We start from the raw sequence: 72,089 nt of genomic DNA on the forward strand, positions 1-72,089 counted from the left end.
AAAGTGTAATAAAAAGAACATGGAAAATGATTAACTGGCAATGGACGTAGTAGTAGTACGTACTTCAGAGCTGCAGCTATGATTTTGTGAGGTTACAGCCACTCTAGCGGTCCAAACCATAGCCCTGTGCTTCCAAACAAAGTGGTGTGGTTTGTGTTAAAATTAAGGATTGGCCGGCCCTTTCAACCTGGCCTACTATACGGATTAGTGGGCGACTGCAGGCCAGAGCAATGAAAAGGGGTGATGTGTATCTTAGGAGCCCACTCCACTTGTCAAATCAAATCGTTCATTAGCAGGCACCAACTATTGTTAAGCTCAAAGTCTGAAAGTTTGGAGGCAGCCTTTCTCCTAAACCATGTCACTTCTTGCTAGTTTTTTGACAATGTAGTTTTGTTTGCAGAACCCTGCAGTGAAAAGGTAAACGCAGACGGATAATGGGAGCTGTAACTGGATTGTACTGTGGTCTCTTAATCCAACTGTTGAGGCTAAGGCCAGCGTCTTTACTTAAAGCAGGTGTCCGAGCTCTCTGTGAGGGGGGGCCTTTGGCTAAATTGATTTGTATTACAAATGCTCTGTCCAAATCTTTCTTAATGGCCATTTAAGGGCTTCCTAATGCTTTTTGTGTGTGTCGCAGCTGTTTCGTGGCTTGCCGGAGAATAATCGGTGCCGATGTTCTCTAACTAGGGCCTTTAATGAAAATTTGAAGGTTTTGATTATGTCATGTCAGGCTCTGCTTGAAAGAAAATGGGTCTCCTTGCAAGTGTGACTCGGGTGTTCCAAATGTCACAAGGACTTGGGTTGAACTCGTCAAAAACTTAAACTATGGTCATTTTGCATATAATTACCAATCATGAAGTTGTCGTAAAAACACAAAATGACATGGAGACAAAATGCTTATTGAAATGTAACCATTTAATTCACTCCACTACAAAAATTATATAATTATCTCAACTATGATACAGACTCCAGATATACATAATATACAGTTTAAAGCGCAACTGTGGAAATGGTACAAATTAGTTTACAGTGTAAATGGTCCTTTCATACAAAATATATGGAATATTTTTATTTTAAGTATATTTCAGAAATGGGCCCCCACTGTCCAGGATTTTCAGTTGGAAAGTATTTAAACCGTACAATACATCTATGTTCACATTTACATTCCATGGGCTATAACTATAATACTGATATGAAAATGAAGAGAAACTGGAATATACAATACATCTGTGACCACAAAATAGATATTCACTGTAGTAAATAGTGTGATGAAATGTTATATGCCTGATTTATACTTGGTTGTGCTCTACGTGGTGCATCAAATAGCCAATATACAAGTTCACTTGTAGATATGCTATTTTCAGTGCTTGACACTGGTGCACATTTAAGCACAATGCTTTACCGTTGCAAAAAAAGTTGTGACAGGCCACTGCACATTAGAATTTTATGCTCTACTTTGTTTTACACAAAGTACAGGAAGAAATACCTAGATACATTATTGACATTTTCTGGCAAATCGGGACACCGATTTGGTTCATTCATGATTCCCTTTTTTTGTCATCTGCGATTATCATGTTGGACAGCGACCAAATATGGCTTCATCTTATGTTTATATCACTTGTTTGTATGGAATTTTATGAACAAAAGGTAGCTGCATACTACACGATAGGCTAAACAAAGTCAGTTAGTTTCGCGAGGGCTACCCAAACCGAAAAAACGTCTGACAGACAAATTGCATTTCATACCGTCATAGAACACAACCCGCCCACCACGGCTTGTGCTGTTTGTTGGTGGCGAGTCGACTGGCTTGAGCCAAGCAGTGTGTACACATTTCGCCTGTTCTGGTGTGTGTAGTATGCATTGGGCTTAATATAGAAGAAGCCATCGTCCCACTTCTTAAATACCTGCAGTACTGAAGCCTGTTTTATACTCACAGCTCACAACGCAACACGTTATTTTCGGTGCACAACACAGCGAGCAACCAAGTACAGTATAAATGTTGCCTTGCTCCAAAAGAGCAACCCAACAAACCCTGTATTTAGGACGTAGGGGCCTCCACAGTAATATGTGAAAAATACATCCACCACAAATAGTTTTTTTTTTTTTTGTGCTCCTAATAATTTTTTAAGGTTTTCCTTAAAAAAAAGAAAAGAAAGAAAGAAAGCATAGCTATTCTAGCTACAGTACCTCCTTTAACCACTTTGAACCTGGTGTCCCAATTCTGGGCATGTCATTCATTATAGGTGGACATTTTTGGGAAATTTCCATCTATAATTGACATGCCCAAAATAGGGATGCCAGGGTCAATGACTGTGGTTAATGTTGCTTCTCAAAGTGCAGTGGTGCTTCACAAGTGGAACAATGGAAGAGATGCCACTAGACAAACAGGTACTGTACACATTTGAGTATATTGCTTTTTTACAAGCTACAAAGAGGTTCAGGTAAACAGAGGAACCAGTGGCTGTCAAAACAGCCAAAGCGCGATTAGTCAGAGTTGTCCTCGGTTGATGTTACAGTGGAATATAAATGAGTTAATAAGTCAGTGCTATCAAATCAGTTGATTTGAACACGTTTCCAGTTTTCAATCAGATGAATGTGCCACTGAAAAGCACTGTAGACTGTGAACCACTGTTGTACTGCTAGAGTCCCAGATTACCATGATAGATGCACAGATCACATTTAAAACCAGGCAACTTAAAGAACACATGAAGACTACAAGTCCAGTGAAACTATAAAGGTTCTGCACATAGCAGTGGGTAAGGGCTAAATACTGTCTTGAGTTTACGTTTGTAATTGGTTAATGAAAATTAAAACATAGAAATATATGACATTGGACTGAGAATTGCTTAGTATTTCCATGGACATGTCTGCTCACCTTGAAATGTGCAGGACTCCCTTGGTCTTCTCAAGCAGTTACTAGCGACAAACCTTTTTTTTGAGCAAGTGAAGCATTCGCTGGCTCGTTAATTTGTGGCAGCCGCAGCTGCAGTGGGGCAGAGAGACCGTCTGGGAATTTGGAAGGTTGCCGGTTCCAACCCTCATCCCACCCCAGTTATACAGTACATGTCAAAGTGTTCCTGAGCGAGACACCTGACTCCCAACACCTCTCCCACACGCGCTCAAACCATGACCATCTGAGCAGCCATCAGCTGGGGTGAAGCTGAAACTAAATCCGGCCATCCGTAGCTTAGTGGGTAGAGAGGCCGCCAAGTAATTAGAAGGTCACCGGTTCGCTTCCCCGGCACGCCCGTGTCGAAGTGTCCCTGAGCAAGACACTTAACCCATTGAGACCTGGAACGCATCTGTGTCACTTTAGATTTCTTTGGATATTCAAAAATAGCAGATATACAAGCTCATAGCGCGGCACCGAGTGCCGCGCTATGAGCTTGTAGATCTGCTATTTTTGAAAAATCTTGGGAAATTTTTTTTTTCGATTTTTTTCAAAAAACTGTTAGGTCTTAATGGGTTAACCCCGAACAGCCCCCCCCCCCCCCTCCGAGCGCTCATGACCATCTGAGCAGCCATCATCATCACCTGGGTGAAGTTTCCCCCGCGGGATAAAGGTCCTACCTTCCACAAAGGCACAAGGAAATAGTTAAGTAATGGGGCAGAGGGGTGAGTGGGGGGTGTATTGTGTGCGCGGCAGGACCGTTTCATTGTCCTCCATCCACAGTGGCTTGCAAATTCACTAGCCACTTTTTTTTTACTGTTTGGCCAGGCATCTGGTTTTTAGATGAGAACGGGACCTCCGTAACGGTGATTGGTTACCCCGCCAGAGTGGCTGATAGAGGAGACAACCAGCCCACAGCTACAAGCAACCAGATTTGGCAAGTAGGTTTGTGCCAAGTTCCTAGAAATGGTAGTGTATGGATATTGGGGGGACACTGCTTGAAACCCCTTAACCCATTGATACCTGGAACGCATCTGTGTCACTTTAGATGTCTTTGGCTATTTTTCCGAAATGTTTCAAAATTTCAAAACTTTCAAAAAACCTCAGGTCTTAATGGGTTAAGAGCAGCTTTTAATTTTTACCATTTACTCAATGCAAGAACTGATTTGTCTCGAGAGAAAAAAAACGTCAGTGCTTAAAAAAATAAAAGTTTATTTCATAGACTTTTGTTTTCCTCATGTCCTGGAGGAAAAGTTGATGCTGGTCACCATCTTTTGGATCTTCTCTTCGTTCTTCAGGATGTTGGCCTTGACGGCGCAGATCTTGTCCTGCTGGTCCTTGATCAGCTGTTCCAGCTCGACCAGCTCGGTTTTAAGGGGCTCCACCGCACCGTCTGTCGCTCTGTGGCACACGGTCAACACACAAAGACGTAGAATCACAAAGCATTCAGTCATCTGACAATCTGTCTGTGTGCGTGTGTGTGTCTATGAATGTAAAGTGCTTTATAAATGAAATGCATCACGCCTAAACTGTGATCATGCGAAATGTGCCGTGTGTGCGTGTGCGTGTGCGTGTGCGTGTGTGTGTGTGTGTGTGTGTGCTCGCGCAATATGTTTTATTATGTAATCATTTATATCTGCAAAGTAACTAAAGTTTTCAAATAATTGCAGTGGAGTAAAAGTACAATATTTGCCTCCGAGATGTAGTGGAGCAGAAGTAAAAGTATAGACAATTGGATATAAATACTCCAGTAAAGTAAAAGTACCTCAAAATTGTACTTAAGTGTGTGTGTGTGTGTGTGTGTGTTCTCTCCGTACCTCTGCTCCTGCAGAAGGGCCTGAGCATGCTGCTTGTTCTCCTGGCGCCAGGTGTGCAGTTCGGCCTGCATGGAGTCCATGTCCTCCTGGATGTAGTCCATGATCTTGCCCAGGGGCAGGGCGCTGCGGCACACCGTCTGGATGGACGAGCGCAGGCGCTCGATCTCCCGTGACACCAGGTCGCGCTCCTTCTTCCTCGCCGCCTCGGACACCACGTTCTGGATGTGGATCGGTGGACGGGGTGAAAAATAGCGAAGATAGCCGATCTACGAGCTCACAGAGCTTGTATATCTTATAGAGCTTGTAGATCTGCTATTTTTCGAACATTCATGACGGTTTTCATTTTCACAACATGATGCCCAAAAGTAGGAAGATAGGATAGGAGGATAAGGGATTGGGATCAATAGGATTTACTATGATTAGTAAATAGAAATACTCTATAGAATAGAACTATACTGGGTTGTTTAATAAACACTATATTCATCCATTTAAAAAAATCACATAATTACCCAAAGTTAATAACAAAATGTCCAGTCATCAAAATGTTATCATTTTGACAACCAAGGACATAAAGGCATCTCTCCTCCGGTTTTGTTTTAATTTTGTACCGTTGGGCATTTTGAAATAGAAAGAGATTTTAATATCAGGGAAATGAGATAAACTCTTCACACATCTTGGTGATTTGACCTGTGGTTAAAAACATTTAAAGCATGTCTTAGGTCAAGGTCTACCTGGCAAAAGTTAAATAAAGTCACAAGTGTTAGTTAAGTTAAAAGTAACTTGGAAGATAAACTGTTTGGTTTTAACACTTTGAGCTGCAATAAACCAGTACACGAACGCACACACAGATGCAAACATGTGACACACACACGCACACACACACAACACACGCACACACACAACACACGCACACACGCGCGCTTCTCCCTCAATCAAAACATAATAAACCCTCTTCAGGAATTCTACACTTGCTAGCAAAGTATCAAATGCCCATGGCCAGAGCAGGACTGCATTTAGTGGTTTAGGATTTCAAGGCTAAAAATGTTAAGCAGGAATTCTACCAACCTACTTGTATATATAAAGATCAAAAGCGTGGCTGAATTGTGTTGGTTAAATGTAGGGGGACTGGCTGACTGGGCTGGTGAAGGCCTCCAGTGTATGATGGTGGGGTTGAGAGGGGGTTCCGCTATGTCCCAGTTACCCTCAGCCCCTTGAGGGGGAGTAGGGGGAGAGGTATTAGAGAAGGGCCTCCCCTTGGCACGACCAGACCCAGTGATGTTTGCTCAGCTGGGCTCTGCAAGGCCTCTTCAGTGTGCGTGTGCGGGTGTGTGTGCGGGTGTGTGTGTGCGCACGTCTGTGTGTGAGAGAGTCTGAGTCAGTGAAATGACAGAGCGCTAGGTCTGACTAGCCTAACGCCACACATATGCATGCATGCTCTCTCTCTCTCTCTCTCTCACACACCCCCCCCACACACACACACACACACACGTAAAGGCATAGCACTACCAACCAGAGGTATAAGCACATGCAGATATATAGAGTGGACACACGGCACCCACCCACCCACCCACACACTCCTGGTCTTAAAGCCTTGTTTATTTAAGTAACAGGCTGTGGCAGTGAGGTTATTTTACTACAGTATTGAGTAACAACTACTACACTTATGCCCCCTTTCAAGTTCAACGCTCGGCCCAATTTATGTCATTCCTGCTCCACAGATGGAAGCACCTGCCTTTGTGCGGCAACAGAAAAATCACCGTTTGCGACAGTGTGTAAACTAACTGACAACTTCCCCTTCAAAACACACACCGACCCGTCACACAGTCGACTGGGGTAGGAGGCCAAATATCACGCTTGGCAAAGAGCCGGTTCCACATTTGTTAGGAGCCCCCTGTCTTATCAAGCCATCTCTTAAAAACAAACCAAGCGGCTCGGTAATTACAACGTTGAAAAGCGACTTAACAAGACAGGACCGCGCTAGAGAAGAAAACACACGAAACCTCAAATGTTTGCCGCTCATTCCCTTCAGGAAGCGAGCGAAAAAGAAAATGTAGAAATTGACAAGTTGCCTTAGTTTTTTACCCTTTTTTTGCGGTGGCCCGGGGGTGTGAGGGTCGAAACGCCCAGGCCCAAGGGTCCCTCCGTCAAGGTGGGTGGCTTTCCACCGGGGCCCCGCGCGAACACAGCAGCTAGACAAACACTCTTATGGCTCATTCGCCTTGCACGGCCGCGGTCCGCCAGCCCGCCCGCCCGCCTGGCCCAGACGAGACCCGCGGCTTCACTCTTACTTCCCGCCCACTCCGTGCCTCTGCCCCCTCTGCCTCTGTCTCGGAATATATATATATATATATATATATATATATATATATATATATATATATAAAACTGCAGTGAAAACAGGACCCCTGGTTTGTGTGGACTCTGTCCGGGCTGGACATAAATCACTGCTTTATAGAGGCCTCTGTGGGGCGTAACAACACCAGTGAGCTCCTAGTTTTTCCTCTCTTTCTCACCCCGATCCCAGAACAATATTTGTTTAGAATGTGGTGGCCCAGTAGGAGAAGCAGGAAGGAGGAGGAGGAGGAGGGTGGCTAGGTTTTGCCATTATCTCAGACAGTGATGGAAGTCCAAAGCAGAAGGGTCTAAAAAAGGGGAGCCGCTGCTACCGAGAGCAGGTGGTACGTCGTTTAGCTGCCAAGACCAGAAGTGGTTAAGACCATCATCCTCGTGATACAAGATGCTTCTATCGTGGGAAAACATGATCCGGCAAAGCACTGCAAGAAAAACTTAAGACCTTTCTTATTGTCTTCGCCAGGCCGAAAGGCATGGCGAGAGAGTATGTTTTACCGTCCGTCCGACCGTCCGTCCGTGTGTGTCCGTGTGTGTGTCCGTGTGTCCTGTCCGTGTGTTAGCAGCTTATCTCCGGCACCGTTGGCCCGGTCGCTGCGAAACTGTGCACACACACCGTGGATGCCAATTCAGAACCTCTGCCTCAAAATTTTCCCATGGGCCTGTTATAGCGCCACCTGGAGACTGATTTGTGCAAAACCCATTTTTTTATATTACTCCTACAGATTTTATCCAAACGTCATGCAAATCAGTACACAGTATCTCTATAGTCATGTGATCAACACGGATCTGTCCGATTTCCCATATTCCATCCTCATTGGCTAAGGTTGGCTTCCAAAATTTGCAGGATTGGTCCGTTTTAAACTAAATGCCTCAAATCATGAACGCAGCTTGCGATTTCCGTGAAATTTCACAACACATTCCCACTAGGCCAAGGAAGAAATGCCACCCTTTTTCACATTGGCCTGTTATAGCGCCACCAGCAGGTCTAATTTAGCAAAACACATTTTTGGAACAAAATGCCTCAAATCATGAATGCAGTGTCCGATTGCCGTGAACGACCTAAGAATAAATGGCACCCTTTTCACATTGGCCTATTATAGCGCCACCAGTAGGCCACAATAACGTACCTGACCTGGCGGAGACCTGTGCTCCGAGGAGCACTTTTTCTAGTTGTCTGTCAAGAGACGTCCATATTCCTATGTCCTCTATTAGTTTAGGACAAATATCATTATGGGTAAAATATTTAAAATTTAAAATGTATCCAAATTTCCCAAATTCACGTTGTGAGCTTGAAGATAGGATATCTTTTCTCTTGCTCATACAACAAGGTATGCAGGGCTTAAGTGGTTATTAAAAGCACTTTCAATATTTTGTTCACTTTTTAATGCTCCTGAAAAATCTGTCCCCAGGGCTACTCTATCGTCTCAGGTCTACCACTATGGGCAGACCTCACAAACTCGGCATGCAACCCTTCAAGCTACACTGCAATGTGGAATCCATCTTGTCCTTACACAGCTAATTAGTTTAATTAGGAATTGCATGCAAAAAAAAAAGCATGATTTATGGCGCGGTAATAGGGAGTTGCAGCGAAGGGGTGGGTGGGAGCATTCTTCAAAGTAGCCTCTGACAAGAAAAATGACTAGCACGCATGGATCCCCGTCGGAGGCCTAGAAACCTCTTGGGTATCATTAATTAAAGACACGTTCATTTAGCCATGAATGGACGAGTTCACCACGAGGGAAGAGCTTCCCCTCATGATGTAACAACCAACTTCATTCATCAGCTTGACGTTGGTCAGGACAAGAGGACTAATGACAAAAGGTATAAAACCTGTCATGACTGAGCCATGTTGAGCACCTATCACTATAGGTACACGCCGTTGCACGTTCAGGAGAAGCTCTAGTGTTGCGTAGCCAGACGATCAGTGATTTCCACCTACCAATATATGTCTGCTGACATCTAAATTCGATGTAGGGGCTAGAATAGCGGAGTGCTATTCTAGCCTCCACGTTGAATTTAGATGTCACCATTGACGAACCACGAACTTATGCCCACTTCTTTGAAAACCAATCATGACACCGTCCCGTTAAAAAGGAACACCCTTACGTCTTTGCATTGGTTCTGCAATGCAGTCATTTATTTAACCCATTAAGACCTGAAGCCGATTCTACAAATGTCTTCTAAATTCCAACAGTATTCTGAAAAAACTTATGTTTCTATATCAGTGGTGCTCAAACTTTTTCATGTCAAGGACCCCCAAAATGATATGTATTTGGCCGCCGACCCCATCTCAAAATATTTTGTTCCAGGGACCCCCAGAAGCAAAGATTCGAGTTAAAAATGCGTTAAAACAATATATATACAAGATTTGCACACATTTTCACGATTTTTTGATTTTTCTTATCTTACTTTGGCTATTCAAAAATAGCAGATATACAAGCTCATAGCGTGGCACCGAGTGCCACACTACAAGCTTGTAGATCTGCTATTTTTGAATAGCCAAAGTATAAGATAAGGCTTTTTAGCTCGAATCAAAAATGTATACAGATGCGTTCCAGGTCTTAATGGGTTAAATGTCTGAAATATTTCCATCCAGTTTTAGTCCCTACACTGAATTTAGATCACTAGACTGGTAGGCGGAGATCAGCGATCATCTGGCTACGCAAGACTAGGCTAATATCTATATTAGCATTTGTATTAAACCTTTATTTAGCCAAGTAGACCTCACCGATATGGAATCTCTTTCGCGAGAGGGAACCTGGGACTATAGTTTGTCGTCGTCGTGCTTCTCAACAAAGATGACAGCATTTTCAATTGCTTAATTGTTGAGGAACTTTAGTGATCAACACACTTAAAAAGAGAGACTCTATACTGTAGTTGATTAATGGACGTATTACATCATTGAAGACCCCAGACACTCGAAGTGGAAACAAGTTGAAACCTCTGGGAGTGCGCCTCGTTCCTGGCTACCGGTGTCCATTTAGAGACACTGATGGACATCCAGCTCAATCTTCTTTTACTGCGTGTTCCCAGAGAAAGTCTCAGAGGTGGGCCAGCGGAGCAACACATTACAGGATGAGAATCGGTCCTGGAAGTTGTTCGTGGCCCTTCCTCCCCCATTTTTCATAGAAAGCCCATCCAAAAAGTCCAGTCAGATCATAAAAATAGCTGGGAGTCAGTGAGGTGAGGAGGGAAGATGAGGGTCCCGAGGCCCGGGGAGGTTACAGGATGTTGTTATAAGGTCACTGTAACCCCCTAGGGGTCACAGCTGAGATCACCACCTTGGGCCCCCCAGCTGAACCAGAGGGGGAAATCTCAATGGAGGGGACAACTAAAGGCTTCCATTGTACAGGACCCGACAAATGGGAACTCATATTATTGAAACGCAGCGGGGTGGTATGTTATTCAAAAAGTATCTCGAGAGAGGCTCCGGGGTAGTGTTGATTTTGACAGCAAATTTTGATTTAGTTTTAGTCATAGTCTTTTGAATAAATTCCATTTAGTTTCAGTCATATTTTAGTCATCTGATTTTTTTAACTTTTTGTCTAGTTTTAGTCAACTAAATATCATAAGATTATAGTCGACTAAATCTACAGTTGATTTAGTCGACTAAAATGTATTGTGGCGGTGCCTTGATGGCGTCGTAATGGCTGATTTTACACTCGGTTGCATGCTGAAAATAGCAGATCTACAAGCTCACAACGCGTCGCAGTGCGACGCGTTGTGAGCTTGTAGATCTGCTATTTTCAGCATGCACACCTTAGCGCAACCAACCCTAAAATGAAGTGTCTTTTAGTTTAGTTCGAACATTTTTCGTCATAGTTTTAGTCGACGAAATCAACACTGCTCCGGGGACTCCGGGAGATTCGAAGATGATCGCCTCCGAATGCTCCCCCTCGCAATTCGTGCCTCGTAATCATAAATCCAAAAATGTGTTGCCAGGGCCGAGGTCTGGCCTGAAATCAGATCATGCCAATTTCAGTTATTTCTCTGCAGAAACCTCACCCCCCCCCTCCCCACCCAATACCTCCGATATGTCAACATGGCCTCTGCGAAAGCAATACGGCTAATGGAATGCTGCAGGGTCATTTCCCTTACGTTTCCACAAAAAAAGGAAAAAAGAAATGTCTGGATGTTTATGAAGACACGGGGCCTGCAGGGAGGAGTATTTATTTTCCTGATGATTCTGCAGAGAGTATTCTGGCCTTTCTCCTCCGTGACTCTCACTCAACAGCCATCCATTTGTGTGCCACGGGGTTTATTTATACATTACGAGACCTTCATCAAGCCTAATTTGATGGGGGTAAAAGAAAAAGGGGGGAAAAAGGGGGTGCACAAAAAAAATCTTATGAAAACGCAGCTGCTGCGAAGGGGGCAGGATTCTGTCTAAATAAAAAAGACACCCTCCGAGAAGTATCTTGGAAAAATATACAAATGCGCCGAGGGGTCACGAGGAAGGTCGTCCCCATAAATATACAGCAAATTCTTCAGTCGCACACACTGTGGTGGGGATATGGCAAAATACAATTGCTTCGACTGTTCGAGAGCTCCCTTTTATTACATTATTTAGTTGGCATTAACAATAGCGAAACGGATTCGAAAGGGAGGCGTAGAAGACGAAGTGCAGAACTTATTACAATGGGGGCATAAAGCCGCAGACTGGATTTCCTTAAAATGGCATGAAACGGTAAAGTGAAAGCTTTTTGTGTGTCGAACTGCATGTGCAGTCATAAATCAAAGGGGATCAAAACTAACTGAAAGATGGTGTATTTTGATAAACGTCAGTGATATAAAAAAAAAAGAGAAAAAGAACCCCACGCTCGCTGAAATTTCAAACCTGTCACGCCACACGGGATGGGGAAGCTCAATATTTACATTTTTTAACCCTCCATGTTCCGTGCCGTGATTACAAGAAAAGAAACGACTCCATTACGGTGACCCCCTCCACCCTTTCATGTCAGGAAGGAAGTCATTATAGTCCTTTATACAGCTGACGAGGCAAGGCCAGTAATGGAGGGGGGGCTCTGAACAGATCCTATGAGTAGATCTACCTCCTATTCAGACTGTAGGGTACCTCAAAGCAGACCACATACAGGATACCCCTGAAATGAGGGTCTTGGAATCCCTGAAAACTGATGAGGCTGTATTAAGTCAATTAGGATCAATCCTACGCGCTGTGGTCCGGTTGCGCCAAGGAATCCCTGCACTATTTCAGATTGCAGCTCGTTTATTAAGGGGAAAAATATCTCTTAACCGAGGGATCAATCGGAGGAAGAAATTATGAGTTGCACAGGCATGAGAAGAAGCTAGATTAAACCCTAAACCAAATTAAACCATATTAAACAACGAAAACAGCTAATCTACAAGCTCACAACACGCCCCCTGTGATGCGTTTTTCGTTTTGTGCCAAAAGGTTCATCTATTTCCACCGGATGTTTGTCTATTTTCAACTACTATGACAATCCCAGAACAGGGGACGCTAGGTTTCAAGTGGTTAATTTGCAGCCCAGACTATGACTCGGTCCAACACATAAAACTGTGGAGTCAAGCGAGTCTTCTGTCCAGTTCATCGCTGAAGATGAGACAACCTCACTGGAGTGAGTGATGAGGGACGGGGGGTTGAGGTCGGGGGGAAGAAGGAGGCAGTAGACCAGAGGCCTTTTTCTGCATGAACGGCAGTCCAAAACAGTGCATCCATCAGAGTCAGGGTGGTCAGCTGGGGCAGGGAGGCACAGAGCGTACGCTTCGGCGGAGAGGACCACCCAAAACGGGCGGCGTACGTACGCCACCCCGCACCGCTGGAGCACACAGACCAGACTTCAAGCTTCACACTGATTCACTCTCCAAATATTGACGATGAGGGAGCTCTCTCTCTCCAGCTGATAAACACACCGGCGGAGAGAGAGAGCGAGCACATGAGCAACGGCACCAATGCGTCACCTCGGCACGCAGAGGGCACGTTCGGAGTCATGAAAAATCGATCAAGGATGACAAGCGTTTAGAGTTGGGAGGCCAAGACAAGATGAGATTCAAAGGAGCTTGACGGGAACACAAGGCCATCGTGCGCGCGTATTGTTTTTCATGGAGGACGTTCAGTGACACAAAGTGAAGCAGGGTTTGAAAATCCCATTGTCAGGATAATTGGTTGTGCATGGGTCGGTTTTCCTACAATTACCTAATTCTGTCACAGGGCCACACGTGGCAAAGGGAGTGTGAATTGGCCAAACAATTGCTCTGAAAACTAGTTCTCCAGACAGCGCAGATATCAAGATAATGGGCGCAGAATTTTCTGAGAACGCTATAATCGAGACTCATTTAGGGCATGTCTAAGAAGTGGTGTAACTCTATCTAGCCCTGAAAAAAAAAAAAAACATGCTTACTTATGCTCCAGACATCTTGATTTGTGTGTCAATTGTGGTGTGATGTGTGTGAGGCCATGCTTGTTTGGTTGTTATTCCTTCTGCTTCAATGAAGAGGAACATTTTTCACAGGTTTCATGGCGTGGCAATTGCACCACTGCACTTCCAATATCTTTCTTTTGATAATGGCCCCATGTTGCTTTGGGGCTTTGCAATCTGATCAAAACTCCAGCCCCAAGGAGCAAGACTTTCCAGAAAAGTTGGCTCATAACACTGACGTTGAGGCTTGAAGGAGTCACAGGAGAGGAATGAATGAGATGGGGGTTCTTATCTAGTCTGCTACTGCCCTCTGGTGGTGATGGATAAGAACTGCACACCGTGGTTGGTTGTACCCATAGATATAGAAACCTAGATACCTCATTGGCCTCTGCAGTTCATTGTAACGACTGGTCTCTCAATACAAGGCTCTTCCGGGGGGCTGTTTGACTACTGACCAATCACATCACGTTAACTACTGGCCAATCACAGCGCGTCTAACTGACTAGTTGCTGCGCGGCTGCCTCTTAAGAAAAGACCCACCCCACCTGCCTCTGATTGGCCTACCGAACGCCCCCTTCTGTGACGCACACGGAAGTTTCCAGCTTCCCCCCGGAAGCATAGAGGAAGCGGAAGTGCGTCCGAGATGCCGACTTTTCAGAGCCAGAGGAGGCGTCTACCTTTATATGTCTATGGTTGTACCTACCTGCTCTTTAGGCTTTGGGGAGGACGGCGACGATTCGTAGTCCTTCTTGGTTTCCAGGATCTTTTTCACAAGCCCACCTATGAAGAAAGTTACAGAGATAGATCCTTATCATAACGCCAGCAACTGTTGTGTGTGGTTGTTTTTGGTTGAACGAAAAGATGGAGATAAATACCATGTTTTTCTTCACCATCTAGTTCATCTGTAGGTGCCTGCAATAGACGGGAAACGGGAGATTACGATCCTACGTCGACTTTCTGTGGTATTTAACCAAGCAAACTACTGCTAGACTAGGGCCTCCTTGGTCCACTTACCACCTCCATCTCTGGGAGGTCTGGGGGCGGAGCGGCAGCCTCCTCCACTATAAACTGCTCATCGTCATCCTCCTCATCGTCAGACAGCTTTCTCCCCTCCATAATGACTGCTGCTGGGGGCTTGGCACTAGCTAGCCTGGGGGGGAGCGATAGAGAGGACGTGATTCATAGCTTGATAGCTCAAGTCTGACAACATGGAAATTTGAAAAGATTTGTCATTTTTTGATTTGAGCTAAAAATCTTTATTTTACACTTTTGGCTATTCAAAAATAGCAGATATACAAGCTCATAGCGCGGCACCGAGTGCCGCGCTACGAGCTTGTAGATCTGCTATTTTTGAAAAATCTTAAAAATGTGTGCAAATCTTTGAATATATATCGTTTTAAAGCGAACATTTTTAACTCAAATATTTGCTTCTGGGGGGTCCCTGGAACAACATATTTTGAGATGGGGGTCCGCGGCCAAATACATATCATTTTGGGGGTCCTTGACATGAAAATGTTTGAGCACCAGTGATATAGAAACATACGTTTTTTTTTCAGAAAACTGTTGGGATTTAGAAGACGTTTGTAGAATCGGCTTCAGGTCTCAATGGGTTAAGTTCTTTTTTACACACACAGGCTTGACACACACACACACACACACACACACACACACACGACTGGGGGACAGGAGTAGTGATTTTGGACTCGGTAAAGGGACTCCCACCAAGAGAACCAAGTATGGCCCTGGGTAGCATGAATGAAAGCTGTCTGTGACATCAGTGTATGTGTTGTGATGAAGTCACCTCTCGGCTGGAATCGCTTCGTTACAGCTCTCCTGTCTCTTGACCCGGGGGGCCGCGGGCCGAGCGCTGCTGGGCCGCGGTGTCCTCCTGCATCAGACACATTCACATTTCAGTGAAGCATAGAACACAAATCTTTGTTCTGTGTGTGTGTGTGTGTGTGTGCTTTAGCAATCGATAAGAGCTTTTGTGTGCGAGTACTTGCTTGGTGAATTTGAGACCAGCTGAAAACCCACTAGTATTACCTGGGAGACCTCTGGTAATTTAGTGGAAGTCATGGGGCATCTAAACAGGAGGGTAAATAATAGTTCTACTTCATTCCTACTGACCGCCAGAGGCAGTGTTTTCAACACCTGGATATCATCTCGCGCATAGGTCGAATATTAATACCAACAAAGTCACTCGTGACCTGTGTGCACGCACGCCACCTATATAGGGGCGGGGCACACAGCGTTCATCCTCTTTCATCTTTTCGCCTCCAGAAGCGTAGGTCGATACTTGCAGCTGCGCGTGGAAGTTTCGTAACCGACACGGTTGGGGCTGCGGACTACGGTCCGTCCTCCAGAGACTGCGTAGCCTGCTACCATGGAATTACGTTACCCCGTTTATAGGGGCTGTCGGAAAGGAACAAGGAAGGAAAAAAAAAAAAGCATGGAAAAAGGCGACGGTGAATGGAGTTAGCGGCTGCTTGTAGCATTGGAGCTAACGACAATAACACCGTTAACTTTCCCCGCTCCACCGTTGTTGTTGAACCTGGCACGGATAACTATGGAGCCATAGCTGTACATTGGCGACGGTGAGTGCATGCATTGTGCTGTTTACAGACAAATAAAGTAAAAGAGGGGAAAGTATTCAGCGTTGAGGATGTATCCCATTCTGCCGCTTTGAGAAGACCGTCTCTCGCCTCGATGACACGACGGCGGTGGAGCCAGATTGACTGGTTAATGTGTCTCATAGAAGGTGTTCTTTCGCCTCGAGGAGACCACCAAAGCGTTAATGAGCGCAGTGGCAGATAACTGGGCTCCATTAAAGTACAAATACCTAAGCGAAATTGTACTTAAGTACAGTAATGAGTACATGTACTTAGTTACTTTACACCACTGTATGAGCGCTCTTCTGTGAATGTTTTTGCTGAAAGTGGTTCTCACTTTGACGCAGACATTCTATCTACCAGACATATGGCGCTTGTTAGCTTGATTGCTATCCGGCTCAGTCAGTACACAGTCTACCTGCAAGTCTGTAGGTCCCTGGTTCAAACCCCAATTTAACCAGTCCAAATATAATTTAGCTGCAGCTAATAAAGGACATCCATAGTGTGCTTCACTTTGTCGTTATTGGACGATATACTGTGTACCTATTACTACATGTACTTGGTGCCGCGCTATGAGCTTGTAGATCTGCTATTTTTGAATAGCCCAAAGTGTAAAATAATGCTTTTTAGCTCAAATCTAAAAATGACACAGTTTACGCGTCTTGTGTTCCTCTGACATTTCTGACATGTTCAGGGAATAGCACACTACCAGACTGATGGCCAATACTGCCACTGTGTGTGCTTAACCTCACAGTTTGAGTGTGACTCGCTGCTGTTATTCAGGTTATACTGCTTTGTGCTTGGTAGTAAAATGGAATTATAATACTGGTATGGTTCAAGTGTGTCTTGCCTTGCCATCACTTGGTTATCATACTGTGGGTACTTGACACATGACTTGACACTGTGGCTTGAGTGGTTGTCGCTCCTTGCTACGACGAAGTTACATATTAATAACATTGTACTCGGGGTACTGATAATCAATAAACTTTGTTTATTGGCAATGGATCCCCATTAGCTGTGGCAAAAGGGAAACCAGCAGCTATTCTTCCTGGGGTCCAAGACAACATTAATTAACATTAATGTTAATTGTGTCCAAGACACAATACATTAACAAGTACATATGTACTTGACGCTGTAGCGTGAACGATTCTCGCTCTGTTGCTATGGCTACGTTACCAATGGCACAAGTGTATCTCACTCTGCTGCTGTTACCCACTAATACTGGGTGTACCTGGTACTCACTACGGCTATTCAACATATGCAGTATACTGTGAATACTGATATCATAGCTTGAGTGTATGTCGCTCTGCTGCTATCCAGATAATACTATGTGCTTGGTTGTGAAATATTCTTAAATAATTCTATATGACGACTGAAGTGTGTTTCGCTTTGCCACTTCTTGACTATCATACTGTGTCCTTGACACTGTAGCCTGAATGATTCTCCCTTTTGCTACGGCTACGTCATCAGTAGTATTGAGTGTCTCACTCTGTTGCTGTTGCCCATGGATTATTGCAACAATTGCTGGTCCCCTCTGGTCCCAGAAGAGAAGGTCCATTACTTGTGCCGGTCATGTCCTGACTATGGTGCCTGACACAGGCTATGGCTGTGAATGTTTTGGCTCTAATTGCAGCAGCATACTGCTGGCAGAAAGGTCGACTGGGTTGGCCGTGGTTGTGGCTGATTTGCCTCCCACAGGGATGCTAGCATTGAGCCCTTAGGATGCTTCTCAGCTAGAGGAATTGTCAGGATGACGAACTCTGGGCCACTGAATTGAAAGCAGTACATGGAAGTACAAATTCGCAATACAAGGTCTACTAAATTGGAAAACTCATTAAGCACTGAGCTTGTTTAAGAGGAGATCCCCATGCACACAAATCATGATGAGGCTGGACAGGGAAAAAGAAACAAGAAATAATGACTGACAGTCATGTTATACCAGCTGCATGCTGTATTTTGCATTTGTAAGCGCCACTGCGGCGTGCCCCCCCAATGGAATATACCCCTAGCATTGGGAGTGTGTCTCGGGGACTGCTTGTCAATCGACGAAAGAGGGGAAAAGGATTAGCGTTGAGAGTGCATCTCGCTCTGCCGCTTTGAGAAACCATGACGGGCGGCCCACCGCCATATAGCGTAAGCATTAGGAGTGTGTCTCGCTCCGCTACTGCTTGTCGCTGGAAGAAAGGAGTGGAAAGTATTAGCGTTGAGAGTGTGTCTCGCTCTGCCGCTTTTGGAGGGACCACGCCACTGCGGCGTGCGCCCACTGGAATATACCGCTGGCATTGGGAGTGTGTAGCTCCGCTACTGCTTGTCGCTGGACGAAAGCGTTGAGAGTACATAGCCCAGCTGGCCATATAACGGCTTGGCCTAAATGGATGCGTCCAACAACTATCGTCGTTGTACACCCTCGGTGCCGTACATCATGAGATTTGGCATGTGGGCCAGTTCCAGAACCTCTTACCAAGGACTGGTCAGCCATGGGGAGTACAGCCCAATATGGCCTAGACCTAAGGCTAGTGGCTCAGTCAGTACACAGTCTACCTGCAAGTCTGTAGGTCCCTGGTTCAAACCCCAATTTAACCAGTCCAAATATAATTTAGCTGCAGCTAATAAAGGACATCCATAGTGTGCTTCACTTTGTCGTTATTGGACGATATACTGTGTACCTATTACTACATGTACTTGGTGCCGCGCTATGAGCTTGTAGATCTGCTATTTTTGAATAGCCCAAAGTGTAAAATAATGCTTTTTAGCTCAAATCTAAAAATGACACAGTTTACGCGTCTTGTGTTCCTCTGACATTTCTGACATGTTCAGGGAATAGCACACTACCAGACTGATGGCCAATACTGCCACTGTGTGTGCTTAACCTCACAGTTTGAGTGTGACTCGCTGCTGTTATTCAGGTTATACTGCTTTGTGCTTGGTAGTAAAATGGAATTATAATACTGGTATGGTTCAAGTGTGTCTTGCCTTGCCATCACTTGGTTATCATACTGTGGGTACTTGACACATGACTTGACACTGTGGCTTGAGTGGTTGTCGCTCCTTGCTACGACGAAGTTACATATTAATAACATTGTACTCGGGGTACTGATAATCAATAAACTTTGTTTATTGGCAATGGATCCCCATTAGCTGTGGCAAAAGGGAAACCAGCAGCTATTCTTCCTGGGGTCCAAGACAACATTAATTAACATTAATGTTAATTGTGTCCAAGACACAATACATTAACAAGTACATATGTACTTGACGCTGTAGCGTGAACGATTCTCGCTCTGTTGCTATGGCTACGTTACCAATGGCACAAGTGTATCTCACTCTGCTGCTGTTACCCACTAATACTGGGTGTACCTGGTACTCACTACGGCTATTCAACATATGCAGTATACTGTGAATACTGATATCATAGCTTGAGTGTATGTCGCTCTGCTGCTATCCAGATAATACTATGTGCTTGGTTGTGAAATATTCTTAAATAATTCTATATGACGACTGAAGTGTGTTTCGCTTTGCCACTTCTTGACTATCATACTGTGTCCTTGACACTGTAGCCTGAATGATTCTCCCTTTTGCTACGGCTACGTCATCAGTAGTATTGAGTGTCTCACTCTGTTGCTGTTGCCCATGGATTATTGCAACAATTGCTGGTCCCCTCTGGTCCCAGAAGAGAAGGTCCATTACTTGTGCCGGTCATGTCCTGACTATGGTGCCTGACACAGGCTATGGCTGTGAATGTTTTGGCTCTAATTGCAGCAGCATACTGCTGGCAGAAAGGTCGACTGGGTTGGCCGTGGTTGTGGCTGATTTGCCTCCCACAGGGATGCTAGCATTGAGCCCTTAGGATGCTTCTCAGCTAGAGGAATTGTCAGGATGACGAACTCTGGGCCACTGAATTGAAAGCAGTACATGGAAGTACAAATTCGCAATACAAGGTCTACTAAATTGGAAAACTCATTAAGCACTGAGCTTGTTTAAGAGGAGATCCCCATGCACACAAATCATGATGAGGCTGGACAGGGAAAAAGAAACAAGAAATAATGACTGACAGTCATGTTATACCAGCTGCATGCTGTATTTTGCATTTGTAAGCGCCACTGCGGCGTGCCCCCCCAATGGAATATACCCCTAGCATTGGGAGTGTGTCTCGGGGACTGCTTGTCAATCGACGAAAGAGGGGAAAAGGATTAGCGTTGAGAGTGCATCTCGCTCTGCCGCTTTGAGAAACCATGACGGGCGGCCCACCGCCATATAGCGTAAGCATTAGGAGTGTGTCTCGCTCCGCTACTGCTTGTCGCTGGAAGAAAGGAGTGGAAAGTATTAGCGTTGAGAGTGTGTCTCGCTCTGCCGCTTTTGGAGGGACCACGCCACTGCGGCGTGCGCCCACTGGAATATACCGCTGGCATTGGGAGTGTGTAGCTCCGCTACTGCTTGTCGCTGGACGAAAGCGTTGAGAGTACATAGCCCAGCTGGCCATATAACGGCTTGGCCTAAATGGATGCGTCCAACAACTATCGTCGTTGTACACCCTCGGTGCCGTACATCATGAGATTTGGCATGTGGGCCAGTTCCAGAACCTCTTACCAAGGACTGGTCAGCCATGGGGAGTACAGCCCAATATGGCCTAGACCTAAGGCTAGTGGTTGATGCCAACATTGCTTACTTTACTTACATTACCTTACTGTAAGTCGATCCGGATTAAGAGCGCCTGCTAAACGCCTAAACTATGAACATTGCTTCTCTGGTGGTGTCACTAGATGAAGCTGTTGAGCTGGTTGCTCATGGCCACAGTTTTAGCTGGTCTGCTAACTAGAGCCATGCCACAGCGGCTGGAATGTGACGTATTGGACATTCCCTGGACTACCTCGCCCTGGCCCTCCGGCATGCGAGTGTTGATGCGCAGACACAGCGCCTATCCAGCGCCTATCCAGCGCCTATCCAGCGCCTATCCAGCGCCTATCCAGCGCCTATACAGCGCCTATACAGCGCCTATCACTCTAGGCGGTTGCTTGCATGATTAGAGAATTGGCACTGTCTACTTTGGTAATGAGCCAGAGCCTCTGGGTGTCCCGGGTTCGACGCCAGGCCAGAAGTGGGTCAATGTGTGTCCCTGTCTGAGCCCCTAATTGCCCCATGAGCGCCGGAGAATGGCTGCTCACTGCTCCTAGTAGTTCTAGGATGGGTAAATAAATACAGCGGACAAATTTCACGCATGTACAAATGTGCATATATATTTTGTGGCTTGGGCTTCGAACCCCAAGACTGCAACAGAATGGTGAGGGTCTCCAGCCAGTGTCGCTAATGCACTGGACCTGCGTGCAGTGCACCTGGCCCTCAGGATGTTTATGCCGTGTTCAATAACACAATTTGTCAACAGTCTGCCTTCTGGGGCGCTTGACCCAGTCAGTCTCTGCAGGAGGCTTGGAAGCTCCTTTCGTGGACCTTGCCTAATCTTGCAAATTTCATAGCAATGCGCTTGTTGGGTGTACAGTCCAGGCTGCGGACATGTTTCCCACTGGAAGCCTCTTGGATCCGATAGCAGTTCGGATCACGGGCATAGCTATGGCAGAGCGGTAGTACCGTTAGCCTTGAGGGCATAATGCGTTGTTGACTGTAGGTCTCCCTTTACGGGACAGGCCAGTCCGTTAGGGCAAGATGCTCTGGCCTACTGCAGCTTCTCAATGAAGTGCCTTGGCCTCTCCACAGAGACAAGATCTCCTGTCACAGTTAGGGGGGGAGGTGCATGTGGCATCCTCACTCCTAACCTTCGGCTGCGTCATTGGCCACTGAAATTCAAAACTATTGTCCGAAAATTACTGGATTTTTGGGCATCGTACACCAGGGCGTTGTACGCCAGCGAGTGTAGACTGTGCTCTAGTCGGGACAAGGGCCACTGCATAGGTTAGAGCGTTGCTCTGTGCTTATGCTGCCCTAGATATCTGCGGATGATGTTAGATGGAGGGTTCAGCCTCTCTACCATTGAGATGCCCTGGCCATTGCCAGAGACTGTTAAAGTGGGATTCCGATGGGTCTGGGTTTACCATATGGCCGACCCCTCCTTACGTCCTCAGAGGCTTTCTGCATTTCACGTCAGCTAGCCTGTTGATTTGTTAGTTTGCTCCTCAACCAGAGGTGGAGCAACTGCATTCTAGTACCTGCCTATTGTGTCCCGTCCGGGCTCTGTGGCAGGACATAGCCGTGATGGCTGGAGTTTGGTTGTATTTGTCTGTGAGGAAGGGCACAGCTGTGCCTTGGCTTAATGGAGACTTTCATTGCTGCGTTCAGGCAAATGTACGTCTTCAGGGGGCCTCTAGGTTCCCCCAAGGCCTTTCTTGACTGTGGGTGTTGCCAGAGCCTCTCCCTCAGTGATACAGGCTTGGAGCAGGCCAGGAGATGCAGCCGATTGGGCTTCATCTTTCATGGGCTTTTGCCCGCTCCTATATATAGTCAACCTGGCCGTCTCGCATCCTGTGGCGACGGCTGTGGTGTTGTCTGTTTATTCTATCTGCAAACCGACTTCGGTAAGCGCAGATTCCTCGTGACTATGTTGGTATTAGTCATCCAGGTGTTGAAAACACTGCCTCTGGCGGTCAGTAGGAATGAAGTAGAACGAGAGTTATGCATATAACTAAGGTTCTACGAATTCCGGATGACCGCCAGAGTTGACTGTCACTCGGAATCTCGTTCTCGACGAAAAGATTTCATGAGGATGAACGCTGTGTGCCCCGCCCCTATATAGGTGGCGTGCGTGCACACAGGTCACGAGTGACTTTGTTGGTATTAATATTCGACCTATGCGCGAGCGCGCGATGATATCCAGGTGTTGAAAACACTGCCTCTGGCGGTCATCCGGAATTCGTAGAACCTTAGTTATATGCATAACTCTCGATTCTTCTACCCCAGGTGGAACTGTATGAGACTTGGCATGGCCTTTGTGCCGGTAGCTATGAGGATTTATAATGAGGCACACAATGGTCGCTCTGCCCGGTGAACTGTCAAATAACTCGGCGTAATACCTGTAAAATGGCGTGCGGCCACAGACTGACATTCTACAGGCTCCAGCACATAAGATGGCCATGCTTATGGTAAATAAAATCTTTGTATCCGTCTGAACCCGGGGCATTAACACATCGACCGCCAGAGGTTAATCTCATAATGTACTCACCAGTGCCAAGGTGTTTTTGTTGTTTTTTTGTTTTTTTCATGTCGCCATAGATCTTGTTAAAATCCTTAAGATTGAGATTGAGCCGGTCTGTTTACATCCGCGAGATCTCCCTGTATCTCCCAGTGAAGATCGCGTGTCAAACGGGGTATCCATGTTTGAGTTAGAGCGGATTACGTTAAACAGTGAAATGCGAGGAGAAAAAACTACAGGAAGAGAATTGAGTTTCAGTTTCGTCTGTAGAACGAGGGCGGACGTGATCGTCAAAACCGGATCCCAAATAATTCCGTTTCCTGTCATCAAACCGGAAACGGAAGTGGATCAAAAAAATTCCGAAAGTGCACCCGGACCGCGCATGCGCGAAAAGACCGCAGCCCGTAGGGCTACGGTCTCGGCGCTTAACAGTTGGATTTAACGGACCGTAGGACTACGTTCTTGGCGGTTAATGTGTTAATATACAATGAATATAAGCGGATATGCCAAGCTATTCAAAAAAAATCCTTATTTTACATAATGCGCATTGAAGACTTGCACATTATGCGATCGCACCCGCATGCATGCCTGATATAATGACAATAAATGGAGCTTTCGAGATGTATACTACACACACACTAAAATCCACACACATAATTTCACACGCTTGCTCTAACTACTGGCAATCTCCAGCACCTCCGGTTCACAGATCAATCGTTTAATTGACTCGTAAAAACACTGATCGCCTAATTCAGCGTTTACGTAAACGCAGCTCTGGGAGTACCCATTGTGATCCTGAGAAGGATAGGCCAAATAGATCACCGGAAACAAAAACATGGCTTCCCATCCGCTTCCTGTCTATTTCCTTCTTTAAAACGCCTATATCTCCGAATCTGTTTCCGGTGGGGAAAACCGGTTATGCGCGATCCCCCCCCCCCCCCCCCCCCCCCGCTGTAACTCGCGAGTGAAATGTTATTGATTCAGGATGTAGCTAGGGTCATCGCGCTACAAGCATGATTTTTTTGTACGTGGATTTGACGTCGTGGAGTCTAGAGCTTTAAACAGCAAAGCGCAGTCAATGGGGAGAATGCTGGCACCCACGGTAAGTTGTAATGAAAAAATGCTGGCACCCAATGTGTTAAGTTGGAATCTCTAATCAGAAGGATATAAATCAGATTATTGTCCATGAATGCTACGCCAACTCAGAGAGTTGGGTCCAAAAAGGGTCCATTTGTTTCTATTTGAAGGTAATGGATAATGGCAAATTGTTCAGACCTGTTTGCCATGTTGGACGGCACTGTAGACTCTGTGAGGTCTCCATTTTCCAGGGGGACGGGTCTCTCAGCCAACGGAGCCTCTCCATCTATGACAGGACAACAGTGACGGGTGGTCAACTCAATAAAGCTCTTAGGCAATCATGCGAGTCAATCAAACACTAAACTGCTACTGTATGTACAGTAAATGCATGGTTAACCCTTTAAGACCGGGAACGCATCTGTGTGTCATTTTAGGATTTCTTTGGCGATTAAAAAAATAGCAGATATACAAGCTCATAGCACAGCAACGAGTGCCGCGCTATGAGCTTGTAGATCTGCTATTTTTTTTTAAATCAAGAACATTTTAGCAAATCTTTGAATATATATTTTTTAAAGCGAACATTTTTAACTCTGTTACAACTTCTGGGGGTCCCTAGAACAAAATATTTTTAGATGGGGTTCCGCGACCAAATACATATATTTTGTATCCCCAGAAGCAAAGATTTGAGTTTAAAATGTTCGCTTAAAATATATATATAAATGTATTCAAAGATTTGCACAAATTTTCAAGATTAATTTTTTTTTTTAAATGGGTTAAAAAGCATTAAAATCTTAGTTTGTGAATACTATGCATGTACATATCTGAAAGAGAGGGAAAGTAAAATAATTACCTCCTTCGCTGTCTGATTCGTCTGTAGGGGAGAGAAAACATAAATAGAAAAAGGGATGCATTAGTTTATTGAAATCCTCCATCACATGAATCACAACCTCGATACAAATTTGAGCAAAAAATATTAATCTACTTCTGGGCCAAACGAGAGGTGCCCCAGGCGTTACTGCTTAATAATGGGCAGAAAGGGGCCGTTCGTTACCTTGACCGCCGACCTTTGGCTTGCGCCTCTGCCCTTTGGCCGACGAAGGCCGAGGTATTCTGGCGGGACTGGCAGACTGGCATAGGAGGAGACAGCAGGGCAAAGGAAAAAAAACACATAGTTTAATGACCAGCACACACCTACACTTTATACAACAAGCAAAAAACAATCTCATCATCCTGCTTTAATTTGGTATTCCATCACTTCTTTAGCTAGAGGAGGTGGGGGAGGGGGGGGGTCAAATCACAAGAAGCACAACCATCTACAGCCTTGGGTTCTCAAAGTGGGGTCCGGGGACCCCCCAGGGGTCCTTGAGGGAGTTCCAGGGGGTCCCCAGCTAAATGATAGATTTAGGCACCAAATGGACCCTTATGGGTCTGTAACTCTGAGAGTGTACAAATGGAACCAAATGGACCCTTATGGGTCTGTAACTCTGAGAGTGTACAAAATGGAACCAAATGGACCCTAACGGGTCCATTTGGTTCCATTTGTACACTCTCAGAGTTCAATTTAACATATTTTACAATATAAATTGGGGTCCAAGAGATAGAAATGCCATTAAATGGGGGTCCGTAGCCCTAATGCATGTCAAACTGGTGGTCCTTGAAATTGAAATGGTTGAGAATCACTGCTAGAGCCGTAAGAATCTACTCTTATGGGGGTCCCTGGCATATCTTTTCAAATGGGGGTCCGCGGGCTAATAAGTGTCAATTTGGGGGTCCTTGACATGACAAAGTTTGAGAGCCACTGATCTACGGTATATGAAACAGAGCTTATGACATCCCTCTGAAGGAACAGTGTTTGTGTGAGATCTAATGCGTTACACGCTCCTCCATGCACACTATATAACAGCATAGCAGCAGGATTCAGGGTTCTCTTATTATTTTTAGAACATGAATCCGATGTTACCTGGCTCTCTATTGCCTCTGCTGGCTATACAGAGAAAGAACAAAGAACTAGGTCAAATACAAAAATAGCTATCATTAATAACTAATACTGCAACGGGAGAGACTAAAATGGCAGCATACAAGCCAGAGCAGCTTTTATACCAGTCTACGAGGCTGTCTAGACCTAAATCAAGCAAACCTACAGCACTCCTTACTAAATACGGTAGCTCCTTACTAAATAAAATAAAGCCAGGCTTTCCAAAGATGGCATATATCAAAATAGAAGTTTTTTTTATTTATTTAGCTCGCTTCACCAACAGGTAAACTTTAAATCATACTTACTTCAAGAGAATCCCCAAAATATAAACAAATCCCCAAATATAAAACAATTCCATCTATATGAGCAAAAATAAAAAAAGCATATAGCAGGCTAGGCGGGCAGGTATTATAGCCTATATAATGGACCTGTACCTCTGATGTTTCATCTTCAGCCTAAAAACATGCATAAGTAAGGAAAAGAGAAAATGAACAACATTTCCTGCTTTGTGTTCAATGTAAAGTTAATCCTACAATGATATTAGCACAGGGCCTTATGTTTTATTTTCATGTTGCAAAAAAACTACATTTGGAATGAAACTCGGCTGAAGGCTTCTGAGTGACGAGCTTGTCAAAGTGCTAAAGTGTAATGTTTACATTATAAGGCATGGGTTTTCAACTGATTATGAACCAGGGACCACCACCCAACCTGGGGACCACTGTTGTGTTGGGAGGGGGGATATGGGCGTGGTGTGGGGGAAAAGGCTTGAAATTAAATAATGACTGTTAAGGCCTTAATTTAATTTGTTAATTCGAGGTGAATTAAATCAAGCCCTTAACAGTCATTATTTAACTGAGATATGCTAGTGGTCCAGAGCTCAGAAAAGATTGAGAACCACTGATCCATTCCTTTCCCATGGTTGCCCCTATTCTGTTCTCTTAACCTTCCATATTAAACTCATGTTAACTGATTCATTGCAACATATGTATGAGCAAGCACATGCAATTGATATGGGCACATTTCCTACTAATGATGACTCAACCAGGTAAAATGGTACAGTTTCCCTTGAAATTCAATTTCTGTGGAAGTTCTTGACATCCGACTTCCAAGTAACTGACAACATTGATGCGTCATCATACATCACACTGTTTCTCAACTATAGTGGTCAATAAAATAAAATATAATACAAATCTTCACTTTCCTACATTACTAAATGCATGGTCAGGGACCACATGCAATACCTTCACGGACCACCAGTTGAAAACCCATGCTATAAGGGACAAAACATACCACTGGCACAGGTTTGGCTGATTTACTGGGCTCCGTTGAGTTGGGCTTTTGCCGCGTTTCCTCCGATATTCCGGCCTACACACACACACACACACACACACAGTTAAAAAGTGCCATTTGTTGTGTTGCATACACAGGTGTGTAGACGTTGGATAACGTACCTTCAAGTCGCCTTTCTCCAGGCCCTTAGTTCTGTCCTTCTCCCTCTCTTTGTCCCTGTCCCTCCGTTTATCTCCGTCTCGTTCCCTTTTGTCCCCGTCTCGTTCCCGTTCTCTGTCTCTCTGCGAGTCCTTGTCTCTGGTCTTCTCGCGGTCTTTCTCCCTGTCCCTGTCCTTCTCCCTGTCTTTCTCCTTCTCCCTGTCCTTCTCCCTGTCCCTGTCTTTGGTCCGTCCTTTGTCTTTGTCTTTGTCTTTGTCCCGGTCTCGGCTCTTGTCCTTGTCCCTGTCCTTGGTGCGGTCCCGTTCCGAGCGGTGGTGCTTGTCGGAGCGCTCCGCGTCGCGGTGGTGATCCTTCTCTCCTTCCTTCCGCCGTTCTTTCTCCTGTTCTTTAGGTTGGTCCGGGTCCTTCTGGTCCTGGCTGCCGCTACGCTCTGTGATCTCCTTCCTCTCCTGGGGAACGTACAGAAATGCAAAGATTCAATAATAATAATAATAAATGAAATGAACTCTGGTGAACGCCGGCAAGTTGCCAAAAGTCATATGGAGCTCGTATTTAGTTTTACAATTAATTGGCTGGTAAAAGAATTCCTGGAATTTACTAGCTTCTAAGGCAGGAGGGTGGGGAACTTTGATGATGGAGAGGGCCACTTTATTTCCACTCACTCCAGAGGGCCACATTGCATATACCGGTACTGTCGGGCAGACAGTATTTGATATTTTTTCTCCATTCTATGTCACACAAAAATAGCAAAAATAGCCGATCTACAAGCTCAAAACGCGTCGCAGTGCGACGCGTTTTGAGATTTTTATATCTAATTTCAAATGCATTTAGTTATGTTATTTAGACTTATGTTAACTTTATGAACTTAACTCATTCAGTGCCTGACTTATTTCTGGCAGTTTGGCTCTGAGTACCAGAGCCAAAATTCATTGTAAAAAGAAAAGTACATAGGAGACGAGATACAGCCTTTTTCAGTAAGAAGTTAAACAAGAAGTGAATGGAGCAGAACATTTTCAAATCATCATATCTTGGGTTCTGAAAATTGTTTTAAAAAGAAAAAAAATATATATATATATATATAATTTTTAGAAATTACGTCTTAGACGTCCAGTGGCACAGGGCTTATGATACAACGGACGTCTTAGACGTCCAGTGGCACTGAATGAGTTCAATACAAAAACATTGGACATAAAAAAGACAATATAATTTTAATACTAGTCATTAAGCTACTATTATAGCTGAAGTAATTAAAGTGGGTCATGTTTGCATGTTTGGAATTGTAACAGCTGAAATCAATAATATATGAGTATTCCCATATTAACCTGCGGGCCGCATAAACTGCCAGAGGTATTTTCATATTTTTTTAGCCAGTGCCAGAGTTTTTCATTGAAAAAAAAAAAGTACTCAGGAGCCGAAATACAGCATTTTAAAGTTTTAAGTTAACAAGGAAGTGGATAGGAGTCTAGATCTTCAACTAATCATATCTCCTTGGTCTTTGGGTGAAATTGGAAAAAAAAAAACATTAAAAAAAAAAATATATATATATATATTTTATTTTTTTTCACTTCACGTAGATCTACGCGATTGGCACGTGGCGGCTTTAAAGCGGTTCGCGTAGATCTACGTGATTGGCAGTGAATCAGTTAAGTGAAGGTGGGGGCCGCATGTGGCCCCCGGGCAGCCAGTTGCCCATGTAATCTAAGGCCTTCTTATTAAAAGTTTGGTTGGTGACTGATCAACATAAGGCGATGCTTTACTATGCCTTATCTTTTTGTTCTTACTTACAGGCAAATTGACACTTATTAGCCCACGGACCCTACATTTGAAAAGATATGCCAGATATGCCAGATATGCCAGGGACCAAATGGACCCTAACGGGTCCATTTGGTTCCATTTGTACACTCTCAGAGTTAAATCAACATTGATTTTACAATATAAATTGGGGTCCCAGAGATAGAAATGCCGTTAAATGGGGGTCCGTATTGCCTAATGCATGTCAAACTGGGGGTCCTTGAAATTAAAATGGTTGAGAATCACTGCTAGAGCCATACAAATCTTCTCTTATGGGGGTCCCTGGCATATCTTTTCAAATGGTCTGTAACTCTCTGAGTTACAGCACTATAAGGGTCCATTTGGTTCCCAACTATCCATCATTTAGCTGGGTACCCCCTGGAACTCCCTCAAGGACCCCTGGGGGTCCCCGGACCCCACTTTGAGAACCAATGGTATAAACACTCGACAAAGCCGGAATCACCACGGTGGATTCAAAACCCCAGACTCCATGGTGGTGGGCAGCTACATTACCACAGCGCCACCCAAGCGCCCGACATAAAAAGAAAAGTTTGAGAACCACTGGTGTAATAATAACATTGGTCTCACCTCTCGGTCCCGTTGAGGCTCCCGTCCCTCCCTGTTCTCCTTGTCTTGGGAGCGTGACGTGCTGGCCTTCGTCTTGGGGTCCGGCTTTTCCCCTGCGAGCACGCGCTTCACCGCCTCCTCACTGGACAGCTGGAGACCAAAACACAGGACATTTATTTGATTTGATACTACAACCATACCCGAGTCGTTGCTCAGATTGTGAGTACACTGTGAAATTCTCCAAAGAATCAGTGGTAGAACGTAACCAAGTACATTTACTCAAGTATTATACTTAAGTATATTGAGGTACTTTTACTTTACTTGAGCATTTCCATTTTTTCATATTTCCTTGAGTGGAAATATTTTATTTAAATTGTAACAACTTTAGTTATTAGTTACTTTGCAGATTTAGATTATTATAAATTGATTCATTATGATGTATTTATTATTATTATTATTATTATTATTATTATTATTAATAGCTTTACTAATTACAATCCAATAATACTATTGTGAAATGGGCCATTCTACATAATGAGAATTTTTACCTTTGATCATGTAAGTATATTTTGATGCCAATACCTTTGTACCGCTAATCAAGAAACATGTTGAATGCAGGACTTGTAACAGAGTATTTCTCCATTGTGGTATTGCTACTGTTACACATCCGAGTTCTTCTTCCACTACGGCAAAGAATAACGAAGATTTCTCTTTCTAATCTGAAGCCATTCTTTTCCTAAATTCAGAGTGTAATGTGTCACACTTGCCTGGCCTCTTTAAAGCAAACTCTCCCAGGACACTAACAACCCGTTGTTTACACCTGCAGATCTCCAAGGTTCCATTAAAGAACATTTCGGTGTGAAAGCTGTCTCCAGAGAGCTGGACCACTTTCCCCAAGAGTCTGATGTGCAAAATAACCTACTGAATGTGCATTCACGTGGAGCCATATCATTTAGCCCATTAAGACCTGGAATGCATCTGTGTCATTTTTTTATTTGAGCTAAAAAACATTTTACACTTTGGCTATTCAAAAATAGCAGATATACAAGCTCATAGCGTGGCACCGAGTGCCGCGCTACGAGCTTGTAGATCTGCTATTTTTGAAAAATCGTGAAAGTGTGCAACATTTTTTACTCAAATCTTTGCTTCTGGGTGTCCTTGGAACAAAGGCCAAATACATATCATGTTGGGGGTCCTTGACATGAAAAAACTTGAGCATCTCTGATATAGAAACATATGTTTTTTTCAGAATACTGTTGGGATTTAGAAGACATTATTTTGTAGAATCGGCTTCAGGTCTTAATCGGTTAAGCTTCAACATAAATGGTACAAAAAGTGGGTCAGAGAATAAATTATTGACTGTTGTGTGTTGGGTACAGTCGTCATGGAGTACAGTTGAAGGAAATACAGTTTAACCAAATTGAGGTTATCACTCACTCCCCCTGGAGACGTAAAGTTTACGTGTGAACGCCTCCAGCAGTGTTCTACCCGGACCGAAATAAAAGTGGCGAAGTCTCTCATTTGGCTTACAGAACAAAATGGACAGTGTACATTTTTAGCATGGTGTCCTCAGTGGGAGTGAACCCCCTAACCCCTGGCAGTGCGGCATCTCTTCCAGGTGTACAGACAGACCTTGCTGAGACAGCACTTTGCGATGGCCTGCAGCAGCTCGTTGGTCCTTTCGGGTTCGTGTCCGGCCACGATTCGCGCAGGCTTGGCCGCCAGGAGCTCGCCGCTCACCAGCATCACCACGTCTATGGCCTTCTGCAGGAAGGCGATCTTGGAGTCTTTATCCTACAGAGGGATGTGGTATCAAGAGAAGAGGCATTAAGAGGGAGAGCATTGTTTTTTTTTCTAGCACAGTATTTAGTCGATACAATTATTTGTTTTAGCTCCTGCTCGTTTGATTTAGCTTTTTTGCCTCATCTGTTTAAGGAAATAGGTAGCTGATATATTGCACTTTTACCTTAGCGCTAGGTATACTCTTGGTTGCTTGTTTTTGCAGAAAAAGACTTCTGGTGATTAGTAGTTTTCGTTCCCTACCTATGTTGAATGCACTTATTGTAAGTCGCTTTGGATAAAAGCGTCTGCTAAATGACTGTAATGTAATGTAATGTAATGTAATGTAATATGGCTGAAGCTGTGACTACACAATGGCATTTGTTTTTAAATGCATCTTGTATTCCCTTCCTCTAACCAGTGCTCCACGCAGCTTGTATTCCCTTCCTCGAACCAGTGCTCCTGCCACACTCTAAAAAACTCCAGACACCACATTTCTATGCACAACTCTACAGTGACATATTATTTTCAAACAAACCACAACGGCTGCATAGTCACAAAGTGGTAAAAATAGAATTCCAGGAATGAAATGTAGGGAAGATATCTCACCAAATATCTACTTTCAATCTTGAGTTACACATGTGCTCCTTATTTAATTTAGCAAGACAGTGTGAATATATTTTCACGTAATACGCTACTACAGGACACTTTTTTTCAGTTTGTAAAATTATTTTCTGGGAATTATTTTTTTGCTGTGTCAGACACTTAGCCTCTTGTTGCAATTTACAATGTTGTTTTGTTGTTTGCATTGCTTGTTTGTAATTTGAGGACACCTTTGGTGACATTTCTACACTCTTCGGGTTAAATAAACACAGGATTTTACCGTGTGAAGACGCCTTTTAGGAAGTGATGGCAAAAAATGTGCCTGTTATACTTGCACCCGGCACAAACCCTGTGACCCGGTTAAACGGTGCCTCTACCCTATCAACATGTTCTATCTAAAGGAGCACTGCCAGCTGTGTAACATGAGGGCTTGTTGCCGGTGCCACCTGGCCCTTGCGGAGAACAGCTGATATCAGACTGGCCTTTGTAATGTCTGCCCCCTTTTTTCCTCTCTCTATGGCATCTCTATTCAATAGCCATGGCTGGCAGACGGTACCGAGAGACCTTTACTTCAATACAGCTGACATAAAAGGCTTTAGAGAATGCGTGGTGGGTAGGTAAGCTGCTAAACACAACCACAGGCCTTTCAGCCGCTGAATGAGGACTGCAATGTTATATGTTGTCTGCGGCTACACGCATGCATTGTGGAGTTTTCGTTTTTTATAACCGCGTTAGGTAAGGGTAAATGACAGGTTTGTTTAGACAGCGTGGTAGAGATGTCAGTTCCACAACCCGGGGTGGATTGGAACCAGGGTTACAGTAGTTATGGCTGATGCAATCTATTCAGTCACCTACCAGCACTCCCCAAACAAACGGATATAGCTCTTACTTTGCCATGCATTCTATTAGACCCCCCCCCACACACACACACACACACACACCTTTTCTTCCCTCTTTTTTTTTTAAATCTTGGTTTTCTTATTTCGTTTAATTATTATTGTATTGCACCATCTTGCGGACCATGTCACTTATGGCACCTATGAGTGACAAATAATAATCTCACCAGCTCTTTCTTATGAATGATCTATCTGTCCAGCTAAGTAGCTGTGTAAAACAGGCTGTATTAATTGGTAACACCTTAATGAACCACCTTATGTATGCCAACGATCTGGCTATACTTTCTCCTAGCAGTGCTGGGTTTCAACAGCTGCTAAATATAATATATTTATCAAATTCTACACCACACTCGGAACATATCATGTTCGGAGTGTGGTGTAGAATTTGATGCGGAATACAATGCCACATAAAATGCAATGAGTGTTGTTATGATTAGTAGAACAAGAGAAGATAATTATATTTCTTTTCCATCTTTTTAATCTGTCAAGACAAGTGAGCGAAACTAAGTATCTGGGTCATTTTATTACACACTAATTGGCTGATGATGGTAATTTGTATTGGCCTGGGATCCAGCCCGATTCACTACGCTCGGCTGATTTTTTTTCTCTCACTTCGCTTATCAGTCTGGCCATACTCCTATTTGAGTCGTATTTTAAAGACTTAGGCAAGTCAGGAAATGACTCGAGTTTTACATTGGACAACACTGGTCACCCCCCCCCCCCCCTACAGACCAATCAGAAGCCGCGAGTCGTTTTCACTCGTTTGTGCACGGAGATAGGAGGCTTTCCAGACTGTATAGCGAGTGAGAGACAAAATCCGCCGAACGTAGCGAAGCAGTCTGGATCTCAGGCTAAATTTGTATAGGCAGTGCCGTACTACTATATGCTCAAGCTAACATGCTAGGTAGGAAACTCTAACTGTGTTCAAATCACGTGTAAATCTTTTTAGAGCATATTGTACTTCCCTATATACTGCCCCCCCTGTGGGTCAAGTTCAAGAAGGCAAGCATCTATGAGCTTCAGGTTGCTTATAAATGACTGTATGCATACATAGTGTATACTGTTGGAGAAAAATGGTGGTGCAGTGCAAGTGACTTTTGTAGTGCAGGACAGGAGTCAACACTTTTCATTCCTTATTGAGAAATGTGATGTACAAATGTATTTGTAGACTGAATGATGATTCTCAAAATGCTATCATCATATCACTGCTGTCAAACCCTAGCCCAGTGTTTACAAGTTACCATATCAGCTATGTGGTAACACTGGTGTGATTGTCTCTTGTAATATGTTTTTATTATTATTATCATTATTGTATAGGGGTGTTTTTTAAGCACCATTTTTGAAAATTATTGACAATTATTGAAGGCTTCTTTTTACATTTTGACAATTTAACAAAAAAGAAAAGAAAACTTGAGCCTATAATGACACGCCCAAAATAGGGACATCAGTGTGTTACCCGAGTGGTTAATGGGCAATTGAGGGGGCTAGCAGCTTCTCTCTCTGACCTCCATAATACATAGAAGTACGACAGGCGTGATGGAGGTGCAAAAGGGCCGGTTGACCTGCTTCCCACCTTTGTCTACCGTGTCACCAGCAGGATCAAGTGTGAAAACCTGGCACAGTGTCAGTGTGCAACCCTCATTTCATCCTCTCTCAACCTTCCCTCTCATCGTTACACAGCTGCATGCGTCCACCTCCAGTTCAGCATGGTCCTACTCGGGGGTGGGCTGCCGGTGGAGCCTATAGTGGAGAACAGCCTCCACTAGCTTTGAAGCTGCATGCACGTCGCCCGCACACATGCACCATTCGCAGTTTTCGCACCTCGCTAAAAACAAAAACCTGCCGATCGATGCGGTGTCACAGCTTCAATGAACAGGAATGACCGACCTGGTTGGATGCATATCAATGGTCCATTGTGTTGACCTGCCAAGGAGCCTACAGTAGGTGTCAGATGTTCTGTCTGACTCTGAAGCTGTCAAAAGAGTTAGATAACAGTGGCTGATGGATTCATGAACTCATTAACCCATTGAGAACTGAAGCCAATTCTACAAATGTCTTCCAAATCCCAACAATTATATGTATTTCATTTTGGCCGCCGACTCCCATCTCAAAATATGTTGTTCCAGGGACCCCCAGTAGCAAAGATTTGAGTTAAAATGTTCGCTTTAAAATAATAAAAATATATTAACACTTTGCCTGCCAATAACGCATATATGCGTTCTTTATAATCCATCACTTGCCTGCCAATAACGCATATATGCGTTTTTAGAAGAAAAAAAATTTGACCCAAAGACCAAGGAGATATGATTTTTTTAAGATCTAGACTCCTATCCACTTCCTTGTTAATTAAAACTTAAAAATTCTGTATCTCGGCTCCTGAGTACTTTTTTTTTTCAATGAAAAATCTCTGGCAGGCAACAGCTAAAAATCTTAAATAATTCTGGCAGTCGATCGGTTAATTTGCACACATTTTCTCGATTTTTCAAAAATAGCAGATCTACAAGCTCATAGTGCGGCACTCGGTGCCGCGCTGTGAGCTTGTAGATCTGCTATTTTTGAATAGCCAAAGTGTAAAATAATGCTTTTTTAGCTCAAATCAAAAAAGGACACAGATGCGTTCCAGGTCTCAATGGGTTAAATTACAGAGGTGACGTCTGCGACACTAAAGTTTCCCCATTATGCAAGTGAATAGAATAATATATTGCTATACAGTATATTGTAAGTTAACAAATAGGCCTACATATTGAAGAGGTTATTTCAATCGGCGATCGATCACGTGCGCGTGTATGCGACGTAGCGCTCCACCAGCTAAAGATCCACAGCACACCCCTGGTTCTGTTTTTACATGGTGAGAACAATGGAAATAATTCTGCAGCTTTAACATCGATGCCTTTAAACTTGATAAATAGGCAAAATTGTTTCATACAAAATATGTGTTATATGTTAACAACTAGGGGTGGGACGATATATCGATATTGCGATATATCGCGATACTTTCTCCCGCGATAAATAATCGATATACTGCCGAAAAAAATCGATATAAAATCGACGTGATACGTTGTTTTTCCGACTCTGTATTTGTGTAATGATGATTTTGAACTGTTTGGTGCTATTTTATGTGTTTATGAATTGAATATCGTGACTATCGTGATATATCGTTGGTGAAATATCATGCAATATATCGTGATATCGCAATATATTGAATATCGTGATATTATTGTTATCGAGGGCCTAATATCGCCACAGATATCGTATCGTGAGATACCCATATCGTCCCACCCCTATTAACAACTATGTGTTTTAACAGCACTATAAGGCGCATCCGAGTATAAGGCGCACTGACGGTGCGGCTTATAGTGCGGAAACCAAGGGAACCAATATTGATACATATATAAGGCGCATCGGATTATAAGGCGCATCCGCACTATAAGGCGCACTGACGGTGCGCCTTATAGTGCGGAAAATACGGTACTTGCAACGCTTATATTTCTTTATAGGCGTAGAGTGCCATGGTTCATTCGTTTTATTTATTTATTCATACGGCGTTCATATTTCAAACTGTAAAGTGTGACGAAATCCCATCATGTTATTCCAAACACTGACACTGATCTGAAGTCAGCCACAGTCGGCTTCACAGCAGACTGGCTTCTCTGTGCCCCCAACTGCTTTGAGGTCAGCTCTTTACACTGCAACACCTGAGTTCTGACACCTTGACGGGCTCACTCAGTCATACCCTGCCAGATCCTCTGGCTTACAGAGTCTACATGTCACACAGGTGGTGTGTGTAGTGTTACAATCAACACTCTCGCGAGTGGCCGCGCACACACACACACACACACACACACGCTCACCACTGTTTCACAGACAGGTGCTCTAGTACACAAGCTGTTTGTGACAGCGAGTAGATACAATAACACGTGTGGGCAGTGGTGGAAAGTAACTAAGTACATTTACTTAAGTACTGTACTAAGTACAATTTTGAGGTATTTGTACTTTACTTGAGTATTTCCAATTTCCAATACTTTTACTTCTACTCCACTACATCTCAGAGGCAAATATTGTACTTTTACTCCACTACAATTATTTGAGAACTTTAGTTACTAGTTACTTTTCAGATTTAAATTATGATATCATGAAACATACATTAACCACTTTAGCCCTGTTTTATACATAGGCTATTTGAAAATAGCAGATCTACAAGCTCACAACGCGTCGCGAAGCGACGCGTTGTGAGCTTGTAGATCGGCTATTTTCAAACATTTTTGTACTTTTACTTTTGGTACTTTAAGTACATTTTGATGCCAATACTTTCGTACTTTTACTCAAGTACATTTTTAATTCTGGACTTTTACTTGTAACAGAGTATTTTTATTTTGCAGTATTGGTACTTTTACTTAAGTAAAGAATTTGAGTACTTTTTCCACCACTGCGTGTGGGGCATTCACACAAATGTATGCGCACGGATGCACACACATATACAATGTGAGATGGCAACATGGGAATACTATTTTCTACAGTGTAAAGATGATGAGATGTGATGAGGGGAGATACACCTGTTTATCAGCTCTATTTAAATCGTTCTCTCGGTTGATGATGACTTCACAAGACGGCTTGACAACAACACAATAAATGAAAATGACATTGAGGACATAAAATAATATGTGGTCATTGCTGCTGGGAGAAAATGGTTTGCAAGAGGTTAATCTGGTGTCAACAGATTCACTCTCAGACACACATTGCTTTCAGCACAAATGGAATTCACTGGCTCCGGCTTTTGGAAAATAGGTCCATAGAGGACTATTAACTAGGGCTGAACTATTTGAGAAAAATATGCAATTGAATAGCAATTTAGAGTCGATTTGTGATTCCATTTATATGTTTTATTTATTTTTTTAAGTCAAGTTACCACAACGTTAGCCTAGAAAAGTGCAGCCCTCTGAGGGCAGATCTCCACCAGGCCGGGTTTGCTAACCCAGGGCCCGCACATTTTGGAAGTCAATCATAGGCAATCAGAATGGAATTGACTACAAGTCATGAAAACTTTACAATAATACTGACAATTTTCCAAAGCATACAGTTGTTGTTGTTTTGCTGTAATTACCAGATACTCCCTTCACTTGTGTAATTAATTTTCATATTAACACTACAATTTCAGGTCAGACTTTTAGGTGAATGATGGACAAGTATTTGAATATTATGAATCTGTTTAACTCATTTTTGCCCCAAATAATGTCAAGCTGATTTTTCGTTCTTCTGTAAAGTGTACATGACCATCTAAATGCTGTGTCAGGTAACAGTTAGCCTGGTAAACCCTCCCTCCGGAAATCTCATTTCTATTTGATTCCTGGAGTGAGTCTGGCCTGATCCGCCTTTCTGCAATATTGGCTGTGTACGCCAAACGGACGAGCCTATCAGCGTCGTCGCTCATTGTTCTGTGATTGACAGCTTACGTTGGCCAATCAGGTGGCGAGTTCGAGTGAGCCCAAAACACGAACGGCAGCCATCTTTTTCTTGTCCGCTATATTCTCCGCTATTTTTTTACTTCAAAAAGCTCTCTAACTTCTATTTTGAGGCACGGAATTTACTTGTAAGATATCGTTTGGATAGAATTTAGTTGTTTAACTTCATATATGTGGTCAATTAATCATGACAAAGCCTATTTAAAAATAAAAATTTAGAGAACCGGTAGGGGCGGGCAGTGACACCCATGTATCCGAATAAGGCAACCCATTTTGGGCATGGCTGTCTCAAAAGTCCCGTTGCGTCACATTAAGACTGGTGAACTGCTGATTGGCTGAAGGGGAAAAATTATCATTGGCTGAAGGGGTTGTCAGTCAACGGTATTACTCCCGCCCAACTCCAGCACAGCCAATATTGCAGAAAGGCGGATCAGGCCAGACTCACTCCTGAAATCAAATGGAAATGAGATTTCCGGAGGGAGGGTTTACCAGGCTAGGTAACAGTCACAATTTGCTGCAATCTTTGCAATTAGTTGCAGCATTTGGAAGTTGCAATAGTTCTTATTACGAGAATTTTTCGGTTAACTGTTCAACCCTACTATTAACCTATCTCCTTCCCTCTCTCACACAATATGACAAAGGAAAGCCATTGGGGAAGCACAACTACCCAATACGTACATATTTCTGTAAGTTTTATTATTCAGGGAGAGATTGCTGCTGAGTATGCATGTTCTTTTTCCAGAAAAACATTGCTTCAAATTCATACAGGAACACAGTTCACGCCTGGGAGCACCACAGCACCACAACACTCTTCTACTATTGGCTGTAGAGCAGCTTCACTGGGGCAGTTTTGAGTCAAGTACCTAGCTAAATGGCCTAGCAATGTCATTTGTTGAAGGGGGACAGTGTTACTCATCCCCACTGTAAATGTAGGTATTTGAAGCTGCTTCTTTAAACTGATATTGTTCAACTTAACCTGAATGTCAAAGTGAAAAGTGTGAGTTGGACACAGAGGAAGACAAAGCTGTGCCTAAACAGTTTAAAATCACCTGAACAAGGCCTTGTTGAACCAGCTTACCTTAACGTTATCTGACTTCATCTCATTTTCGCCAAAAAGACCTTTCATAAAACCAGTGGTCCTGATCACCTATAAGTAGGGAGCAACACAGGAAAAAATTAATTGGGAAAAGAAGGTTGCACTGCTGAATGCATAAAAACAGAGGAATAATGACATTTACAAGAGGATATCCTACGAAATATACTACTATATAGCAAGAGGGGCACTTTCAAAAGAGAGAGACTGTTATTGACCATGATTTTTATTTTTTACACTGAGCTCAATCATAGCAGTAAGGCACTTATACTTATTGACATGTGTCCTGTTTTGCTAGGATTTAAACCATGTGGGATGATTAAAATGTTCTTTTAAGTTTTTTATACATTTCATTGACATTACATTTGTCTTTGTATTTGAGGATGGCTACTAATTTCACGTTTTAGTGAAAATATCGGCTTGTTGTTCACTGTTGAAAAAAGTGCAACACTTAGTTCAGTAGTTAGTTAGCTAGTTCAGAAATGACTGAAATACCATGTTCACAGATCAAATCCATGACTTAATAACTTTACCCCATTCAATTCCTGCAGTCAGACACACGTGGCTAATCAGAAAAATTGAGTCACACCTGCCCTTTATCAAATATACATGAGCCGCGAAAGATGAGACAACAGGTGGAGGGCATGAGATAACACCTCAGAGTGTTTTGAAAAAGGAAAACAGATTTCACTGAACTTTACCCCTAAATGAATTGGATTGCTTTTGTGCTTGCGCGTGTGCGTGTGCGTGTGTGTGTGCGCGCGCGCACACACACAGCTAGTATAAGTATACAGGCAGTTGTAGAAGAAATCTAAGCATATATACTCAGCGTTTAAGTTACGGTTCTACTGAAAGTTGCAATTTTAAAACCACATACATCATATCATATCATACCAAAGTCAATGGCATTCATTCATTCAAAAAAAAAAGTAGGACAAAAATTCTTGCTGTTTTAGGATAAAAATGTCATTGCATTAGTGTTACTCATGAAATTTTAATTCTTGTTATGGTGGCACATCACTGCTGAACGACTCCAGATAGAAATGAGTGGAGGTGCTACTAGTCCTTGTGTTAAGGCGACTCAGAGTAGTCACTTAGGACTGTCAAGATCATGAAATTGTACTTGTTGATGATTATTAATTGTCATACAAATAATTGCTATTCACGATTGAATTATGTTTTTCCACTGGACATTGGAACATAAGAATTACATTTCTGTTCTTTTAGGCTGTGTAAACAAAAATTGCACGGGGCAGATATGACAAATAACTTAAATATACAAAGAAAGGACTGACAATGACCGATACCAATAATCAAAATAAATAATGTACTATGGACAAAATAGGCCAGATGTTAAACTTGTATACTAAAAATTTGGAAATATATTCTTTTATAATCACTTACATCGATTAGTTCGATTAACTGCTGCAACCCTAATTTTGAATATTTTTTTCTGTCCACAACATCTCCTCTGACACCGATCTGAACTTAAGCGTCCAGTTGTGGTAACCCCAGTCAGCAGGTACTCCAGAGACATTAGAAGAAACAAACAAGTACATCATGCTAACACCTGTTGACCCGGGTCTGCACCTGACCTCACATGAGGTTGCCGAGGACAACTGAAGAGCAGTTGTGTTACTGTTGATGGCAACTATCAGGGGATGAAAAAACAATAATCGTGTAATGTATGATTAAGCATCCGATAACCTCGTACTGTCACTTCGCAAAGGGCCTTCTACTATTTGTATAATCGTGTATGTGGGCAGCCTGACTTTTTCTTGCATGTGGCGTTTTTTTTAAAACAAAACAAACAAACACAAGTTAGAATCTATGAAACATTAGCTGGAGGTCCGATGGCCTTTATTATTATCATCAAGTAGTCCAGCAGCAACGCATGCAACATAAGCTCCTTTGGATCAGAGCGTTGAGGCTGACCAGGTCAGATAGCTGATTATCTAACCTGAACAGTACTCCACTGATGATGAAACACACTCATTAATAAGTTCCATATAGGAGGATCATCAAGAGACGAAGCACCCAATGGTTTGTTTATAGTTATTGCAGGCTATGGTCCCTATAGCAACGAAACGACGCTTCTGGTATGATGGTGGTAAACGTTATAGATTAACATTGTTGCTATGCTGTATAGTCACAGAGCTATAACTTATAGCTCTGTGACTTCAGGTTGCCACCTGCTTGTGGTGTAGTTGACATTAAAAATGTCTTGCTATGAAGGCCAAAAGTCCACACTGACTGCACTGACTGGCTTCTTTGGGGAAGTGAACTTGCTTATTATCAGTGGTGGAAAAAGTACTCAAATGTTTTACTTAAGTTAAAAGTATCAATACTGCATTGTAGAAATACTTTGTTCCGAGTAAAAGTAGAAAAGTATTGGTACAAATATATACTTAAAAGTACCAAAAGTACTCATTATGCAGAATGTCCCATTTCACAAGTTTTCAAATGTATAAACAAATCTTTTGAAAATAGCCAAAGTTTAAATAGGGCTGAAGTGGTAATGTATGATTTGTAACAATAATCTAAAACTACAAAGTAACTATTAACTAAAATGGTCAAATAATTGTAATTATGTAGCACAATATTGTATTGAAGCAATATTGTATTGTTGTGTTTTATGTAGCACAATATTTGCCTCTGAGATGAGATGAGAAGTAAAAGTACAGAAAATTGGAAACACTCCAGTAAAGTAAAACACACCTCAAAATAGTGCTTAAGTACAGTACTTGAGTAAATGTACTTAAGTTACTCTCCACCACTGTTAGCATATTAGCTGGCTAGCTCTCTGAGCTGCTACGTGGGGGGGGGTCCAGGGGATCCCCTGCCTAAAAGAAAAGAACAGATCTACATATAGATCGCGTTGTCAGCTTGTAGATCTATTCTTTTTCCCAGGCAAAGCGTGCGTAGTGTTAGCTGTAGAATACAACTCTCGTAGACGTATTTATGATTCTGACGTTTTCAGTCTACGAGAGTTGTAGGGTTCACGCCCCATGGAGACAGGGACTTTCTGCACTATGCCCCGTAGACACTCCAAACATGTACAAATTGAAAATAAAGGTGCTTACCCCCACGCCCCAAATGTTAACTGTCTCTACGCGGTAGTAGTTTCATGTAATAATCCATATCTTTCAATAAAGAAGTGTTTTAATGCCGTCTGTGGCCGAACGCCATTTTTTCACCCTCGTTAACTTCCTGTTTACATTTAGTGTAATTCCGGGTTTCACCGGATGCGCCCCGTCACTACCCGTCACTACCGCCCATTGGGAACTTCCGACAGAATCGGCCACAGACGGCATCAAAACACTTCTTTATTGAAAGATATGGATTATTACATGAAACTACTACCGCGTAGAGACAGTTAACATTTGGAGCTTGGGGGTAAGCACCTTTATTTTCAATTTGTACATGTTTGGAGTGTCTACGGGGCATAGTGCAGAAAGTCCCTGCGTCCATGGGGGGTGAACCCTACAACTCTCGTAGATTGAAAACGTCGGAATCATAAATACGTCTACGAGAGTTGTATTCTACAGCTACTCTCTCCACCACTGTTAGCATATTAGCTGGCTAGCTCTCTGGGCTGCTACGTGGGGGGGGGGGGGGGGGGGTCCAGGGGAGTCCCCTGCCTAAAAGAAAAGAAAAGATCTACGAAGCTGACACTTGTAGATCTGTTCTTTTTCCCAGGGTAAAAAGCGTGCGTAGTGTTAACTCGCTGTTCAATGTCACCCACCTCGCTGAGGATGTCGTGCAGGTACCTGAACGGAGGCTTGGCGAGCAGCTTCTCGGTCAGAGGAGGCTTCTTGATCACCTTCCCCAGAGACTCCTGGGTCTTTTTCACCACCGCCGCGTTCATAGCAGCGGGTCTATTAGGGTCGCTTTCCTTGGATAACGGTGTTTTTTTTTAATGCCAATATAATGAAAAACAAGCTGTAAAAAGCGCGAGTGTTTAAAACGTAAAGGGGAAAGAGAAACCCTCTCTAGTCTCTCTGCTGCTTGATGTTGCTATGTCAATACTCTGCCAATCCCACAGTGCATCAGTGGTGAGCGGTGCGCATGCGCCAAGGGCTTACGGTTGCTATGCACCGCTTGTGTCTTTTTAGACGCAATTTAAAAAATAGTAAAGTTTGTTGTTATTTTGTTATGTTGTTATTTGTTAAAATTTGTGGTGGAAAAAGATTATTTACTTAAGTAAAATTAGCAATACCATAATATAAAAATACTCTGTAACTTACAAGTAAAAATAAGGCCTGTGTTCAAAATATGACTTGAGTAAAAGTACAAAATTATTGGCATCAAAATATGTTTAAAACCAAAAGTGTAAGTACTAAAATGTTTGAAAATAGCAGATCTACAAGCTCACAACTCGTTGCAATTCTATGCCTTGTGAGCTTGTAGATCAGCTATTTTCAAATAGCCTTATAGGGCTTAAGTGATTAATGTATGTAATCTAAACTAAAGTTTCCAAATAATTGTAGTGCAGTAAAAAGTACAATATTTGCCTCTGAGATGTAGTGGAGTAGAAGTAAAGTAAAGAATACCTCAAAATTGTACTACTTAAATGTACATAGTTACTTTACACCATTTGTAGTTGCTAATACCAACTACTAACAAACTTTTCTATTTCCGAAATAATAATAATAATTATTATTATTATTATATCATAAATGCTATTACTACAGGAATTTCTATGCCGTATATGACTTATATTGATTGATTGATTGATTGATTGATTGATTGATACGCTTAAAATGAAATGGAAGCAGTGAATCCTCCCCTCCTGACCTCTTCTTCACTGAATGGTATGGTGTGTGTGGAAAGATTATCACTGAAGTGAAGGAATGTTTATTCTGTCCCAGTCTTTCTTTCGAAGATTGTTTGGAATGGGGCCTGGAGTTTGGACATTGTCTATTAAAGGGATAGTTCACCCCAAAACCACTTTTTTCTTATTGATTAGTCACCCCATGGAGACTTGAATTCGGAAAAAAATATTTTTTTGGGTGAACTATCCCTTTAAGCCTCTGAACCGAAATGGAGAGACCAGATTGCACTTTGACCTTCAGTTTTTCTCTTCTTCTTCTTGTTCTTCTTTGATAACTTAGAAAAACAAGGATAGTATGCTTTCAGTAAGGAATACCGTAAAGAGAAGTAACACGGAGTCAGTCTAAATAATAATCAGGTTACTTGAAGCTTATTTGCACAGGAGAGACAAGGTGGTACAGCATAAAAATATTCTCTACTGGTAATACAAAATGTTCCCCAATATAACAGACAGTTTATCTTTCATTAAGCCCACCCCACAATATAATATCAACATGAACAGGGGCGAAGGCTCATCTTGGTGGCAAGGTTGTCTGTGCTAAGGCATCATGGAGAAACTGTAGCCACAACTTTCACGGGTAAGAAAGAGTAGGCCAGGGAGCAAGGACATCTTATATCGCCAGTTACAGAATTGTCCTTCCTGAGCTAAATACATCATACTTTATGCAATTATCCAAGATGATACAATACAATGATCATAATCTAATACACTATTGATTATAAAATATCTATCATTCTTCTTCTTATATTTACTACTACTACTAACACTACTACTAACACTATGCTGCTGCTGCTGCTGCTGCTGCTGCTGCTACTGCTGCTGCTGTTGTTGTTGTTACTAACACCACCACCACCACTACTACGTTAGCCTCATAGCGTAATTGCCTTATATCTTATATCTATATGCCTTATATCTGCCTAACTCTTCTCTCCTAACACTGCTGATTCATCCTGCCTTATTGCCTATGTTCTCAGCCTATCAGAATGCTCGTTACATGCAAAATAATTTCTGTAATTAAGTCAAATAAGTTAGCCTCATAGCATAATTGGAGGATATTTTTGGAATGTAACAAGCATTCTGATGACGTAGGCAATAAGGCACAATGAAGCAGCAGTGTTATAGAGAGTATAGTTATATCAATTTGGCCAAAAAGACGACTAAGGCAATTAAGCTAGGAGGCTAACGTACTGCTACTACTACTACTACTTAAATGCCTTATTGTGCCTTTAAATTCCTTTGTAGCACTTGAAATCATTTTTGTGTATATCATGTAAATACACTTTCCTTGCCTTGAAAGAACCAGTAAAGTGGGTTTGCATCAGCTCTCTCATTCCCCTTTCATTGTGTGTGTGTGTGTGTGTGTGTGTGTGTGTGTGTGTGTGTGTGTGTGTGTGTGTGTGTGTGTGTGTGTGTGTGTGTGTGTGTGTGTGTGTGTGTGTGTGTGTGTGTGTGTGTGTGTGAGAAGAATTCTTTCATTTATTACATACAATGCTATACCGGTTTGGTGAGTTCAACTGTTTATAAAAAGCTCTGGCCAAGCCAAAACAGAAGGTATTTGGAAGGTGCAGACACTTGCTGTTTCCTGAAGTTAAACAAGGTAAGACATCACATTTAATCATTAGAGGCGAATTACTTACGTTTATAACTAGTTGTTTTCTGGTGCCTAATAGAAAAAGATTGTTGTCAATGAATATTGTCGTGTAAGTTTGGAGACTTTTAACACTTTCAAACTACTTTGATACGAGTCAACCATCACATTTTCAAATTATACTACCCAGAGATTTCATTGTAATAATGATAATGCAACATAAGTGATAAATGTAATTATCTATATTTGTAGAATAACCTTGCAATATTTGACATAATATGATGAAGTTTAATCTTATAAAAAGGAAATAAATAAAACAGCTGAAGCTACAAGTATCACTGATTTTTTAAATTCAAACAACTGTTGGGACTAACAATGTAGCAGACGCTCTTACCCAGATCGGCTAGTTGGGCTTTATAATGTGCACCACATATAAATTGCCATACCAGTTGGACAAATAGCACGATTAGTGAAAGCAATAAGATAAATCAATAATATCTTACTGTAATAACATGTCATTCTCTTTTGAAGGACTGGAAACCATGCTTCGCTGGACTGTGCTGGCATTGTTGTTGGTGATCTGTGCTGGTGACCCTGTTGGTGCAGCAAAAAAATCAGAACTGGCTAGAGGTGGGTCATTCTGACACATCCCACGAACATGGTCATTTCATTATCGCGAGAATCTTTAGCAAATATGAGTTAATTGTACCGTATATTGTACCGTATCCCTTGTCCCTTTACGCTGTACAGTATGACATCCTCTTGTCCTTGTACCATGTCATTACATATCACTCCCTTGGGATATCTGTCTAAATGTGCTATGATTCTATGACCTTGCCATTTATTTGCACTTTTTGATTAAAGTGACTCTTACAGTAGCAACTTAAAGGGGATTGTCTGTAAAGCACGAGTGATCCTTGTTTCATAAGTTTATTCACCATTGCACTTGCTCATAGGATGGGGAGATGCCATCACCTGGCAGCAGAATTATGAGGATGGCCTGACGAAGCTTGAAAAATCGTACGTTTCTTTACATGTTTTTATTATCATTTTATTTATTTATTTAAAAAGTGACTGCTATGAGGAAGTAAAACTGCTATGAGGAAGTACAACTGCTTTGAGGAAGTATACATACACTAAGTGCTTATAGTGTACAACATCCTTGTCATGGACTCATCCTCAAGGCTAAAGTGTAATGGATTAAATGTAATGGGAGTACAGTAATCTGATTGCAGTTTAGTTTAGTGGTTACCAGACGGCCGTTAGAGAGGCTGTCTGGTATAAGCAGAAGGTCACAAGTTCACCTCCCGACCCTGGTCTATGTGTCGAAGTGTCCCTAAAAGCAAGACACTTAACCCGTAACTGTATCCCCCACCCCCTCATCATGACCATCTGAGCAGCCATCAGCGGGGTAAAGCTGAAACTGAATTCCCCCCACGTGATTAATAAAGGGAGACCTGTGTTAATTACGTGGAAACTCTGTTTCAACTTCAAAGATAGGCAACTGCAAGTAAGAAAGAAGAAAAAAGGTATTATGTTACCATAATTGTATTCCATGTAGCCTATAATGGATGGCTGAAATCACACAAATGCAAATAATATAATTGCTGTGAATGAATAGGCCAGTGTCTACTCAGGTACTCTGCCAGGAAATAAATTGATTACTGTCTGATAAGGTAACAAATTGACTTGCATCAATCAATCGTCTGGCAGAAGACACAGAGAATAGTTTGACAGTTTCTCCAGTGATCAAGTTAGGCGAGGCTGCCTTCACACCCACCACTGTGCCTATTCTTTTGTGGAATGTGTTCAGTTCTTTCTCTCTGGTTATGTTCCCACAGTAAGAAGCCTATGATGATCATCCATCACCTGCCAGACTGCCCGCACAGTCAAGGTATACCAGTAATCCAGGCTTTTTATTTGTAACCACATGAACCCATAGTGTCCTTATTCTGGAGCTTGTAGATTGGCTATTTTCGGTGAAGACATTTTGTGTTGAGGGAAAAAAAAGTATAGAGATCCGTGGTCAACTTAGTATAATGGCCGAAGAAAATAGACAAGAGAGTCAATGTGTAGAGTGATCTGTAAAATCTGCTGTTCATAATGTGCCTTCCCTCGTATGAGGTCTTATTGTTGTTCCTGTGTGTCACACGTTCGTGAAATACGTTTCTCTTCAGCAATAATAACATGATAGATTCCTGTACAATCCTTGTACCTGGCCATTCATCTGAAACATTTACACACTCATTATCCTTTCTGAGAAAGATATTTATTTCTAATGTCAGTATTTCATTATGGTGGGAACATGCCACAGCTGTTGTGGCATGCTGCTGTACTGGTAATATGATTGATGGTGAAATATGTGGTTGGGCTAGGCCTACTATAGTACCACAATGAGGTTGAGATGAGTTCAGGTCATACGCAGATAGCAAAGCTAACAATGTTATTAAGGCATTTGATGCGGGCAATAAATAACAGCAGAGAGGTGAGTGATGCTTGATGGAAGACTTACATCAATAGTCACTTACATTTTAAGTGATGTCAGGTGTTACAATGCTTGAAGGATCATTGTACACGGTGATAACAACAGCAGGATTTGTGAGCAACAACAGGTGCATTCCATAATACCTGTTGGGCAAGCCAAGCCAGTCACAGTTCAGTTCACTGCCTGACAGATTTCCCATAAGGAAGTCTCGCTTCACTTTTACCATTGATTAAGCTTTCATTCCTGGAGATGCAGGGCATCTTTCAGTTTTTGCTTGTGTCCTTTATTTATAAATAATACCATCGCCCGTGCTAATACAGTATGTCGCTACTTCACACTCTGAGTACAGTTTATGAAAAGGCTTTGTGTTCAGCACGGTTTGGAGTATTTGATAATGCACAACCTCAGTGGACCTTTCTGGTCTCTAGAGGGAGCACCAGACTATAGAATGTAGGTCCCACCTGCCTAGCCTGTTTCTGGGTTTGCACCTGCTCTCTACAACTATTGATGAGAGTTCTGAGAACAACTTTAGCACAACTATAATTCAGGAATACAAGATGTGAAAATAACTGAACCTGTGTAATCATTTACACACAAATGTTTCAATCATCATGGCGACTACGTTTCGGATCCTGTTTTGAAACTAAAACAAAACAATTTTCACAGCACTGAAGAAGGAGTTTGTTGCTGATAAGGGTATCCAGAAAATGGCCAGAGAAGACTTCATCATGCTCAACCTAGTGGTAAAAACACTCATATTTGAAATAAACCTTTAGCATAGACGTCAGATGCGTGCATAAGTACACTGGCCCATTAAGGTGATTAAAGGATATACAGGTGATCTCCTTCAGTTTCAAATGTTTCTGTCTGTCACTTTATATATCGTTGCTGTCGGGCAGAAACCAGCTCAAATTTTCAAATATATATATATACATGTATATATCTTTTAATAAATCAGTGCTATTGAACACCCTTTACATCTGGGTTTTACAAACTAAACCTCCTAACTCCATTGGGTCCTCAAACTGTCGGTCAAACCACCTAACTCCAACTTTAGAAAAAATCTCCACATTAATGGTCAAAAACCTCCTAACTCCACTTGAGCTGTATTTGGGTAAAATAATGATAATATAAGGACACATTCAAGTATCTGACAATATATAAAGTCACTGTATACCAACTTGGATGAGGCAGTATTGCGTTGTTCTGTTGTTTCTTTTTTTTTTTTTTTCCTGAAAAGTTAATATTTTGGACATAGCTCGTATCTGCCCGACAGCTGTTAATGTATGCATGTTTGTATGTGTTGGCCTCCTGTTGTATACAGTAAATTGGGTAACGGCTATTCTATTTATGAGTTATAGCCTACTGATAACTGTCATTCTGTGTCTTACAGAATGAGACCCATGACAAGAATCTGTATCCTGATGGCACCTATGTTCCCAGAATCATCTTTGTTGGTATGCATTTTTGTCCATTTTTCTTTTTTTATCAATCCAATCGATCTTTAGTCTTATTGTACAATTTATTTGGGCCATTATTTGTCATGAGAGTCATGAAAACAGTGTTTTTTCATTCTTACTTTATTTCTTTTCTATTTCGGAAAACGATTCAAGTATAATAGATGAAATAGTCACAGTCCAGAAAAGAAGGCAGATAGTCTCATCAATACTTAAGCATCCTTAATGATAGTGCAGCAAATGCTATAGGGAAAGTGGAACTATAGTTTCGTCTTTTTCAGTCATTCATTCTCTTGAGTTGTAAAGACTTAACCACTTTAACCCTGTCATCCTCTATGTCATTATTGTAAAAATACACAAATATAGTTAAACATTAAAAAAAAAAAATCAGCTATTCTTCATCATTCGTCGAAGTACAGTATGTAGGGCTTAAGTGGTTAACTAGAGAGGAGCCCAGAAGTGAGTGATACCTGTCTGTCTATCTTCTCTTCTCTTCTCTCTCATTCTGACTCTCTCACTCAGGTGAGGTTTGACAGATGCAAAAAAATATTATTCTTTAATGATCCATAGTGCGTCTAAATTGTGCGTCTAAAAGTGCTACCAAAAAGGGTGTAGGCCAACAGTACAGTAGGATCGGATGCATCTGGTCCCACTGCACACCCTTTTTGTTGGCACTTTTTAAATTCAGTCTCACTATGGAGCATTAAAGAATAATATTTCACGTCTGCCAAACCTCTGTAGACATTCCTTTTGTTACTGTATGTTGGTGTGCGAGCATTCCTATCGTCTTCTTGATAACTGTTAAACAAAAGCAATTAATGGCAAAAGCATTTTAAAGGTGTAATTTTGAAACTGTGCTTTATACCCCATAACAACAACAACAACAACAACAACAACAACAACAACAACAACAACAACAACAAAATCCAATACTGCAATATAAAAATACTCTGTTACAAGTAAAAGTCCAGAATTAAAAATTTACTTGAGTAAAAGTACAAAAGTATTGGCAGTATTGGCATCAAAATGTACTTAGAGTACCAAAAGTAAAAGTAGGCCTACTAAATATTTGAAAATAGCAGATCTACAAGCTCACAACGCGTTGCAGATCGGCTATTTTCAAATAGTCTAGGTATAAAATAGGGCTAAAGTGGTTAATGTATGTTTCATTATATCATAATTTATATCTGAAAAGTAACTAGTCACTAAAGTTTTCAAATAAACGTAGTGGAGTAAAAGTACAATATTTGCCTCTGAGATGTAGTGGGGTAGAAGTAAAAGTATAGACAATTGGAAATACTCAAGTAAAGTACAAATACCTCAAAATTGTACTAAAGTACTGTACTTAAGTTAATGTACTTAGTTACTTTACACCACTGACTTTGACACAAGTCAGATTATGCAGGGGGAAAAAATGATTTTGAAAATAATTTTGAAAACGTTCTCTTTCTTCCCATGGTTGTCTTCTGTTCTCTCCCTCTGTCCTAACCCAACCTGCTTCAGATCCATCCCTGACCGTACGGGCAGACATCACAGGAAAGTACAGCAATCACCTCTACACCTATGAGCCCGGTGACATTGATCTCTGTGAGTGGAGCAAGTTCGACAACTGTTTTTGTGTCTGAAAAAGTGCACACGTACAGTATAGATAAATTATGCACTCACTCAAACACCTAATACTGTATACCCTTCCCTGTCAGACCTAACTGCTTGTACTGTAAAAGTTACAGTGTGACTTATGAATAAGTTACACTGTAACTTATTCATTTGGCCTCATTCTCCTCGCTCACAACTTTTGTAGAGTTGGACAACTTTTTGGGGGTCTGTGGGGAGGGAAGGTCTCATATGCACAGTAAGGGGTAATTCTGACGGCTGCGATTTCTCTCTGCAATGTTCTGCTTTAATTTATGCTCCGTCGTAGTGTCACGCCGATCTCCGCACTGCACACTATGCATCCGTGACGTGCTGTGAGGTTGTAGATCGGTTGTTTTCACGAAGTATGACAAAGTATAAATTGGGCTTGTTGGCTCACACAATTTTCAAATGCTTCTGCCTAAAATAATCAAGCGGATGCTAACTTCCGTTGTGCAGTCGTGTAAATAACTGGTACTGGAACAAAATGAATCAAAGCCATTCCAGCTTGCAGCTTAGCAGAAATAGAAATTCAGAAATATATTTTAAAGATATTTTTAAATATATCTTCTCGAACACAAATGACAAAAAACGTGACAGCTGATCCTGATCCTCAACTTTCATGGGACGGAATTGCAGACTGTCTGTATGTTGTGGAAGTCAAGTGTTGGCTTGAGAGACTATTATCTCATTGTAAATCTTTGATCTCTGTACTAGGCTTAACAAGGGAGGTTTAGAGGGAAAGGGTCTCAGGAGGAGAAGAGAGTGGGCGGCCCGGCCGTGGAGATTCAGAGAAAAAACATTGAACAGTGGGCGTTAAGCTTGGGTGCAGCTGAGGTGACTCGTTATGTAGAAAGTGTTATAGAATGACAAAAGGATCTGTTGTTTTCCACAAACACCTTCACACATTATGCTGTATATGTATATGTTGTCCTGAAAAATACACATGGAAGAGTAGACAATTACACATCCATTGCAAGAATGTATGTACCGTAGGAACATCATCATAGCTGTGTCTATTGGAGTTCTTAGCAAAACGTGGGAGTTACTGTGGCCATGTAATGGTGTAGAAACCCTCTAATTATGGATAGCAGGAATCTAAGCCATTCTAAGAATTTGGTTTGAAAAGCTTCTTTTCTGGGGGGCGGGCGGTGGAGGGGTGGGGATAGGGGGGCTTGTGATCAATATTTCAAGAAGTACCTTTGGGTTCTTTCCATGATTAAAGAGAACCCCCCTTTGATCCAAACAGAATTCAATTCATGGTATGTTTAAAAGAAGAAGTAAATGAGGGCTCCTACTGTATGTACATTTGAAATAATAATAATAAATATAATCATCACACTAATCATGATAAATACACATATTGGATTGACTATGTACAGTATAGGCCTACTAAAATATAATATATGTATATTTGCTTAACCTCAGTATTCATCAGTTCACTCCATCCCCAAAACCGACTGATGATCCTGATATTATAAACAGGGGCGTTACATCCGACACCTGGGAGACAAAGCTGTGTTCGCCAAAACCTGAGGTTGCACCTCGTGGCTACCACTGCCCAAACAGAAAGTTCACGTTTGCTTTTCTCATTCAAATTGAAATGATAATCAAAATGGCAATATCTTGCAAGAGGTTTTGAATCAATAAGACAACCAAGTTGTTCATTTATAATGACTCTGGTATTTGGGGTGGGGATGGTGTTGAACAGAAGAATCGGTGACATTTAGCGTCAGGAAGACAATTTCTCAAAATGACAGTGCTATTTGAGTCCCTTGGATTTACTGTCAAATACAATTCATCGAGTTCAGTGACAGAAACAACGAAAACCTCTGTCGCCTGTATGAGCTATTGCAACTTATTTCTTTATTTACAGTTTAGATTGTATTCGTACAACCTTTTTTTGTTTGTTTTTGTCCAAAAGTATAGGGAGGAATTGCATTCTAACACATGACTTATTATTTCAACAGTGTTCGCGAACATGAGGGAAGCCAAGAAACTCCTGCACACTGAACTCTAACCTGGCTGTACTTTGACCTGTCTCCTCTGAAGATCAGCCCTGAAATGATTACAAAGTATCCACCATGAATGTGGAAATAGTCAAATAAAATGCACTCAAAACAAGTCTATAAATTCCTTCTCATACACTGTAAAACCATACATTCATTCATACATACGTACGTTCATTTAACTCAGTAGTGAGTAGACTCTCCCAGTTAAAGTAATAAGGCTTTGAAAACATGTGTATATCGAATGTTTTCTTTTTAACTTACAAATTTACATATAATGCGTAACATGAAACATGAAGAAATAAATCAATACAAATATACTTTTAAAGAGTCTGAATGAAGCATTCAAACTGTAAGTAATCGACAACAGTCCCCGTCTGACACTGGTACTGCTGAACTGTTCAAGGTAAAGTGACAGCATGGATGTTTGCTCAGAAAACAAAACGAATCAAAAGCGTTGCTGCAGAGTTATGGGGTTTTATATTCCCCTTAGAGGTTCTGCACAGCTCTCTGTGTGAAGGGCTTTCTTTGAACTGGGTATGCACGATGGAAACAGTGAAAATTTGTCACTGCTACTGAAGTGAGTACCTCATCAGTTTGCAGTTGCAGTCAATCAAAACACTGTCAGGAGTGTGTCGAAGAAACTGAATGCGTCGGCTCTGCTGTCTACCATGTTCTGAAGGGAAGGGGAGACCTTTGTTAATCCCACAGGGGGGGAAATCAGTTTCAGCGTCTTGTTCAGGGACACATAGCCGTGGTTGGGCTGGGGAACCAGACACCCTCTGATTACCAGACGGCCTTTCTATCAACTCAGCTACGGCAACCCTTATCCATATGCGATCATTTATATTAAAAGGGAAGTATGTGACTATATTTTGTTTTGTTTAAAAATAAAAATGTTGTAGAGTTCTATATTCCAGTAGTAATCTTGCCAGATCTTGTAGTAAAACAGAAAATAAAATTGCAATTCAGTCAGGAGAGCTTCAGATTTATATTGTTCCAGTTCCAATCTTTTTTTGTTTCATAATTTCCAATTTCACTTTTGTATCTGGATCTTGTAGGCTATCCTGTATGAGGTCTCTCTCCTGACTGGATAAAATTGGCATCCCAACCTGAAAATATATATATTATTTTATATATATTTACTAAAGTGCTATGGGGAGATCCTTGTTACTGAACAAACACTCTATAGTAATGAGTACTATTGGAATATAGAGCTACAGTTTTTTAATTAATACTTTGACACACTGGCATGTACCAGCTGCTAGGTGGCAGTATACAAATACCGTAATGGATTAATGGTATAAACAATAATCAGTACACTTCTGTGGTCACACTGCCCTATAAACTATTAGTACTGGATGGCAAACATTGCCATTGGATTGTTTTCTGAGAAGAGCAAATCAAACACAAGTGATATCTAACAAATCATTTTGATTAAAGATGTCATCCCAATCTTAAGTGCAAGCTTGATTGCTGCTACAGTACAAAAAACATCTTATATTATTTATGCTCATCATATCTGCTATTGTATCCTTATCAACTTCAAATATAGAATATGATGACAGTCTTGAAATGGTGTTGTGTTCTGTTGAGTTCCTAGACATTTGCACAAAGAAATGAAGTTAGAAGAAGTTAATTTAACTTAAAAATGTCCACATCTCTCAGAGTTAAACTAACTTCACAGAGGATATTACTGTGCATAAACATACTTGCTTGTTCTCTTTCCCAATTTGTCTCTCCTCGTCAAGGTCCTCCCTGATATTTAAGATTGTACCTCTATAAGGACAAAACACAAATTTCACAATTGAGGCCACGGCAGAATGAAATGCTGGCCTTGCCATAGATCCACTTTGTGGATTCATTTTTTGATAGAAAATATGCTTTGTTGATGGTTCAAGAAGAGTGGAGCTGGATAACGTCCCACATTGCGTTACACCCACACATAACACCGTCACTGTCAGGTGAAAAACAAAAACAATGTCTGCCGACTCCACGTATATCGGAGGAGACATGTGGTTATCAACAACCCCCCCCCCCCCCCAAAACACACACACACACACACACACACACACACACACACACACACACACACACACACACACACACACACAGACCAACAGTGGGGGTTGGCAGTGACAGGGACTACACACATGGGGGAATTAGTAGCTTAAAGATTAAAAAAAGAAGAAAATAAAAAAGCAGCTCATTAAAACATCTGCTGGCATGATGAAGTCATTATTGAGCTGTTTCCTGTAGACATTGCAATACTACAGTGACCACTTCTGTGAGAAAAAGTGTACTAGTAAACAAACAAACAAAAAACATGTCAGGACAATAATGCAAGTGTCCTCAAAATGCATTTCCTCCCCTTTTATGTAATTCACTGGGAGAAAACAATGCTGTCAATTAAAACTAATTTAGCTGAGCGAAAAGGGGCCTTTCCAAACGAACCAAGTAGTACACTTAACCCCTCTGGGGTGTTTTTCCTGATCAATAAAAAGATATTTAATAATTCACTCCTCTTCCCCTTTTCACTGTTCTCAGACTACGAAGGCAGCTGATGTTATATTCTGCCTTTTTTTCTGCCTTACATTCTTCAGTGTTTCCCAACCCGCCTCCTTTTCTGATGAAATAATACATTTTATGGACTCTATCCCTTGGGCTCATAATAGATGTGTTTTATGCTCAAACTTTCCTAGACAATAGCAGACAATTCCCCGTCTGTCTCGTTGCAGTGTTGTTTTAGTGGTCTATGAAAGAGATTTTACTTACTACTGTATGATCCATTCCAGAGCTCACCGTCTTCAAAAAATGTCATATTGCCTCAGGAACATGAAGGATCTCTAGAATTCATTTGCACAATCGCTGTCAAAACTGAAGAATTATTTTGTGGAAAGAAGAAAGTACTTTAAATGTTGAAAATAACTTAAATGACCTCCCTACATATAGGCTACATTATCACTAATGTTACTACTGTAAATGGCAAGCACAATTGAAAACTAAAAAAGTGCCCTCCTTGGAGTGGTCTCCACCAGGCCGAGTTGCCTATCCAAGGTTTTGATTGTACGACTTACGGTTCAAGAGTTACAGGCAAAACATGAAGTGGGCTGTATACCGTTACAGCGTTCATGAATTGTGGCATTTTGTGCAAAACCCCTCCCGCAAACTTTGAAAGCCAATCATAGCCAATTGGAATGGCATCTAAAAACAGCTGACAGATACATCTTGATCACGTGACCACAGAGATTAGGTGTATCAATTTGCATGAGTTTTGGACAAAATCTGATGGAGTAGCAAAAAAACGTGTTGCGTAGAAAACGCAAAATGCCGTAAAATCTAGTCGTGGCCTATATGGGGAGTTGTGCCATGATCCAAGGAATCCAGGGAATTTTTTTCTTTGACCAATTATTTGTTTACCAACATTGAGACTGGATGCACAGGTGATTGTTTCACGCAATCAATTCTCAACCTGTTGTTTTGGGGTACGCTGGTTCGTTTCAGCGCACCCCAACCCCCTCTTGTGTGTTGGCTGGTGAGGCGCGTCCTAGCGAGACCTGATAGAATGGGTTTCATTGCGCGCATACTGGTTGCACGCATACTGGTTGCACGCATACTGGTTCTTATCAGTGTGACATTGTCTGTCAAGGGGTCTATAGGCCAAAACACGAAGCACCCTATTATGGCGCCACCATGAGGGACGATTTGGAAATTCTTTCCAAGAGGTTGAAGAATTTCAGGTTCAGGATGGGTTCCCAGATTGGCTTTGGCCTAATGGGAGTTAAAGGGATACTTCACTTTCGGGCCGGGGACACATTTAAAAAAATATTAAAAATAAATGAAAAAAGTTATGGAAAATTCATGGCCCCCTCACGACACGCAGTGTCCTACTAATGTGTGAGGGGGCCATGAATTTTCCATAACTTTTTTCATTTATTTTTAATATTTTTTTTAAATGTGTCCCCGGCCCGAAAGTGAAGTATCCCTTTAAGTTGCACTGCACTACCATGTACTTCCTTGGTCATCAGGCTCAGCAATACACCCCCCAAGTGTGAAGTAAATCGCATGAACAGTGATTTCATATATTGAAATTCTTTATTAGGAGTAATCCCTTGAGATACAAGATCTCGTTTTCGAGGGGGTCCTAGAGACAGCAGTACAGTATACAGTGACATATAATAAAACAAGTAACAAAAAACTGAAAACAAAACATCAACCGGACAAGAAACAACACATAGGACAACACAAACAGGGTATTATACTCTAAGCAAGCACAAAAAGATGGATCATTTGTCAGATATCATTGTCATTTTCAAGGTCAGCGATAGTATACAGAAGTGAAGTGATGTAATGGTCACGGACATGTACAAGAGATTGTGTTATAGGAAGCCAGTGCACTTTTGAACATATTAAAGGATGTTATGGTTCGAATATTTACAGGTAGATTATTCCAATCAGAGGGGGCTTTAAACATGAAGGCTCTCTTACCTAATGATGTGGAGACTGAAGGTACAGAAAAGTAGGGCTGCGTGGAGTGCCTCAACTGGTAGTTGTTAGGGGATGGTCTTAGAAGCTGTTTGAGATATTGAGGATAGTTGAAGTGTATACATTTAAAAATAAACTGTAACCAGTGACACTGTCTTCTTATTGTGGGAGTGGGCAGTTGAAGATTTTCATACATAGTACAGTGGTGAGTTGTAAAAGGACAACCTAGGACGAATCTGCACAGTTTGTTATATACAGTATTAAGCATAGTCAGGTTGGTTTTGGATGCGGCTTGATACACGACATCGGCATAATCAAATATCGGTAGAATAAGTTGTAGTATTAGTCTTTTCCTAACAGAGAATGTAAAACAGTTTCTAGAGCGATAGAGAACACCGATACTGAGGTTAACCTTTCTTATAATATGATCAATATGACATTTGAATGACAGTTCGGTATCTAGCCACAGGCCCAAGTATTTGGTGTGTTCAACTCTTTGCAGTGGAGTACCATCCAAGCTGGAAATAGAACAGGAATGATTTATGGATTTGGATTTAATATTTTGACGTGTACCATTTCATACATACGTTAACGTACAGTACTGTACATACATAATTTCTTTGTGAAAGTTTTGTGAAATGTATATGGGCTGTATGCTATATAAATTCACTGATCCAGTGCAGATACTAGGGTCAGCAGCTCAATATTTAATCTTTACTTGTATTCTTATTTATCTTGGTTTGGTTGACTCTTACAGTAGGCTACCTGTACCTCTCCTGTGATTTATTATCAGTGCTGTTGTTGCTATGACACCTGAATTTCCCTTCTGGGATCAATAAAGGTTTATCTAATCGCACATTTTATACGAAAGCTTGCATGTTACATTATTCAATTTTTTTTGCAGAATGGCACAGAAGGGGCCAGGCCAGCCATCTAGAACAGGGTTGGTCTGTATCTACAGTATGTATGTAGGCTATATCCCCCCAAAAGTAGACCATCTGTAATGGATCAATCACAGCTCAGCAACATTAGCATCTCATTGAAGTGGGCATGTATAGGCATGGTTAAAGATACAGTATAGGCTTATCACTTTATAGCCCAATTTAAAAGGATGAGGGGAACATGGTTGGTCTACATGTAAGTAGGCTATGTCTCAACACAACTAGACTATCAAAAATAACAAGTTGCAAAAACAAAGAGCAGACTTTCTGTATGTGCCAACGGTAGTAGACCGACCAATCACAGCAAACTATGCATATACTGTAACTATTCATCATTTTAATAATGATGATGATGATGATGATAGTAATAATAATAATAATAATCTCAAAGTGCTTCACATTAGCCTATATAGAGGCCTGTGTGTGTGTGCGTGTGCGTGTGCGTGTGCGTGTGTGTGTGTGTGTGTGTGTGTGTGTGTGTGTGTGTCTGTGTGCCTGCGGCATGCCTGGAGGTCCTCAGATTGACTTTGGTGGTGGTGGGGGGGGGGGGGGGGGGAGGAGGGGGGGCTTGATTATTGTCCTCATTTTTGCCCTGCTTTGAGAATTTTGTCATTCAAATCAGCCCCTCGCTTGCAGTGAAACAGCCCCTTAATGAAGAAGTGGCTGGGTAATAAGCCTCATATCTCTGCTGTGTGTGCATTCATACACACATGCACATAGAATGCAGAAATTATGTATGACCACAGTGGATGCAGGCACCCATCAGTGCAGACTGTACATGTATACACACACACACACACACACACACACACACACACACACACACACACACACACACACACACACACACACACACACACACACACACACACACACACACACACACACACACACACACACACACTTGGGCATTGTGACGTGCATGATGAGACAATCATTTTGTCCCCTGTGTAAATCAAAAAGGTCAAAATGCAAATGCCAGCCTTTCTGTTTTTCTGTGCTCGCTTCCCTTTTTAATTTTTCTGCCAGGTTCAAGGAGGCCTCACCATGCAGGCTCAATTTATACTGCTTTGCATGATGCTGTCACTTACAGAAAAGCATTGTCGGAAATTAACAAGTACATTTACTCAATTTCATACAAAACATTTTATAGGCAAATATGGTCATATTTAGTCCACTACTATTATTTGAGAGCTTTAGTTACTAGTTACATTGCAGGTTAAGATTATTAAAGGACGACTTCAACCGTTTTCAACAATTTTTAATTTTATTTTTTTCAAACAAGATTTTTTTTTTTTTTTTTTGACTTTTATTAACGCGAGAACAATGGCTTTCATTATAGCATTCTAACTTTCCAGGAATAGAAAGCCGGCAGTTTCTATTAGCTTAGATCCCAATTGATGATGTCACTGGTAGGCGGGTTTCTGAAGTGGCCCTCCTATGAGACACAGGCAGAGTAGATTTTTTTTTAACCATTTTTATCATGAGCATTAGTGAGGACCAATTATATGAAGATAGGTTGAAAATGGGTGAAGTCGTCCTTTAATACTAAACATACATTAACTGATAAATTATGATGCATTATTATACGTTACGTTACCCAGCCCCGCCTTTACCAGCTGCAACCTTAAAGTGAAGAACAAATTAATTACTTATACATAGACTACACGATCCAATAATATGACTGTGAAATAGGCATTCTGCATGAGCACTTTTACGGTTGCTACTGTGAGTATATTTTGATGCCATACTTTTGTACTTCTTCCACCACTGCCAAAAAGAACAGATCTTGGCAAGTGACCCCATTGCGCACTGATGGAGGGCCTGAGCTCACAGATATAAGACACATCTCTTTCTGCTCTTATTCTACCGTATCTATCTATCTATCACACCCTTCTCTTACACACTGACACCTATAGGGCCTTATGCCTCAAAGTCAATTACAATCTTCTGTCTGTCTGTGTGTCTTTTATGCACACCCATCCACACCCCATGTTGTATTGGGCTGAAACTTGTTGTGATGTGTTATGATCCATGGGAAGGTCATGGGCAACTTTTTGATAACAACAACAACAACAAAAACTACACTGGAAGTCAATAGAAAGGCAAACATGGAGGCCAAATATGGAGATGACTGACATTATGGTCTGTCTTCCAAGTACTTGTGCTCATTTCACTTGAAAAAGACCTCCTGTAGTGTATCAATATGCACAGAGCGCCAACAAGATGGCTTGTAGAAATGACCAATTGGCTGTTGGCTGATTAGAAAGACCTCAGCATCAAAACAAGAGGCTTTCAATAAAAATGTGCCGTTTGGAATTTTTCTACAGACTACATTATCATCTTTGAATTAAGATGCATTCAAATGTATTGCTAGAATAGGCAGGGACAAGGTACGTGATCAAGATGTATAGGCCTATGTATCTGTCAGCTGTTTTCAAATTCCATTCCAATTGGCTAAGATTGGCTTTCAAAGTTTGCGCGAGGGGTTTTGCACAAAATGGCACAATTCATGAACGCAGCGTCCGATTGCCTTGAAACTTTGCACGCAAACTCCCTGTAGGCCAAGAAAGAACCAAATATTTGTAATCAGCCTCATGGTGGTATACAGCCCACTTCACCGAGGTACAGAGGCAAACATTTAGGAAAGATTTGGTCTTTTAATTCATTGGATATACAGTAATACCAGTAATCCTTCCTTCAGAGAACAAGACTTACATAATATAACTTAAAGTAATACTAGGTAACGTTTTCAACAAAACTAAAGTTAAATTGTATATCTTTTGTCAGTGGCAAAAGTTTCACAACACCCACTCCATGAATTTCACCCCCGGAAGCCTTTTATTTATATATTTTCTATTGAACGTGGACTGGGGGGACTTTCCCGGGAAAATGACGTTCCTGGCCAACGTCATGACGTCGTGGCCGACGTCCCCAGGAACTACCGCAACGGTTTCCTGTTTGGCCAGGAACTACCGCGGTAATAGCAAAAAGGAACCTCACGCTGATGTTAAGAGAATGTAGGATTGGAAGATCGAAAAAGAACAGAAAAAGAAAGCACAGCTCATGGTAACTAATGCTCCACTGGCTAAGAGAAACGATCCGTAGATAGTATAAAACAATTAAAAGATCGCTTTTTGAAACGCTTCCGGCTTCCGGTGAAAACGAATGGAATTCTGGGTAATCGAGGATTACGGAAATTGTATGCAGTGACGGTAGTGACCAGCAGAGGTTGCTAAAAATCGTTATTTGGGATTCTGCATTGTACAACTTTAATGCATATTTTAAGAAAAGAAAGCCTACTGCACCAGGCTGTGCAGTAGGCTGTGCAGTACACTTAAAAGAATGAAGATATTTTTGTTATCTAAACATTTGACCTTTTTTGTTGTTTTATACTTTTATTGAACCGAAATCGATAAGCAAAATCGATTAAAATCCTAACGATACCCATCTCTACATGTACTGTACTGTATGTCACTCTGTCCACGATGACTCACTATCATCGTCAAATCACAACACAAGGCTATGAAATTTCATATACTAGCTCTAACTCAGTATCTGACATTGGTGGTCAAAGGTCAAAGTGAAGAAGCTCAGTTATTAACATTAATCTTGGGGTGGAAGCCCTTTGACAACCCTGCATTAAATGTATAGATGACGTAATAAAATGACGTAATAGGCGACACATTTTGGCAGGTGCGCCAAGCACACCTTGCCCTTGTGTTGATGACTGAATGGAAATATCTTTAATCAAACTGATGTCAATGCAAGCATTTAATGCAAGCAAGTAAGTTAATGAACAGATAAAACAATATAGTCTACTCTCAGAACAAATACATTGAAAAAAAGGAATTGGAATTCGTCTTGACAAAATCAGCATAGGAAGTAGTGACAGCTAACAGTATCACAACAGGTCATGATATTCAGGGCCTGGATGGCATGATTTTGCATACTGACATACAGTACCTATATATATATATATATATATATGTACAGTACCATACTGACTAGTTTACGTTATTTGTAAAGGGAAACGAAATGGTCTTTTTCCTAGTGTTGATTTTGACAGCAAATTTGGATTGAGTTTTAGTCAGTCTTTTGAATCAAATTCCATTTAGTTTTAGTCATATTTTAGTCATCTGAAATGTTTTACTGTTTAGTTTAGTTTCAGTCGACTAAATATCATAAGATTATAGTCGACTAAATCTACAGTTGATTTAGTCGACTAAAATGTATTTTGGCGGTGCCTTGATGGCGTCGTAATGGCTGATTTTACATTTGGTTGCATGCTGAAAATACCCGATCTACAAGCTCACAACATCGAGCTTGTAGATCTGCTATTTTCAGAGCGTAACACCTGAGGGCAACCAAACATAAAATGACTTGTCTTAGTTCTACTGGATCTCTCTTCTCCACTAACATTTTAGTCTAGTTTTTATTTATTGAGGAAATTGTCAATATATTTAGTCTTAGTATAAAAACATCATAACTTTGTTTTTATTTTGTTTTTATTTAGTTTAGTGAAAAAAGGTAGTCGACGAACATTTTTCGTCATAGTTTTAGTCGGCAAAATCAACAACGTTTCAGAACGACTTCAGAGACTGATGCGTTGCGGCCTTCGCTGACTCATGGCTCAAAAAGTGGCCGCAGGATATTGAGCTGTTCATCGATGGTTTTGGAGCTCCATTTCATCTGGATCAAAAGGCTGAAGTGAAGGAGGCAAACTCAGTTCTATGTGACTGTCAGAGAATGCATTTGTTGGCCATGCTAGATGTCAAACTCGTATCTGTTTCGTATTTCTACCTGCCCCACTAGTTTCCATTGTTGTCTCTAGAACAGAATTTCTGTCTGCATGTATCCGAACAAAAGTAGCCCGTCCACGAGTTACTACAGTACATATTAACCAGCGGATATGGCGTTTGGAGACACTTTGGTTTCCCTGTGAATTATGAGGCCGATGGCATGACGCATCTGCTACATGAGAGTAGGTTACGTCAGCAATACTTCAAACATGGCGACTCATAGAAGGGGGCAGGGGGCGGCCGTAGCTTAGTAGTCTGGTGATCAGAAGGTCACTGGTCTGAGCAGCCGTCAGCTGGGTGTAGCTGAAACTGAATTTCCCACACCGTCTTTCCACCTAACCAGATTTTCATATTTTCTTCAAAACATACTTTTTTTCTACTCCTACAGATTTGGTCCAAAACTCATACAAATCACTACACTTATTATCTCTGAAGTCATGTAATCAACATGTATATCGTTAACGATATATCATATTCCATTCCAAATAAAGAGAACTTTCAAGGAAGTCCTGCTGTTGTCTGTCCCCTGATGCTATAGAGTCGGTTACGTAGACCAACTAAAAAGGGGCTCTCAGTCTGTTATCCATACCTACAGATTGGCCAGTTAATTGAGCCTGTCTTGTTTTATAAGGGGCCATGTCCGGTGAGAGCTGCCAGTGCTTTTCTGCCATGCACTACTTGTACGGTAAAGACGCTCTTGAGCGCTCCTCTTTACAGCACCACGCCTGATGTCTCATTGCGTCCAGTATTGTTCTTTTGGCCCTCTATGCAGAGTTGGATGACGCTATGAGGACCAGCTACCTATTATTTTACTTGATTTGACTGACTCCCCAGGTGCAATGTAACATTTCTGCTAAGCAATGCTGCTATAGCTATTTTACTGTTAATGTTCTGTAAAAACTATTTTTTTTGTGTTTTATTATGCTATGACAATAAAGCATTTACTGTTAGTGGTGACACAATAGCAGAGTGGCTAGGGTGCATACCACATGGGCTCAAAGCTCTGATCAGCAAGTCCCCAGTTTGATTCCTGGCTGGCAGGACCATTTGCTGAATGTCTTCTGAACCGTAGGTCGTGCAATCAAAATCTTGATTGCACAATTTTCCACCATTTTGCGTTCTGATTTTTCATATTCCATTTCAATTGGCCATAACTGGCTTCTAAAGTTTGCGGGTCCTAGGTATTCAACCCGGCCTGGCGGAGACCTGCGCTCCGAGTAGCGCTTTTTTCTTTTCTTTTTTTTACCTTTACCTTTCATATTCAAGTGGATATTCATTTAGTTTTTCTCTCCTTAAGTCCTGATTATTTGAGAGGTTGAGCCCTTTATCATGGTTGTCTGCTGTCTGTGTTCTTTGCAAAATCTGAGTCTAGACGTATGCCTTATCTAGACTAGATCAAACCAAATCGGCCTGTGGGTAGTGAGTACAAATAAAGTAACCTGAACATAAACCTGAACATGAACCTGAACAGTAGTTAATTAAAAGTATATATTTTTTTTTACCAAAACAAGGGAAGACCAAACATATACACGTACAACCTTCAGCAGTTACAATATGTCAGTCTTCTCAAAATTGCAGCGCTTAGGCAGAGAGCTACGTGGTTTGCTTGGTGGGAGGAGAATATTTGCACCCAGAAGCTGCAATCCTGGATATTGTCAATCAGACTCAAGGTGAGGCTGGATTAGTCAGACAGAGGTGTCTCATGCATTTTGTGCTAGGATTAATCTCCAACCTCATACTGGAGGTATCATCATGCTGTGTGTTTGTGTGTTTATATGTGTGCATTTATTATAAGCTTGAAGGGACCCAAGTTGTGGAGAAAGATGTGGGGATTTGGAGGAAACTTAAAAAAGAAGCTTGAATTTATTAGCATTAGATTTATGGTCAGAATATAGGTTGTGATATGGTTGGATTTGTGTGAAAAGTGATACATGGATTGGTGATGGTCAGGGCTCTAAACATGTTTGCAATAGGTATTTCTGACAAGTTTTAGATTGAATAAAAAGTACTACATAGACGTGCCAGACACATGGTCCTTTGTTATATTTGTTCTACTGTGTATGGCCAAACATCTAAAGTCCTTTCAAGAAATTAAGCACTGGCAAAAGTATGGAGCTTTAAAATGCAGACCTGCAAGGTGAGGGGTAGGGTCAGTGTTGTAGTTAGGTGTCCCTCACTCCAGATGTGGTACACACCTGTATGTGTTTTTGTCCGTCTCTCGGTTGAAGAGATACAGTTATGCTGTCAGACGATCAATAAATCATACATCAAGTCTTGCTTTAGCCATGAAGCCCTGACGCTCATAAATCGATCGACATGATGAAAGCTGACCAGGAGGTACTTTGAAGCCCTTATGACAGGCCAACGAAGTCCAAGACCGAGCATACGTGAAACGCTCCAGACATCAATAATTCAAAATACTGTACATCTGCTGAACCCATCTAAAGGTCTATACATACAGTAAGATGCAGAAAGTTACCCAACAAAATCAGCACTCGACACCATTCAAACAATAATAATAGTTTTTTTTTAAAAACACCATAGTATAATACCCCACCCCCCACCCTTGAGTGCTGCCTTGAAAATTGGGGAATTTTGTACACAGAAATTCTTATATGTGGTCTGTCATTTAGGCAGTTTTGGGTCTATAGCCTTTGAGGAACAGGGTGGTTAAGAGTGTATTAACACGCACATTAATATTGGAGTGTTATTCAAGGACCCTCGTGCACTCTGTAGGGCCGGACTTACCGTTGGGCTAGGGTGGGCTGCAGCCCACGGGCCTCCAACTGGGGGGGCCTCCGATTTTTTTGGAAAAAAAAAAAAAAAAAAATATTAATATATATTTTTGGGCCTCGAAAATTACTCTAGCCCACGGGCCTCAACTCCTATAAATCCGGCCCTAACCTCATTTCACATTTGCAGTATAACTTGTTTCTTCTTAAAGTCCGACCTGGCCTAAATAGTGTTATGGCTTGTTTTAGCACCAAGTGGGTGTAATACACACTACACTACACTACACTGGACAACACAACACAATGAATGCCAGAAAGTGAGTAGACAGTCCCGAGGGGGGTGGGGGTGGGGAATTATGTACTCGAGTACATGATTTCACTCACACACACACACACACACACACACACACACACACACACACACACACACACACACACACACACACACACACACACACACACACACACACACACACACACACACACACACACACACACACACACAGAGACAGACAGACAGACAGACAGACAGACAGACAGACATTCTATTTTATCATTTTAAAGACGCACCACATATGGGACATGAATGGATATTTGTTTGCGTTTTAATTACATGGCTGATGAAGGGGCAAAGGTTTGTGAAATGAGTATTCCTTTCCCTCATTCCTCAGAAAAATGATCAATGGTCTTGAAAAGTAGAGGAAGGATGGGTAGGCTACTATACCCACCCTCGCAGGTCCATTTGGTTCCATTTTGTACACTCTCTATGCGTTAAATTAACACTGAGGATTTTACTGTGTAGTGTGATATGAGTGTGTGTGAGGGGGCACAAGCTAGTGCCCCTGAGAGAAATGACAAATCATTAGATGTGCTCCAGGGGTAAATGGGAGGCGCACTCTTTCAAGGCCCCACATTTCCATTTCAATTTTCTGCTCAGCAGAGTTGATGTATGTGGCGAATCACATGGCAAGACCAGTCTCCGCCTTGGCCATCGCTAGCCTCCTGTTATTCATTGGCTAGGGTACCCGCCTGACCTTGCGTGTGTCTATGGGCGTGCGTGCGCGTGAGCGTGCGCTTCATTGTGTGAGTGGCGGCGTCGCACCTGCCCGTCGCCTAGGCCAAGGCAAAGAAGCGAGTGTGAATAGATTCCTCAGACGGAACAGTTTTTAAGGAAGAGAAGACAAAATGTCAGCAGCATCCATTCAGGGGCAAAATCTTGCACCATTCCACTTCACAATGAAAGAAAGAAATGGAACTCTACTTTATGATGAGCTCAAATGAACCTGAAGGTTCATAGTTTAAATATGTATATGTAATGTAATGCCAAACAGTCACAAAAAAAAAAAAAAAAAAAAAAACTAAAAACAAAAGCTGTTTTTGCTGTGATGACAAACACCTTAATAGAGAGCTTTGGAGGGGTGTAAATCATTGTTTTGTTTTGTTTTGTCTTTTGTGAATGTAAGTAGCTTACTTAATATGCAAGTTGTGACCTTGATTTATAAACCTGCACAGATGAACTAAACAAACAAAAAACTGTGGTAAACAAAATGGCAATAAATGGATATAATTCAAGTGGAAAACAAAATAGTAATGAAATGGATAATTAGTTTTGCTCTTTGTGGATGGTAAAACTGTTATAACTGCTGGTATAACTTCAAACTTAGCGCCTGCATGTTAAAGTAATACTAGGTAACGTTTTCAACAAAACTAAAGTTAAATTGTATATCTTTTGTGAGTGGCAAAAGTTTCACAACACCCACTCCATGAATTTCACCCCCGGAAGCCTTTTATTTATATATTTTGTATTGAACGCTGTCGGGGGGGACTTTCCCGGGAAAATGACGTCATCTGGCCAGAAAACGGAACTACCGCAACGGTTTCCTGTTTGGCCAGGAACTACCGCGCTAATAACAAAAAGGAACCTCAAGCTGATTTTAAGAGAATGTAGGATTGGAAGATCGAAAAAGAACAGAAAAAGAAAGCACAGCTCATGGTAACTAATGCTCCACTGGCTAAGAGAAACGATCCGCAGATAGTATAAAACAATTAAAAGATCGCTTTTTGAAACGCTTCCGGCTTCCGGTGAAAACAAATGGAATTCTGGGTAATCGAGGACTACGGAAATTGTATGCAGTGACGGTAGTGACCAGCAGAGGTTGCTAAAAATCGTTATTTGTGAATCTGCATTGTACAACTTTAAGTGATTAGGACTATCGATTCCGTTTTGATTCCTTCCTTTGTGTGGGTACCCAGTAATTTGGATTTCGGATCCTAATTGGCACATCATTTCGATACCCAACCCTACATACATTTTGCTTACATAAAGCAATTGTTCTACTAATGATCATTCATCAACACGCAATAGATTCGAAGACAGACTCATAGACATACAGTTCATCAACTTTGAACAAGATCAGAAATAACCCCACCACGTGCAAAAGTAAACTAAGATCTCTTTTATTATTTTTTGTTCATTTTTATATATCTCTATTTTTTTTTCTTATCTGCTCAATTTTTTTCCTTTTTTTTTGTTGTAGTTCTACACAAGTCCTTTAAAAGTTTGTCATCATGCGAGGTGCAGCTTCAGTGAGGGTAGTACATGCAAAGGTGGTGACTCTGGTCAGATGTTGTAGTAGTAGTACACAGCAGACGACGGTGAGGAGGGTGGGGGGAGGTCGGAGACGACGAAGGTTCTGGAACTCCCTCGACCACTCTACAGTCACCAAAGAAATAAATAAAACACCCGCCACCACAGAGATGCGACCGAAGGGGTGCCGCAGCGCTGGTGCCGGGGTGTCACCGGGTCACTTTGAGGGACTACGAGGGGGTTTCAAGATAAGAGAGCAGGGGGGGGAAAGGGGAAGCAGTTCAGTTCTTGCTATAATATTCGCCATCCATTCCATATTGGGGGACGGTTTTTATCATGACATCATCAGTTGACATCTTTAGTGCAGTCAAAAATAGGAGAAGGATCATACTCTAGACTAGAGAAGCAGGCAGTCATAAAAACAAAAGAAAACGAAAACTTCAGACAGCTTTGGAGAGAGTGAGAGAGAAAGAGAGAGAGAGAGCATCAGGAGAGGGACAAAGATTGGGGGAAAGAGTGAGACGTTTGATCCCAGAGGGACTCAATTAAAGGGCAGTTTAAGAGTATTGCTTGTTTCTGGGGTCTAGGTGGTCTGTCTGTCTGTCTGGGAGTGCCTATTCCCTTTGTTTTACTGGGGATGAGTTTCTTTCAATACCAGGATTTCATGTTGTGTTTCTTTCAGTTCTTTTTGCACATGTATCTCACCTTAATTGTCTTATGAGGGACTAGCATGTCCTGCTTCTTGAGCTGTCGATGCCAGTCCCTAATTCTGACTCATATGACTGGGACTTTTTTTTCTTTTTTAAACAGGCACTGCATCCAGAGACAAGATTCCCAAGATTGAATTACGTTGCATGTAACGAGAGAACTGGTGAAAACCCCATCCTAACATAAAAAAGGCCATTTGGTAACTGTCTTGCCATCAGTGCATGCTTTCTTTTCTTTAAAGTTCGGGTGGCTTCAGAGATTATGCAACCAGTAACCGTGGCAGCGTCAGCGCCATAGCCTATACCCATTCAGCCAATGAAATGTAAAACAACTTCACTGTCCCAGCAGTTTGATAAGGATAGGGCAGAGGTTTCAGAATGATGAGGAAAGGGTTACTTGTACACAGATCAGAATTAGCCATTTGTTATTCATTATACACACACAACTGCCATACTGTAGCAATAGTAATATCAGAGTTCACAATATATACACCTGGTCATTGACAGCAAGACGTAAGAAAGAAGCCTGACAATTCTGATTCCACATTGACTGGAATACGCATAAACAACTGCTTTGTTTTTTTTGTTGTAGAAATCAAAAGTACATCGGTCAGTTAATATACAAAAATGAACAATAATCAAACGTTTATGCCCAGAAATCTGTATTCCAAGATATTTTAAGAGGAGAAGAAAAAACGCTAATTACTTTGTAAAGAAAATAGTGGGACGGAAACGTACATGGATATCATCTTTGGTGAAGATTCCACAGATTATGCATACGGACTCCTCAGCACACACATATCTTACATTGTACGCATGCAAGCACATGCACACACTCACACGCACACCTCCGGCAGCTGGGAGTATAGGAATTCATTGCAGTTACTGTAGTTGACAACATGTCATTGGAAATTAAGTTTAAAAGGGGTAACGTTTCTTTGTTTTTCTTTCGTTAGGAATCTTGCTTTGATTCGCCATCAGGGAATGCAGATAAAAGTGGCGAGTTGTCACACTAGGGTCCAAAACATGCTGTATACTTTTGATTCAGGCTATTGAGTATTGAGTATTGAGTTTGTCAAAATTCTGAGTGCAGCTTGGAAGGTTGTTCACACAATGACTTTGTATTGTACGGTAGTGCTTCACTAGCTATCCGGACAGGTCATACCTACAGTAATTTACACCTCAATCCCCCCTCATTCAGTGTCTACAGACTGGCACAATTACACATTTACACATACCATGCCGCCCAGTTTATGTATAGTTCAAGAGGCAGGTATTATGGATTCCTAAAGAAAATGTTGACACGGTAAGATTAAATCAGTTTGTGTTGTCACCATTTTAACTGCAGTGTTATCCTCAATTCTCAAACACCCAATCCTTGAGAAAAAAAGAAAGAAAGAACCTCTCCCGGAGCCCCCTTCACAAACAAACAAACAAACAATCACATGAAATTCAGAAAATAGAGACCAAGATTCAAAGCTGCCTGTGGAGAAGGATGCTGGCATTCATTCATTCAAAAGTATTCGATCATGGACGCACCGCCTCCACCACATATATTCCGTTCTGCAGGCCTCCCAGTTCAGTTCCCATGCAAAGCCATGGCTTAGGTCAAGAAGAGGACAAAAATCAAAAATGGAAATCAACATGCGGCATCTCCCAAAAGTTGCCCAAGACCCAGGTACCTCACCCCCCCCATGGTCCCCATAAGCTCAAGTATGGAATGAGAATGACATAAAAAGAAAAAACTCCACGGATGAATATGAAGAAATTAAATCAAGAATAATTATTATGCACAACCTATCATGTATTTTTTATATATGTTTGTGTCTGAGTAAATAAAATAATTCCAGGGCCATACTGTTGTGGAACATGTTTGTCTTTAATAGAGGAGCAACTGAACATAATTATAGTCTCCTTTAACTAGGGAAGGACCAACAATACAC

General features: G+C 41.8%; 3 protein-coding genes across 5 annotated transcripts in view; 1 reads left to right on the top strand and 2 right to left on the bottom strand.

Moving 5' to 3' along the window:
• Positions 1-3,501: 3,501 nt before the first annotated feature.
• On the bottom strand, positions 3,502-43,909 carry traf3ip1 (TNF receptor-associated factor 3 interacting protein 1). The gene is made up of 15 exons (XM_080456917.1): positions 43,633-43,909; positions 39,873-39,941; positions 31,690-31,851; positions 30,079-30,207; positions 27,702-28,148; positions 27,541-27,615; positions 25,327-25,402; positions 25,126-25,146; positions 24,474-24,561; positions 15,256-15,342; positions 14,469-14,604; positions 14,330-14,366; positions 14,158-14,234; positions 4,705-4,922; positions 3,502-4,288 (listed from the first exon to the last, which is right to left on the bottom strand). The coding sequence occupies exons 1-15, from the start codon at positions 43,753-43,755 to the stop codon at positions 4,123-4,125; spliced, it is 1,911 nt and encodes a 636-aa protein (XP_080313043.1). The 5' UTR covers positions 43,756-43,909; the 3' UTR covers positions 3,502-4,122.
• Positions 43,910-46,248: 2,339 nt separating this feature from the next.
• agr1 (anterior gradient 1) lies at positions 46,249-54,007 on the top strand. The gene is made up of 8 exons (XM_080412745.1): positions 46,249-46,318; positions 46,841-46,939; positions 47,266-47,329; positions 48,151-48,203; positions 49,461-49,537; positions 50,188-50,251; positions 51,755-51,838; positions 53,854-54,007. The coding sequence occupies exons 2-8, from the start codon at positions 46,852-46,854 to the stop codon at positions 53,901-53,903; spliced, it is 480 nt and encodes a 159-aa protein (XP_080268871.1). The 5' UTR covers positions 46,249-46,318; positions 46,841-46,851; the 3' UTR covers positions 53,904-54,007.
• Positions 54,008-69,293: 15,286 nt separating this feature from the next.
• adarb1b (adenosine deaminase RNA specific B1b) overlaps positions 69,294-72,089 on the bottom strand; it is a 190,627-nt gene continuing 187,831 nt past the window's right edge. For all 3 annotated transcript variants that reach the window (XM_080412741.1, XM_080412740.1, XM_080412739.1), the window contains exon 13: positions 69,294-72,089. This exon is cut by the window's right edge and continues 924 nt beyond it. The gene's annotated coding sequence lies outside the window, so the exon portion shown is untranslated.

The sequence above is a fragment of the Gymnoscopelus braueri genome, assembly GCF_963280865.1.
Source record: "Gymnoscopelus braueri genome assembly, chromosome: 18".
Taxonomy (NCBI): domain Eukaryota; kingdom Metazoa; phylum Chordata; class Actinopteri; order Myctophiformes; family Myctophidae; genus Gymnoscopelus; species Gymnoscopelus braueri.

Bases quoted from the DNA above. Each gene is read 5' to 3' on its own strand.
- traf3ip1 (XM_080456917.1), bottom strand. From the start codon at position 43,755: ATGAACGCGGCGGTGGTGAAAAAGACCCAGGAGTCTCTGGGGAAGGTG. The intron at 28,149-30,078 runs GTGAGACCAATG...TACGTTCCCCAG, and splicing joins AGCCTCAACGGGACCGAGAG to GAGAGGAAGGAGATCACAGA. The intron at 25,403-27,540 runs GTATGTTTTGTC...CTCCTATGCCAG, and splicing joins CAGCCAAACCTGTGCCAGTG to TCTGCCAGTCCCGCCAGAAT.
- agr1 (XM_080412745.1), top strand. From the start codon at position 46,852: ATGCTTCGCTGGACTGTGCTGGCATTGTTGTTGGTGATCTGTGCTGGT. The intron at 49,538-50,187 runs GTAAAAACACTC...TGTGTCTTACAG, and splicing joins TCATCATGCTCAACCTAGTG to AATGAGACCCATGACAAGAA. The intron at 51,839-53,853 runs GTGAGTGGAGCA...TTATTTCAACAG, and splicing joins GCCCGGTGACATTGATCTCT to TGTTCGCGAACATGAGGGAA.